Source organism: Panthera leo, chromosome A2 (assembly GCF_018350215.1).
Source record: "Panthera leo isolate Ple1 chromosome A2, P.leo_Ple1_pat1.1, whole genome shotgun sequence".
In the NCBI taxonomy this organism is placed as follows: Eukaryota; Metazoa; Chordata; class Mammalia; order Carnivora; family Felidae; genus Panthera; species Panthera leo.
The window spans coordinates 130,485,203-130,557,291 of record NC_056680.1 but is presented as its reverse complement, the minus strand read 5'-3'; the positions used below and the strand labels follow the sequence as shown (position 1 = coordinate 130,557,291).

At 37.3% G+C, this 72,089-nt stretch overlaps 1 protein-coding gene and 1 long non-coding RNA gene across 2 annotated transcripts; one reads left to right on the top strand and one right to left on the bottom strand.

Moving 5' to 3' along the window:
* Positions 1-14,979: 14,979 nt before the first annotated feature.
* Positions 14,980-47,890, bottom strand: LOC122210096. Its single transcript, XR_006197911.1, has 3 exons — positions 47,808-47,890; positions 27,054-27,188; positions 14,980-15,113 (listed from the first exon to the last, which is right to left on the bottom strand). It is a non-coding gene; the product is annotated as an uncharacterized LOC122210096 (long non-coding RNA).
* A 46-nt stretch (positions 47,891-47,936) lies between these two features.
* SMIM30 (small integral membrane protein 30) lies at positions 47,937-49,839 on the top strand. Its single transcript, XM_042922555.1, has 3 exons — positions 47,937-48,008; positions 48,380-48,473; positions 48,944-49,839. Exon 3 carries the CDS (start codon positions 48,989-48,991, stop codon positions 49,166-49,168), a length of 180 nt encoding a protein of 59 aa, XP_042778489.1. The 5' UTR covers positions 47,937-48,008; positions 48,380-48,473; positions 48,944-48,988; the 3' UTR covers positions 49,169-49,839.
* The last annotated feature ends 22,250 nt before the right edge of the window (positions 49,840-72,089 follow it).

The window sequence follows — 72,089 nt, the reverse complement described above, 5'->3', positions numbered from 1 at the left end:
CATCACCCAATTTGATGTTACCAAAGATTCGATAAGTGGGACACAAAAGACCCCAGCAACCTTATCCTTTTGAAGCATACTTGAGGAATTTATACACAAACACATTTCTGATTTGTGGAATTCTCCTTTTAAGATTATAACAAGATGGCTTTTGTGAAGTATTTTTTTAGGCTGCTAGATATTTTTGTCTAGAAGTAATCACCTGTAAGATCTTAAGGTGGGCAAATTTATAAATTTCTTCCTTTAGCATCTTAAAAAAAAGTCACGTGTTCTTTTTTCAAATTCCATAAATTGACAGGCACATTGTTAAGTTAAATAACATCAGCCTTAATAATGTGCTTGTCAACCATAGGATTATTATTCTAAATTTTACTTTCTTCCTGAGAGCATCATGAGTGATCAGTACAATATATCTGGTGTCCAGAAGTTTACTATCTTCCAGGATTTTCTTGGATATTCTATACAAATTATTATAAAAATAGTAATAGTGGCTAACATTTATTTTGCAATTACTGAATGTCAAATACTATTATAAGCGCTTTATATAAATTAGCTTATTTAATCTTCATAACAACCCTACCACGTAGGGACCATTATCATTCCCATTTTACAAAGGAGAGAACTAGGCACAGAGAGTTTTAATAACTTCCCACAGTTACCCAGCTGGTAATTGGGGAAGCCTGAATTCAAAACCCAGAATCCTGGTTCTAGAGGCTGCACTCCTAAATTCTAGGCCATGCTACCTAGCTATCCACAAACAAGTCGCATGTGTGATCAGACCAGGGTCTGAGGAAGGTGAGCCGTATAGTGTTGGTATTTGGTACATCACAAGCTCTGCTAACCTCCACTTCCACATGACTCAGTCCCAAAAATGAGCAAAGAAGAAAATAAGAGTGCATTTCAATGATGTCTACTTAAAAACTCTAACATTTTCTGAATAGTATATGGTTTTGCCATTTTGATTCACATATCTACCTTCTAAGAATATAGCAGTCAGACAAGCATTCATTTTTTAAAAAATTATTCTGAATTTTGTAAAAGTCTAAGATACAACACTTTATCCAACATATTTTGAAACCATAAAAATAGCATTAATATTTAAGATCAATTATTCTGATTCATACTAATGCTCAGAGACCTGAGGCTCAGCATACACTCTTCTCAACATTTCAGGGAATCTCCAAATCCTTGGAATCTTCCAAATCAGAGGTTGCTCACATGCACACCCACAGGTTCCAGACAGGTAGGTTTAATATATAAATTCTGTGAAGTATAATATAATCAGGAGTGGGGGAACCTGTGATCAACTGGAGAGGGCACACCCTTCTCAGAACATTCAAATTCGATTTTTTTTAAATATTGTGTCAGTTACATAAAATACGACGGAGACTATATTCTGCTCTAAATGGAAGAGCATAGCAATGTGCCTCCTGACCTGTCCAATCTTGTCAATACATCTGAAATGATGTACTTTTTCATTGTAACCATTTGTTTATTAGTTATAAATTCCCCCAATGTAAGTTTCCTGAAGGTAGGGGCACAGTCTCTCTCTTTCATCCTCACATTCATTTAATCTTCAAAAAATAGTCTCTGAGCTCCTAATAAATACTATTATTCTAGAAGCTGGGGACCAACAGTGAACAAAGCAGGCATACTCTCTGTACTCATGCCCTGATGATCTTATTTTAGTAGGGAGATAGAGAATAAATTAATAAATAAGTAAGGAAAATTAGAATATGTTCAATGGTGATAAGAAATATAGAATATAAAGTAAATAGGGCAGAGGATTGTCTTGTGGGAGTGAGGGTTGGTATTTATAAACAATAGCAGAGAAGACCTCACCAAGAAGGTGACTTGCGACTAAAGACATAAAAGAAATGGAGAGTAATACATGTATATATCTGGAGAAGAGCTTTCTAGACCAAAGGAACAATGAGCACATATGTCCTCAAGTAGGAAAGTGCTTTGCCTAACTGACAGCAAATAGGCCAGGGTGGCTAAAGTGGAGGAAGCAAGGTGAAGAATGAGAATGCATAGAGAAAAGTAAGAGAAAAGGGTGCCATTCATTTAGGTATTATGATGATTTTGGTTTCTTCTCTTAATGAGATGGGAAGCCATTGGAGGAGGTACATGATCTGGCTTATGTTTTAATATCACTCTGGCTATTATGCTGAGAAGGAAGGTAAAGGTATAGACCAAGGGGACCAATTAGTTAGGAGGGCACGGCCATAATGAAATGTGAAAAAAAGGATGATGGAATGGACCAGGGTAGTATCAGATGAGATGGCAAAAGGCTATGAGATTCTCAATATGTATTTTTTAATATATTTTAAATGTGGAACCAATGGGATTTGCTGATGGACTGGATTTAAGGTGTGAAAAATGGAGAGAAGTCAAGATTTTTGGCCTGAGAAACTGGAAAAAGGAAGTTGTTAATTTACTGAGACAGAGAAGACTATGGGAAAAATAGGTTTGTGGTGGGAAGGAAAGGAAGAATCAAAGCTCAACCCTGCACAAAATTCACAATGCTATTAGGTGCCCACTGGGGATATCTAGAAGCAATTGAAAATTTATGACTCTGAACTTCAGAGAAGAGGTCTTAACTGGAGATATCAATTTAAGATTGTTCAGAGCATAGGTGGTATTCAAAAACACAATATAGGAGGGACCCCTGGGTGGCACAGTTGGCTAAGGGTCCAACTTCGGCCCAGGTCATGATCTCTTCACTCGAGTGAGTTCCGGCTCCACGTCGGGCTCTGTGCTCACAGCTCAGAGCCTAGAGCCTGCTTTAGATTCTGTGTCTCCCTCTCTCATTCTGCTCCTCCCCCGCTCATGCTCTCTCTCTCTCTCTCTCTCTCTCTCTTTCTCTCTGTCTCGGATAAATAAACATTAAAACACACACACACACACACACACACACACACAATAGGTTAGAATTACCAAGAATATTATTGTAGAAGGAAGACAGGTCCAAAGACTCAGAACTTGCCAAGGTTTAGATGTCTGGGAGATAAGGAGAAACCAACAGATAAAACTGAGAGGGTCAAAGTAAGTATAGTACCATGGAGATGCACCACCCAAATTTTCCTTCAAGGAAAGACTTGTTTCCCAGTTTAAGAAAGTACAGGCAACAGGGGCGCCTGAGTGGCTCAGTCGGTTAGGCGTCCGACTTCGGCTCAGGTCACTATCTCGCGGTACGCGAGTTCGAGCCCTGCGTTGGGCTCTGTGCTGACTGCTCAGAGCCTGGAGCCTGTTTCAGATTCTGTGTCTCCCTCTCTCTCTGCCCCTCCCCCGTTCATGCTCTGTCTCTCTCTCTCTCAAAAATAAATAAATGTTAAAAAAAAAAAATTTTTAAGAAAGTACAGGCAACAGTCACAGCTATCAGATACTTTAGGATTGCTCAGCAGCAGTGACCACCTTGGCCAAAAGCATGTCCTTCTCTGACAAGCCTACTTGAGAAAACAATATCTTCTTTATTGAAAGCCTATTTTGGAAATTTTTCCTTAAACAGTCCTATACTTAGTAACATTGAAGGACCATCAGATGAAGAGATTTAAATAATAACCCCTAATCAAATTCAGCTCTCTTCCTTTTATGAATTGTAATATCTTTAAATAGCTCTTTAATTCCAGTAAGCTTTACATTTTATATTTAATTAGTAACTATAAGTACTTCCCTAAATATTTGGGAGGTTCTATCACTTCCCCGGTCATGCAATTATAGCAACAGAAGCAAAAATGCAGATAGGAAAACTTCAAATAGTTTATTTTACCCAATTGCAATTATTTGCTAATTCGTCTATATTTCTGATACACAATCAAAAACTATGCATCTTTGTATCTATGGTATCTAAGCATGTGCTAGTTCTTGGTTTCTACTTAATAAACCCTTGATTGATTGACTGATTGACTAATTAATGTGTCCTTACAGAGCAACTGAGAAGAAAAAGAATTTTAATTTTACTTTCTTCTCCTTCTTTATAATAGAATCTAGTAAAGAATGAAATGGCAGAAAAATAAAAAAAGAGGGGCAGGAAGCATCAAGATAATATACAGTTAATTAATGGTTGATTATAAGATTATCTCTTTCACACTTTCTCACTTACATATAATCCTAAAGTGATGCATGGTCAAATAATTTGTGAAACAGAGCACAGTACACCACCAGTATATGCACCATCCACCAGAATTTAATCACAACTGTTGGAATGTTTCCTTCACTTTTGAAAAATTGTGTTTCACATCTATAACTTCACACATTTTTATATTAATTGAAGTTATGTATTTCTAATTGATCTTTTCTACTCTTCACATTTTTTATAATTTAAAATGCATTAGTTGCCATGGAAAAAATGTCATCAAGTAAGAGCAAACCTTGGTGATATCCACACATGAAATATGAAATCAATTAATAAAATGGCTGTGCAATTTATAATAGTTACTTAGAATGGGCTACCTGACCTAATGTGAAATAAATATTATATAGGAGAGAGGGAGGGTATAGCCACCCACCAGAGTTTTTTCTTCTAAAATCTCAGGTGAGTTCAATCATCATACCTTTGTAATATATAAGCTTATTTTGGTTTTCTTGTTTTGTTTTTTCAATTTGTTTTATTTACTGGAGGAGGGGAGAGGGAGGGAGAAAACACATGCAAGCAGAGAAAAGGGATAGAAGGCAAGAGAGAAAGAATTTTAAGCAGGCTCCATGCTCAGTCTGGAGCCTGACCCAGGGCTCAATCTCACAACCCTGGGATCATGACCTGAGCTGAAATCAAGAGCTGGAAGTTCAACCAAGTGAGGCACCAAGGCACACCTATAATCTTATTTTGGATACATTTTGCCACATGAATCATCTCAGAGATGGTCCATAGTCTCAGTTAACTTCAGAAAAAAGGGAAAATGAAATTAAGCAATCCAAAGACCATGTAGAGCTCCTCTGTTCCAGGATCTTTGTCTCCTTCTAACCGTGCCTTACACTGAAGTTCTTTTCTCCATCTGATGACTCCTTTGCAGATGCATCTCACTCAGCTCAGTAGAAGCCACAGGTAGATAACTACTCAGGTGATAAGACTTTAAGGCATCAGGAAGATCTCTATATAAAAATATTGTCTCTCACCCCATGGTCTCTTGTGCATGAAATTCTACCATTTACTTCCATTTTTTTTTGAGCACCATCTTCCCTAGAAGATCCCTCTTAACCCAACAGATCTGAACTGCAGAAATTTGAAAGCAGAACACATCCCAGAGATCCTAATAGTTTAGAGATGAGTAAACTTGAACCCCTAAGTGAGGAAATATTTTTGCTAGTATCAAAATCAAGTAAAAAAGCTGAGCTAAAGGAGAATCCCTGTCTCTTAGCATGATAATAACCCTGGAGCCCTGGAAGCCTGAAAAAGGAGTGTGCAGAGAGGAGAAATGAGTGAAAGTAATTTATTTGCGAAGTGATTCCAGTGAATAGGGGTGAGGAACGAGGTAGAGTAGGAAAGAAAAGAAAGTCAATATAATAACCCTTAGTGAATGGTTTGATAGGAATACCACACAGCAGTGAGAAAGAACCAGGCACTAGCCTCCAATATAGGTGAACCCCATGGGCATAATATTGAGTGTAAGAAGTCAGACTCAGATCAGGATATGTATCTATATAAAATTCAAAAACAGGAGGAGCACAAGCTAACCTTCTGAGGTGCTCAGAATATATCTTGAACTCGGTGATGGCTACACAGATATATACATACATAAAATTCATAAAGCTGTACGCTTAAGATTTGTGAAGCTTGAATAGAGACTTCTCCAAACAAGGCATCCAGATGGCCAATCGACATATGAAAAAATGCTCAACATCACCCATCATCAGGGAAATACAGATCAAAACCACAATGAGATACCACCTCACACCTGTCAGAATGGCTAACAGTAACAACTCAGGCAACAACAGATGTTGGCGACGATGCGGAGAAAGAGGATCTCTATTGCATTGTTGGTGGGAATGCAAGCTGGTGCAGCCACTCTGGAAAACAGTATGGAGGTTCCTCAAAAAATTAAAAATAGAACTACCCTACAACCCAGCAATGGCCCTACTAGGTATTCGTCCAAGGGATACAGGTGTGTTGTTTCAAAGGGACACATGCACTCCAATGTTCATAGCAGCACTATCAACAACAGCCAAAGTATGGAAAGAGCCCAAGTGTCCATCGATGGATGAAGGGATAAAGAAGATGTGGTATACATATACAACGGAATATTACTCGGCAATCAAAATGAATGAAATCTTGCCATTTGCAACCATGTGGATAGAACTAGAGGGTATTATGCTAAGCAAAATTAGTCAGAGAAAGACAAATATGACTTCACTCATATGAGGACTTTATGACACAGAACAGATGAACACTAGGGAAGGGAAGCAAAAATAATATAAAAACAGGGAGGGGGACAAAAATATAAGAAACTCTTAAATATGGAAAATAAACAGAGGGTTACTGGAGGGGTTGTGAGAGAGGGGATGGGCTAAATGGGTGGGGGCATTAAGCAATATACTCCTAAAATCATTATTGCACTATATGCTAACTTGGATATAAAAAATAAAATAAAAAAAAAACAGATTTGTGAAGCTTTATGTCAAGTGTGCTTCAATTTTTTTTAAAGAGAGAGAAAGAGACCATGAGCAGGGGAGAGGGCAGAGGGAGAGAGAAAGAATTTTAAGCAGGCTCCACACTCAGCATGGAGCCCGACACGGGGCTCAATCTTATGACTGGGAGATCATAACCTGAGCCAAAATCAAGATTTGGATGCTTAACCAACTGAACCATCTAGGCACCACTGCTTTAATTTTTCTAGGTCTTTTTTAAAAAGAATGCTTTATTGGGTTGACCAACACTGTTATTTCATTGTGTTATTTAGAATGAACCTTAAAAGTGCTCACCTGAGGGGAGCCTGAGTGGCTCAGTCAGTTAAGTGTCCGACTCTTGGTTTCGACCCAGATCATCATCATCTCATTCATGAGATCGAGCCCTGTGTCAGGCTCTGTGTTATCAGCCCAGAGATTTTACTTGAGATTTTCTCTCTCCCTCTCTCTCTGCCCCTTCCCCACTCACTCTCACTCTCTCTCAAAACAAATAAATAAACATCTTTTTTTAAAAAGTGCTTACCTGAGGAATGAGAGGGAGAAATATTTACCCATCACACCCCAGTGCACATCAGTTGAGGTTTACCTGATGGGTATTAATTTCCCCATACCTGGATGAGTGCCAAGTGGCACCCCCAGGTGTCCACACTGTGGACGCAGAAAAGCCCAAGGCAGAAAACAAGAAATGGACAGCTCATGTTTGAGATGGGGCACTGGCAACCCAAGATATGGAAGTGTGCTAGCAACTGTTCTCCATGGCTATGGCAGTCAGAGGTAAAGCTGAGGAAGACGTGAAACAACAATCAAGATATGTCTGATCCACACAGACTTCCCATACATGCCAGGGACATGGTACTATAGGTGAAGCATAAACGACAAATCCTGGTGGGTGTAAAAAGGGTAACCCTAGTGAAAACAATGGACAAATGATAAGAAAACATGATTATATCTCAAATAAAATATATCCCACTTGGTCTTGTGATGCTTTTTTTTAAATTTTTTCATGTTTATTTATTTTTGAGAGAAAGAGAGACAGAGTGTGAGTGGGGAAGAGAGAGAGGGAGACACAGAATGAGAAGCAGGCTCCAGGCTCTGAGTTGTCAACACAGAGCCTGACGCAAGGCTCAGACTCACAAACCGTGAGATCATGACCTAGTCCAAAGTTGGATGCTTAACCGACTGAGCCACCCAGGCACCCCGGTCTTGTGATGCTTTAAATTCATTGATCCCCATAGGGAAAAGCACTGTATATGTATGGGAAAGAGAGCGAGGCGGAAGGGGTGGTATTGCATTCTTCACAGCCTTCCCTTTTCACGAGGCACTAACTAGTAGGTCCAAAATTAGAGCAAGATCAATATCAGTGGAGATAAATTGACCAATGAGAAGATGCCTTTAATGACGGAGTAAGAGAGCTGAGAAAGAGTTTTAGATTAATGTCGGGATTTCCCAATAATCAAATACGCTGCAGTGCAGGCACTAAAACTTCATTAACTACTTATAAAAGTTCCCTTTCGCAGCAAGTAACTTTGAGCACTTTGTAACTTTCTTTAGAGTAGGGGGAAGGACTGAGAAATGTGTTCCTTAGCAATAAAATTAAGTACATTTATATAAATTAGTCTCTCCAAGGGATCCCAATTATATCACTGCCTTGACTCTCTAGCAGGACTCAGCTGCTAGAATAACACCTTAAATCTGCTATAGCAAAACTTACCACAAGCAGAAAAAAATAAGAGGCTGTGTGAATCACACAAACCTATGTTATGGATACTGTTCTTGCCTGACTGTAACCAACCTCTATTCATCCCTTCCTCCTTTCTGTCAGGTAGCCCTCTTCCACAAACAGCACACATAATTCAGTCCTGATATGACTCTTATATAGCTTAAACCAAAGAGAACATTCCATTTTCCTAGGCTCTATTATTAGTTCAGTGTGTCATTCGAACATGGTACACCAGCATTTCCTCTTCTTCCTTCGAATGTTTTTCTGGGTGATTAGAAAACCAGAAACTGAGGGGTACCTAGGTGGCTCAGTCGGCTGAGCATCTGATTTTGGCTCAGGTCATGATCTCATGGTTCATGAGTTCAAGCCCCAGTTGGGTTCTGTGCTGACAGCTCAGAGCCTGGAACCTGCTTCAGATTCTGTGTCTCCCTCTCTTTCTGCCCCTCCCCCGCTCACTCATGCATGCGTGCTCTCTTGCTCTCTCTCTCTCAAAAATAAATAAAAACATCAAAAAAATTTCTTTTTAATTTAGAAAAGCAGAAACTGTGGTCATCATCTTGTTTACAACCTGAGGATGCACCATAAATATAGAGGAAAGGAGAGTGAAGAGAACATGGGCTGAGGCAATGATGAAGCCCAAAACACCTCTCGACTTGTAATATGGGGCCAACAATTGTCTGTGTTCTTTAAAAGAACTCGCCCTGTGTTTTATGTTGTTGCTGACTCATGTATTTTGCTTTGTTTTGTTTCTATTTTTAATAACTTTGACCCTTCATCAAATAAAGACTGGATGAGCCAAATACCAACTGCTTCCATGAAATACAAGCAGGACACCCTGGCATTTCCATTCACTAATGAGGTTTATCATCATTTTCTGTAATTTTTGGAGTTAGATGGGATATTTCCAAATTAATTAGAATAAAATACATTTATTTTCAGATAACTGACTTGCTTACCTATTCCTGTTTTGTGCAAATATTGTTATAAATTCCAGTTCCAGTAAGGGGCCGCTGAAACTACCCAAATTCATCCAAAACAGCTCTGAGGTTCTTATCTGCGGCAATATCTTGGCCTAGAATTTCATCTGAGCTAAGAGACTAGACAGTAAAGGAAGTTGCATTATTCTGTTTTTCATTTGTTTTTAAACAATCTGAGTAACTAAACACATATAAGCATGATTCTGGGTAATGATTGAGTTTAATGTAAAAGGGAATTTTGTTTCTCCTCTTTATTGCAAAGCTTTTCACTTAGGAATTTTTTTAAATGCTGTTAAACTAAAGTAGAACAAACACCAAAAAGCCTCTTACCACCAAATCCTTATTATAAGTGTGTGTATAATACATATACACGTTCATATATATATGTATATGCAGTTATATGTATTGAAATTATTTTTAACTGGACATTAGTTATCTGTTAGTTATCTGTTTAAAGGGTTTTACAAAACCACTAGCTTTAAAAAAAACTGCATTTCACATATTTTTAGCATGAATCAGCTCTGGTTTTCCATTGTCTTTCTCTGTGTCCTTAAATCTCTAATTGTGCATTGATGTTTCGGTAGAAAAGCAAGTTTTCTTGATGTCTTCAGGAACTCACAAGTCCCTCCTTCACTTTGTATGTCTCTCTGTGCTATGCTTTTACCTGTTCTTCTATGGTAATTTAGAAAGAGGATATTCTAAAGCTGATTTTTAGCAATAAAGTTTTGCTTTATCAATGGCCTGCTTTTGCTTTACTTTAAAACAACTCAATACAACATTATCTATTTTACAGATTTCTAAAAAGCTATTTTGTGTTGTTGTAAGTATGAGTCATTACCACTTCTATGTGAAGAAAAATTAAGATGCTGAAATAAGTGAACATATTGGTCATTTCTTCTGCCTCCAACCAAATGTATAAAATTGGTAAGTGTGACTGATAAACTAGATTGACTTTAAAATAAACAATAATTTCACTTTAGAGCTCAGCTTAGAAGGATATCCCTTCTGGCTTCTCAGAGAGAATACAAGTGATAATTATAGTTCGAATAGACTAGGTTATGCTACATTAACAAGTAATCTTGAAATCTCAGTGGCTTAAAAAAAAATCTCAGCTTATTTTTTGCTCACACTATATGTCCATAGTAGCTCACCTAGGTCTGCTCTTCATTGTCCTCAGGAGTCTGACTAATGGAGCAGCCACTGTTTCGAATGCTGTTAATCCCTTTGGCAAAGGGAACAGAATGTGGCAAATTACCCAGTGGCTCTCAAAGTATCCATCCACCTAGAAGGTTTTGTTCACATTTTAATGACCAAAGCAAATCTCCTGACCACTCCAAGAAGACAAGGAAATGTAATCCCAAAATGCCCTGCAGGAGAAACCAAAAATAACTGGCAATAGCATTAATGACTACCACACCACCACACATAAATTCCTTCATTTTCCTGCTACAAATGTATAAACTTTCTTCTCCAGCCATCTTCTCATCCTTCCCTACCATAACAGAAGTCCTTCCTCTTAACAAGGTTTACCCTTCCTCATCTGCCCCTATCATCTCAGGACCCAGCTCTATGGATTATACCCTCTCTCCTATATCTTCAACTGCTTGTGTTCTACCTCCTCCCATTAGAATTTATATTTGCTTTTTCTAATTTAAAACATAATAATTCACCCTTCTCATTTCTTTTTCTCCCAACCATCACTCTGCCTCACTCCTCTCACAGTCATGTTTTTTAAAAGGGATGCACACCTTCCTACAGCCATTTCCTCAACTCCTATTCACACCTCAACCTGCTAGATCTGATTCTACATTCACCACTCTATTGAAACCACTTTTACTAAAGTCACTAATGACTTCCTTGTTGCAAAACCTCAAGTGCACATTCTAGTTCTCATATTACTCAAATCTTGGCAGGAACATCCACTCCCTCCTACTCCTGAAAATGCTTTCTTGATTTGACTTTGTAATACTACTTTCTTGACTTCCTTCCTACATCTCCAAGGGATTCTGTCTCAGTCATTCTGAATGAACCTCATTCTCCACCTGTTCTTGGGCTCTTGCTCTTACCCAACATTAGTCTCATCAACATGGGTGATACCATTCATTCCCATGATTTCAGTTATCATCTATAGACTGAGGACACCCAAATCTGGCCACAAAGTACTGGTACAATTTCAGTTATCCTGCCTACAACACTACCCTTTCAGTGCTTGCCTCTGTTCATGCAGCAAATATTATCTAATTTCCAGATATAACAGATCTGATTCATAAGAAACCAGTCAACTTTGAAGCCAAAAATGAAAAAATAAAAACTAAAATATAATCTTTTATTAGCACTTATCTAAATAATAACCTATCTGGTATGTTTGTTTAATATCTCTTTTTCCCTGGGCTATCAGATAGTGATAATGGCCCCTCTCTCTCTAGGGCCTGACACAGTGGGTGCTCAATAAACAGTTGCTAACTATTGTTGAAATTCCAACTTCTCACCTAAGTATCACCCTTTTCAAACATCCTTTCTGGATAGTCTGGTATACATATGCAGGTGTATCAGAGTGCAGGGCCTACTAAAAATTGTCCTATCTTATTACACAGAACAATATGCTGCTATTCAAATAAAAAAAAAGATAAGCCACAATTATTAATCTGAATAGACTAGGCTGCACTGCAATAACAATCAATCCTAAAATATCAGTGGCTCAAAAGAAATCAGGTTTATATTTTTTCAGGCTACATCTCTACTGATGCCTTCCACCAACAGAAGCTGCAAGACAAGTGTTATATACTGAATTATGTCCTTCAAAATTTGTATGGTGAAGCCCTTAATATAACTAAATTTGAAGATAGGGCCTTTAAAGAGGTAACTAAGGTAAAATGAGGTCAGAAGGGCAAAGTCCTAATCCAATAGGATTTGTGTCCTTATAAGAAGAGGAAGAGACACTAGGGGTATATGTGCACAGAGGAAAGGTCATGTCATGGCAAGAAAGCCACTTGTAATTGAAAAAGAGGGGCATCAGGAGAAATCAAACCTACTAGCACACTGAATTTGGCCTTCTAATCTCCAGAACTATAAGAAAATAAATTTCTGCTATTTAAGCTGCCCAGTCTGTGCTATTTTTAAATAACAGCCCTAACAAACTGATATGAGCAGTAAAAATTAAAAATTCACTGGTGCCAGTAATCCTATTCATGCTGGGAAGCTGCCCTGCTCCTCTGAAGTTCCAAGGATCAACACAAGGAGCAATTTTCTTCCATTGTCATTGACAAGAATGTGATGAAGGACATGGTAGATGATCTCGCTTTCCAGATGAGACCCAAGACCTTCCAAATAGTCATTCTACCCATTAAGACCACTCTTCTCCTGGGGATAGTACTGAAAATGCCTGAGGGAGCAACTCGATAGAAGGCAAACAAGACCTAGCAACAGGACATAAGCAGATCTTAACTTGAGAGGGAGAGAATTGCCCTGGAGGATCTAAATATTCCTCCCCTTAAGAAGAATTTTTTGAAATACTCCATTTCTTCACTAATAGGAATAATAAAAGTGTTTGGCCCTTGGTCATAGTCCACTCCATCCCTCTCCTGGCCTACCTTCTTTTTTTTTTTTTTTTTTTTAACCTTCTTCTTCTGGGCTTCCTCATGCTTCTCCTGACTGTACAGGCTCTACACTGAGACATGCTCCACCAGTGTCACCCGGGGAAACCTTATCTGTCTCACTGATCCCTTTCAGCTCTAGATTAATGAGTTAGTTTTTCTACACTAGACTTAGCAAATCACACCTCCAATTCTGGGCCAAAAATTGAATGCTGTCTTTTAAAAATAGTAAGTTATCATATGTTACTATATACTCTGTCACTGCATTTGTACCAAAAATATGACAACTTTTCATTCTGCATATTCTTATATAAGGCATAGATATTACCTTAATTATGCTACAAAATAGAACAATACTATTGATACATTGTCCTTATAAGGTCATCTACATTGAACATCAAAAAGCAAATGCTCTGACAGATCAATTTTTTGAATCCTGTGATAAAATAGCAATGATTTTATTATCACTAATAAAAAAAACTGAAATATGCAGTTATGATTTCCTTTCCTTGGAAAGACAGAAGAATCTCAATCTAAATTCTATCTATGTGAGCCCAGACATAAGGAATGTGACCAACAGCAGTTATCATGAAGACTCTTTCAAATCAGCTCCCATCTGGTTCTGGTGAAGTCTCTGGTTTACTCAGAAGGTACTATTGCCTCCCAAAACAGACTCAGGAAACTCCTGGACCAAAGAAGATATAGTTTGATGGAACAACAGCTCTGGGGGTGGGATACTGGGGAAAGCACCAAGCTTCCCTGATAAAATACTTGATTTATTATCAAGCTATTGTTGACACATCTCTACTCTTTGAAAGTTATCCTAGAACTGCCTCTAATCCCGGTGCCTGCTGCTCCCTTACCTATTTTGCTTCCTATTTGTCTTCTCATTTTGTCTCATAACAACATTATTGATTGTCGCTTTCTCTAGCCCATTTCCTTTTTTGAACTTTCTGTCCCTAAGAGATTGTCTAGTGTGTCCTCTTTGTCTCACAAGTGGTTCAGGTAGAGTTCAATGACTCACATGAATCTACCTGTCTCTGAAATCATTGCCAATGCTATCTTTCCATAAATTCCTTACCATAGTGTCTTGGGTAACAGCTGTTCATCCCCATAACTGTGGGGCAGGAGAGAAAAAGGATGCTTTATTATGACTGACTTTACTTTGGTGCTTTTCTTTCTATCCCTGGCACTCTACTCTGAAAAAGTGGTTTCAGACATCCTTCCCCTCTTCCTAACCAGGACAACAGTTTCGGGCTCACATCCTATCCCAGCTATCTCAGCCATGACCACACACTACCTACCAGCAATGTCCCACTCCTTCTGCCAAAAAACTCAGCCACTTCTGCCGTGAGTTATGTCAGTAAAATTAACATGAATCGTGTTTCCTTTTCAACTTTGCTTACATCAGTGACTTTCCATTTCTCTAAACTCTCTTGCACTTAAACCCATGTTGTAATGTTGTAGGCCATTAAAGCAAAAGAAAACAAACAAAATAGCTTCAGGGTACTACTTCTTAAAAGCCTCAAGAATGAGGTCAAAACCAGAGTTTTGAGAGTGGCTCTTTGGAGGGGATCTGTGGTGGCTCTGATCTTGAAGCACATACAAATTGTCACCCCACCTCAGAAAGAAGCATCACATAATAGCTCCTCTCTGCAGCCGCCTCTCTCAGTTGTTGCCTCCCCTGCAATGCTGCCTGCCACCTTGCTTCTGCAGGACCTTGGAGGAGGTCTCTGCCCCTTCCCTCAGAGGCACCCATTTCAGGTTGCCATCTCACAGTGACTGAGGTTTTCAGCTGTCACTCATTCACTCCGTGCATCCAGGAGTGTGATTACAATGCAGTTCTCTCTGTGAATAAATAATGTCGATCTGCCAGTTTCTGAATTTGCCCTGTGGAGGTCAGTCCCAGAAAAACTTTTTGCTCTCTCTACAAAGCTTCTTTACTCAGACTTGTGCAAATAGCTACTACTTATTATCCCTCTTAGTAAAGGAAGGAAGGAGGAAAATAAAGAAAAAACTATTACATACATGGATCTGAACACATATATTGATATCTGAAGCCAAGAAGTATGCTACGTGTTCGCACATGCATTTTTATTTTTGCAGAAAATAGGTCTGATTTGAGCACTGTTCTGAATCCAAAATCCATATTCTTCTGAATATATCATGCAGCGAGGCATCATATAGAGCTGATGTCTGTCCCTTTAAGAAATGGAGGAAGAAAAATATGGGATGAGCGGCCACTGGGCTAAAAAGAATTGTGTGTGACAATTCTATGGTTATTCCAGTTTCTCACTAACTTTGCTTCAACAAGTCTCTTGTTCATTTATCTTTTGCCTATATAGTATGATCTGAGGGACCAAAAAACGTCTCTTCCACCTTTTGATGCCAATGCCTGAAACTTTAGCCTCACTCCCCTCCATTCTACTTGGATAAAGGATCTGTAGTCATCAAGAATTCCCACGTAAAATAAAATGTTACATCGATCCTGGGATATATTCGCCAATAGTCAACAGTCACCTGCTTAACTGCTTAACTGATGACTTAACTGAATGTGTATTTGTTTTACTATTTGATACAGTGAACCTCAGTAATAGGGACTCACTAGATAGCTTACTTTTCGTGAGGAGGAAGAAAAAGAAAAGATGGAGGAAGTGAAAAATCTAAAGCCCAAGGCACTAAAGAGGTATGAGCAGCTTGGAGAAAACGGTCAAGGGCAAGTACAACCCAATTACCGTCAAGGTGGGAGAAGGTGGTAGAAAGAGAAAAATAGAAGGGTACCAAACTCCATTTTAGCCCAAAGGACAACCCCACCCAAACTGATTGGGGGAGAGGAGCTAGAACAACTAGCAAAAGGGAAGAGAAACTGGGCACAACAGCCTCCTGACCTTACCTCTATTACAGAACACATACCATTCTCTGTTGAAATTGTCCATTTATTTGCCTGCACCAACCTTTAGATCATGGGTTTTAGAAGACAGGAGCTCTGTGCCTGTTTCATTTGTGTGGGACCAGAGCCTCGTACACTGCCTGGCACGCAGCAGAGGTTCAATGCATGTTCAGAGGATGAATGAATGAAATCAGTTTCCCTTCTTCCCTATTTCTCACACATAAAATCTTTGCGGTGAAGAACCAGATATACTTCATATGTGATGGAACTTCAGTTGTGTGTTCAGGATTCTTAGAGGTTCTAGGACTCTTTGATAAATATAAACTGTGTCATTTATAGAAAAGCAAATATTTTTCCCTAGAAATGTGGTAATGTCCAACATCTAACAAATACTGTTTTGGTGATAATTATTATTATTTGTAATCAGCATTTTACTAATTTTAGGGGTCTTTATTTATGGTTAAGCATGCTTCCTTACATATTCTAATTTTATATAAATCATTTAAATCAAACTCTGTCCTGACATCTACTACATTATACTTTAATATACATAACACAGATGTAGATGAAATATAGCTAATGATTCCAAAACAGTTCCTCTAGACACGCTATATATTTTAAATTTAATTTCCTTCTTATGTACCAGGGGAAAATGTATGAGTTTTTTTCCCATGCATCTCTCTTTCCTCATTATCAAAGTGTTCACACGGAATTATTTTTAAAAGGCAGCATTTAGTATTCAATCAAATAATAAGGAGAACGTGTTCCTTCCCAGTGGTTTAATAATAATTCTTGCATCACCAACCCTGAATATTCATGTTATGGAAATGTGTCCTACTTCTATAGATTTCATCACTGTCAGCTGGTGCCACAGCAGAACACAGGAACAGTTAGTCAGTCTAAATACATTCAGGATTTCAGCAATTACCAAAATGTCTTCCCTGACTTACTATCAATAATTCAACTTTTGAGGAATATAATACTGAGACAAAGGAAGCTAACCAATAAATATTCTGCTATTTTTCAGAAAACAGCAATCTAACTGCACAAAATTGTGGTATCACTTGACTCAAGTCTTACTTCAGCTATATCTGTATGACATAAAGATGACTGAGCAATTCAGTGGGGGAAATAAATCAATCAGGACAGTTGTTTTGGTTTTTTTTGTCTTTAGGTAAAGTGACTTATAGCATATTTATTTTCCCCCATTTTGCTGTTAGAACACAGCTTGTCAATGATCTGATATTCGTCATCCTCATTCCTCAAAACATATATTAACCAGACCTTACCCTCCATTCTGTTGGCAGTATGATCTTGGGCTAGTCACTTACTCTCTCTAGGATTTAGTTTACTCATCTGTAAAATGTCAAAGTTGGATTGGGTTGGGGTCAACAAACTTGTTCCATAAACAAATAATAACTATTTTAGGCTTTGTGAGACATACAGTCTCTGTTACAACTATTTAACCCTGCCATTTCAATGCAAAAGCAGCCACAGATAATATGTAAATGTATGAGCATTTCTGTGTTCCAATAAAATATTAATTATAAAAGCAGGCAGGCAGCAAAACAAGGTTTGGCTTTGTACAGTAGCTTGCCAATTCCTTTCAGGACTTTTTCAAATCCATGATTCTACATGTTAGATACATATAAGGCCCCTTAACACAAGGGGAAATGAACTCATCTAGTCCCTCAGTGACTTAGAATTAAGGAGCCTAGAAATTCTCTGCTACAGAAAAATTCCTTTGAAAAAATCAAGTAGCCCTAAGTAAACCCAATTGATTAACAGATGGACAAAGATTCCTCAATTCTGGCTAGTCAGCACACCTTTTATTGGTACCCCAGGACACAGACTCTATGAAATCCAGGCCAAGTCTCCAGGATGTTTCTTGATGAGGAGAGAATATGCTTACAAAAATGACAGGATTTCACTCCAGGTTTTGTTGATTTTGACTGCACTGAAGGAACTAATCAGCAGTAAAACAAGTATTAGGTCACACTATAGTTTCAAACTTAGAGGAAAAAAAGAGAACCACTTTTGAATCTCTATAGAGCACCTATTTCACTGAGTAGCCCAGGTGGGGAAAAGTCTCAGAAGTCAAGGTCATAAATTAATCCCTTGTGAATGTCTGTCTATGAAGGTCTGTAGCTTCATCCTATTCCACCACTATGAAACAACACACACACGCAAAGGACACAGCTTGACATTGCTTGTCTGTGGAAACCTAGTAGATAAACTCTATGCTGAAAGATGATTCTGTCATATTCAAATAAGTTTACAATGTTTATAGGAGTATGATAACTGCCCAAGAAACGTGTCCACAACAATCACAATGATCAAGAATCCCAGAATAATAAAAGAAAGGACAGAGTCCATTTGGTTTACAGCAGGGTTTCTCAATCTTGGCAGTACTGATATTTGGACTGGATGATTCTTTGCTGCAGGGGGAAAGACGGCCTTTGCATTGTAGGATGCAGAGGGTATAGATGGAGTAAAAGTAACTCCTTTTCCCTTCCCTCAGTCATAACAAACAAAAATGTTTCCATACACTGATAGATGTCCTGGGCTGGGGGAGGAGAAGGCAAAATCACACCTAGTTGAGAATCTGGGATTACAGAAACGTAAGATATTGAATTTGCCATAAATCATCATCCATGCTATAGGAGTCAAGTAGTACCCCAGACCAAAACTGACATTCACAAATATTTTATTACAATGACTTCCCAGGTCCTTTCTGACTATGTATCTCAGAATACCCAGACAACAATGAAGTGGAGGGGACATTATCTGGAGAAAGAGCACGACTGTCTTTGTCCTTTGTCCTTAGCATTATCTAACCCTTGCCCAGTGGCAGTGTTTCCAATTCTAAATTTTACTCACATGGAAATCAGACCCAACTCACTATGTATCCCGCTTAACTCTTAGATTATTGTTCATGATTGCTTGCTCCAGTTACTGGTAAAAAGACCTACAGAGCCTTAGGCCATAATTCAATGGCCTAGCATGGAGAGCCTGTATGAATCTGGGTTCTTAAATCCCTGATCTCAAACTTTGTCCCAGGACCTGCATCTCTTTTAATTCCTGCACTACCTAAATCCCTGTCTGGCTTCCATAGTCTTCTTAGGCAATACTGCCTATACTCTAGACCTCACTTCTGGGTCCCTACTACCTGCTACACACTTCCCAGCTACCACAAACTATTTGTTGAGACTTCACTGGGTCATTTCCTGCTAACATCTCTTTTCTGTCCTTGTGGGTAGAATCTTGTGGTTCTACTCTATTTCTGTGTTCCACTTATCTCTGTTCTGTGGGGTTTCACTGTTGGGTTCTGGCTATAAAATCAAATCGTTTATGTCAATGGAATAATAATCATAGAGGAAAGAGGGGAGAAGCAGTTGTGTAGTTACTTCCAAGGCATCCCACCTTGAAAAGCTTCTTGGTATAACTTGACAACCAGAACTCTGATTATTAAAAGAAAAATCATCACAAGATATACTGTTATAGATATGAGGCCTTCCAACATCCTAAGTCATGCAGAAGTTTCTACTAGTCTCTAATATTATAAGTAAAGAGAATAAAATCATAAAGTCACTAAGGTAAAATGACCTATGAATGGTTCTTCTCTGCATGGAAAATAAAAATAGTAGAGGGGCACCTGAGTACCTCAGTTGGCTGAGTGTCTGACTCTTGATTTCAGCTCAGGTCATGATCCCAGTGTGTTGGGATCGAGCCCTGTGTTGGGCTCCGCGTTGCTTAAGAGTCTCTCTCTCTCTCTCTGCCCCTCTCCCCAATTCATGCTCCCTCACTCTCTTAAAAATAAAAAAATAGAGAGAGAGATAATAACAAATGGAAACAAAATACAAGATATTAATTTTAAGTCTTACACAAAATCATATTTAACTTCAATATGAAGGGCAATAATATTCATTCATGTTCAATTACAAATGTAGGTATGTATATTAATGCACCCTTGTTTCAACAGTCACATGTCTAGGAAGAGTTTACTCTTCATAGTGATAAAGATCACTAAGAATGGTTTAAACACAAAAATCATTTTTAGTTCACCTCTGAGGTGAGATTAAGGACAAAGTCTGCTTTCTTGCCTTGTGCTGCATACAATAAGGACCAATCCAAAATATCTGAATTATAAACATCCTAGACAGTGCAGCCATAACCATAGACATGTAGAAACCAAAAGCTGGCAAAGAGAATAGCATGGGCCAGGATCCCAGGGGGTAGGGGGCTGGAGTGAGAGCAGAGACAGAGGGGGCTCACCCAGCTGAATGCCAAGAGTATGCAAGGTTGGCTGCTAATTAAATCCTAATGACAGAGGTACTTTCCCAATGCTCAGGGGAGGTTACTTCCACAGAGGCATCTAGGATGGAATCCAGCAGTAGGTAGAGACGATGGCAATGCTACGGTTCAAGGAAAATCCACCTGGTTGGAAGCACATCCCTAGCCAATAGCTCAAAGGGTGTAGATAGTGAAAGGAATAAGAAATGTGAGATTGACAAGTTCTAGAATGGCCGTCATGCCTCAGTCAAACATCATGGGTTCCAAATCAAGTCTTGATGGGAAAAGAAGTACAAATCACCAATAAGGTCACAAATCCAGGAAGTCAGTTTCTAGAATCCATTCACTGTAAAGAATGGAGCTCTAGTTGAGTCTTATTCATTCACTCATTTATCCAATCCTTTGCTCACTAAATGCATACTAATAACATCTACAAAACAATGCTAGACACTGTTACTAGCCCTATGGATTCAATGGAGAAAAATAAGCATGGTCCTTGTCCTTACTCAAGAAGAGCTTTGCTAGAAATGTTTGGGGCTTAAGTAATTGTAAATATATAGGTTAAAAAAAGTTTATCAAGATAAGGCAGTAAGTGCTAGCAAGATTAAGCTGCCTGTGCCTTTGAAAGAAATATGCTCCAGGCCACAGACAGCCAAATTGGTAGCAAGAAAAGAAATGTGGTCCCACTACCTTATACATAACAAACGGAGGGGCGCCTAGGTGGCTCGTCAGTTAAGCATCCAACTCTTGGTTTCAGCGCAGGTCATGGTCTCACTGTTCTTGAGTTCAAGCCCCACATTGGGATCTGTGCTGACAGCACATAGCCTTCTTGGGATTCTCTTTCTCCCTCTTTCTCTGCTCCTCCCCTACTCATGCACACTCTCTCTCTCTCTCTCTCTCTCTCTCTCTCTCTCTCCCCCCCTCACTCTCTCTCTCTCTTTCTCTCCCAAAGTAAATAAATAGGGGCGCCTGGGTGGCTCAGTCAGTTAAGCGGCCGACTTCGGCTCAGGTCATGATCTCGCGGTCCGTGAGTTTGAGCCCCGCGTCGGGCTCTGTGCTGACAGCTCAGAGCCTGGAGCCTGTTTCAGATTCTGTGTCTCCCTCTCTCTGACCCTCCCCTGTTCATACTCTGTCTCTCCCTGTCTCAAAAATAAATTTTAAAAAGTTAAAAAATAAATAAATAAATAAATAAATAAACTTAAAAAATTTTTTAATTAAATAAAAAATAAATGGAGGCCATGATTATGATGATGATGATGATGATGATGATGATGGTTATGTAATTGTTTCAGGCTCTGACCAAAAGATTGAAATCATATTAGTTATTTAAACACAAAGAAATTAATAAAAAGAGTTGTTAATTTGGTAAAAATTATAAATTAGGTACTAAAAAGATAAAAAAAAGAACTCTAGGGTATCATAAATACAGTAACTGTAAAACATAGCTGCCATCCCTAACTTTGCAGCAACAAAGAAAATTTGGAATTATAAACAGTCAGAAGCCTGGAGGAGAGACTTCATAGTGCTGAAACTCATACTTCTGAGGAGGTGGGGATATTCAGAAGGGTGGGGAACCTGAGCTCAGAAGGAGAAGTCTTAAAGGTCTGGGCCTTTAAGAGGGGGAGGGGTGCTGGGGTCTCTAAGGACTGGCTCTATGGCCATTGGGGAAAAGCTATGAACAGGACTCAAACTGCTGATAGTGGAACTCACTGCTGCTGCAGGGGTGAAGAAGTGTTGCTGAGGTGTTATTCATGGGAAAAGAAGGCCAACAGAAAGTAAATAGGAAGAAAAACAGAAACAACAGCAAAGAGGAAGGAGCATGTTCCATCCACCTCCTCCAACTTGCAATCTCTCTCTAGCACCCCCCGCTGTCAGAGCTTAACCAACTGACAAATCAGAAACATGACTTGTAGACACCCAGCCCAGTATCAAAAAGCAAAATATGGAACAGTGGGTTTAAAGCTGAGAGATGATAGTTTAATAACCAGTCCAACCAAGGCAAGTTCTTTATGTTTTTGAGACACAGTTTGTCAAATTAGGACACTAATGTCTACCACAAGAAGATGTCTTAAGAATTAGACAAATGTATATAAAGCACTTTACACAGTGCTTGACAAAATCCATTATTTCACAATTAATGGTTTCCACTCCTGATTCATCCTCCCAAGTACATCTGCCACCCCCTTAAACAACGACTCTGTAGAACTCCATGTGTGGCCTCATCTATTGCCAGAATATGTCACAGCAGGAAAAATCTATTTATAAGACCTCAACCAACAGGGAGCTCTTCTAAGCTGGGGACCATATTTGGCTCTTATATTTTCATTTCCATTCCTCCCTGTCATTCTGGAAATCTGGCAAAAAAAACCAAAATCACCTATATTTCCTTGCCCTTGCCACCATCAATTCAATAGATCAGCTTTCCATTAAGATATATTCAAATTCCTTCAGTATACTTCAAGAAAAGTTCTAGAAAGATTTCAAACTTGATTCAACACACTTTACTCTAAAGAACAGTATTCACTATCTTGTGTCCTGAAAGAATCGCATGCCCAAAAAGCAAACACAGGAACCCACTACCATTTTTCTAATGTTCTCAATCCCGCGGCAGCATTCCAGACAACAGAGACCTTAAGACTAGGAAGGAGAGTTATTAAAGGTAGAGTTGATGCTTTATGGCACATTTTAGAAACAAAAGTCACCATGTCCATGAATGGCCTAAAAACCAACTCCTACATAAAAGAAAAATACAGCTCTTCTGCTATCTTGCCTAAAACCATGGGTTCTTAATAGTTCATTCCCTTCCTGATCCAAGGCTCATGTGGTTCTATCTTTATTAATTATAAGACCTTAGGATATTTTCTTCAACCTCTAAGCCTCATTTAATTAAAATAGCATTCTTAACATTATCTCATAAGTTTGTTGTAGGAATTAGATAAAACAATACATGTTCGAGGCAAGACAAGAAACAAGGAGTAGTTGTTTACTGGGTACACAGTTTTAGTTTTGCAAGATGAAAGAGTTCTGGAAATCTCTTGGACAGCAATGTAAACATATGAACTGTACATTTAAAATGGTTACAATGGTAAATTTTATGTTCTGTGTTTTTTCCACAATTTTTAAAACTGTTTATTAAATTAATGTATGACTAAAAAGTTCCTATCACATGCATAGGTGCACACACACACACACACACACACACACACACAGAATAAACATTCATCACTCATCACAATGCCTGGCACATCATAAGCATTCAAATATCTATAAGGTTCTGTCTCTTTCCCCTTTGAGCCTTCCAACAATCTCCTGACTTCAACTTCACCTGCATGAATTTCTAATTTCTCCCCCTCTGAACACTGTATAGGCTTATTTACATTCCGTCCAGTGCTGTTCCTTAACATTTCAGGGTGGGCATGCTTTATCTTGCCAAGTAGATTGTCAGCTCCTGCAGAAAAGGAACCATCTTTTATATTTCTTCTATGTTCCCCTCCATGTCCAATTTAATCTTTGCATTAACTGTTGAATGAGGGTCTACTTAAAATGAGATGGACTCTCCCAGAGCCAAAACATTCAAGTTACCCCTGCCTGCTCTTGGGCTTCCCACTCATCATTATCAATCCACATTTATTTATCGATCTGTTAGCTTATATTAGGATAAGTGGGGAAAAGCAATGAACAGGGAGATAGAAAGAAAATAAAAAGATATATAAGACATGATTGTTGTCCTCAAAAGTCTTTTTACCTATTTTCACAAAGAAAACATAATGATATTGGTAAAACTGCAAGGAAAAATGCTAAATGTCCACTGAGTGTTAACAGACAATACGGGAATTCAGCAAGCCATGGAGACTCCAGAGGAAATTCAATAGGAGATTAGTTTTTGAAAAACTTAAGTACTAAAGTATATATTCTTCAGAGTTAAGATGATTCTCCAAGGGGTAAAAAGTATATCTGTCTACTAACTCTAAATTTGAGATAAAATTATTATATATTTTCAGGAAAATAATAATAACAACAATTTCCATGCACTCCAGTAGTGTCCAACAGACATACTATCACTAATCCTAAAAGCAAGGGGTGCATCATCCCTATTTATAAGGAAATAGTGTGAAAAAAATTAAGTTACCTGCTAGTTGATGTAGAGATAGTAAGTATTATATTTGAACATATCTGTCTGATGCCAAAGCATGAATTCTTCCCACTATGCAACTCATTCATTCATCAAACATTTATTGAGAATTTATTCTGAACAAGCATTACACTAAAGATATTAAATTAAAGAAAACATGATTTCTTCCTTCAAGAGACTCACTGTTTGGTGAGAAGGAAATTACATAAAGAGACCACACAAAATGTGCTGAGTCCAAGAACAGAGATACACAAAATGTTATGGAGCATGTAGGAAGGAAACCTAACCCATCCTGGGAAATCCTAAAAGGTTTCTTAGAGGAGTAGAATTCTTTAAGTCTTAAGGAATAAAATAAACAAAAGCTTACATTTATGTACTTACTAGGAAGATACTATTATTATTCCTGATTTACAGATGAGACAATTAAAGCACAGAAGGGTGAGCAACTTTTCCAGGCTTCAAGAGTTTATAAATAGGTGGTAGAACCAGGATATGAATCTGTTCTCTCTTAATCTCTATAATTTGCTGCACACGAATAAGAGTTTGCCAGAAAAGTGAAGAGAAAAAGAGCAAGACAAAGGCAAGAAACTGCACTGTATGGAACAATATATAAAGCATAATATGGCTAGAGCAGAAAATCACGAGAGGAAATTAGAGAATTATGGGCCAGGTCACAAAAGATCTTGTGTAACATTCTAAGGATCTCATAATTTATCCTATAAACTATGGAGAGATATTAAAAATTTGTACATTAATAAATGATTATGGGGGCGCCTGGGTGGCTCAGTTGGTTAAGTGGCCGACTTCGGCTCAGGTCATGATCTCGTGGTCCGTGAGTTCGAGCCCCGCGTCGGGCTCTGTGCTGACAGCTCAGAGCCTGCAACCTGTTTCAGATTCTGTGTCTCCCTCTCTCTGACCCTCCCCCGTTCATGCTCTGTCTCTCTCTGTCTCAAAAATAAATAAACGTTAAAAAAATAAATAAATAAAATAAATGATTATGTCAGCTATTTGAAGGATGGATGTGAGTTAAGACTAATGGGAAATGGGTTGTTGTTGTTGTTGTTATTGTGATAAAAAAGAAAAAAAAACACATTAGATAAATTTACCCTCCTAACAATTTTTAAGTGTACAGTATGATAAAGAGACAGTTTTAATATTCAGCGAAGATGAGAACCTAAACTTGGGTGGAGAGAGTAAGATGGAAAACTTGGAAATAATACATGTCTAGATGGCAGAAGAGGCAAAACTTGGTGATGAACTAGATGTACCTATCTCCCTACCCATCAGACTTGCCTGTTTTAAATAATCTGTCCAAGAAAACAGAAAGCATAAATATATACATGTATCATTACGGAATTGGCTAGGCATGGTGCTAGGCACAGGAACATTAAGAATGAGTAAGACACACTTCCTATCCCAGACGGACCTATATTCTGGAGTGGAGGTGGAGAAGAAGGACGAGTGCAATAAAGGATTATGTGGTTATAAAAGAAATAGGTACAATATTTATTAGGGATCCAAGGCTGGAGTGGTTAGCCCTAACCAGGGGATATCAGAGAAGGGCTGAAGGAGGATATGCCTCAAATTGAATCTGAAAAGACACTTTCCAGTGGATCACATATTTGAGGTGAATGTTTCTCCAGTGGCAAAGTGGCAAGAATACAGCAGAATAAATAGTTTCAAAGTGAAGTAGGTGAGGAGGGACAAGATAAATACGTGGACCCCTGAAGGCATCAAAAGCAGAACAGGAATTTATTGGCTGCTAGTTCCTCCATTAAAACACCTAAGCACAAGAAGGCAATTGAGGTCACAGAAGAATGAAAGTAGGAGACAAGATAGTGATCTACAATAAAACTGTAAGAAGTGCTGTGGTTTTATAGCACTATCTGTGGCCACGTGATCACACTCCATCTAGCCCCACCTGAGGTACAGAACTGATGCTCATTATGCTTGGCGAAGTGTATTAGTATATTAGAAGTCTATTAGTTCTACCCTAGACTCTAGCATTTCCTATAATGATATCCTGTAGGATATCATCTTGAGATTCACAGTTAGGGGTCTGTGCATCAGGCACTTCCTACCGCTCTTCTAAAGGATTTTAAATTACCTCATAATATCTTATGTTTGGAAGCCTCACTGCCTCAGTCACAAGTATTGATATTGTAAGCAAAAGTACATTTTTTTAATCGATGTGTTTACATAGACATTATTTTTCCTAAATGTAATGCCTAACGTCTAAAGGACAATATTATTTATAAATACAAACTCTCAGACTTGAAGAAGAACACCTTTGTTTAACCTGTTTAATATGTAACATCTACATATTACTAACACTTCTACATTCAAGAATCTTCCTGGAAATAGTTATTTATCTCTTTCCAAAGTCAAATTTCTACTGCTGTCCCGAAGAACCAATTTAAGAAAAAGGGAAATTCCGTTACTAAAACTGATCACAGACTTTCTAGCTCATTAAATGTACTGTCTTCAATACAGCAGCAGAGGCTATAAATCTAGTTCTTTGTGAATAATCTCAATATTCCTTATAATGAGGCTTAAAAGTGTTTTTTATTAAGAAAAATAAAATTATTTAGTGGAAAAAATATTTAATAAAGTTATTTTAATTAGATGTACACATTAATCATGAAATTTTACAGGATAATTATAATGATATTTCTCTACTTATTATGATGAAACTTGTGAGAATGGTTAGAACATAAACAGATAAGAGAGAATATGCAAGTCGGTATTATTTGGGGTAATTTTAAAACAATTTAATAAAGACTGCATCTCCTAGGATAAAATAATTCGTTACATGAAGGTGACTTACTTGGAATTGGGAATCAAAAACTCTTAACTTTCACGATCAGCCATGATCCATCCAATCCCCACATCCAGAAGTACCAAATCTGTGATCACAGGCCAGACTGAAAATAGATGGCCAGAACTTTCACATATTTAATACCTGCAATAAAATAAACTGGAGTTACGACATCAGAAGACAGTGGGCTAAGGGCTAACGTTAAGTCCTGCCTTTTCACACCTGATAGCATGTTTATTCATCCCATTGTACCCCTCCTATTGCCCAGAGGGAAAATAAAGTGTCTGAAGTTTCAACTGGGAAAAGATGACTCGCCCTGAATCTTTTTGAGTAGCTTATTAGGGTTCACAATGCTTGTGGACTGCTACTTGTGTTTTATGTGTGGGGGCTGTGGTCAGGATGAAATGAGGCAAAAGACTGAAAAAACAGAAAATAAGTGGTTCTATAGCAGTCATATATTGAAATGACAATGTATGTATCATAAACCTTTACACAAACATTTTAGCATATGGTATACAGGTTCTAAGTAATGTATATGCAAAAGAAAAGGCCTCTAGTACCATTTGACTAGCTTCAACACTGGAAAAATACAAATTAATGATCTCATAAATGTTTCAAAACTGAAAACACTCCTTTCTCCCCAACAAAGGAAAGAAACAATTTCTGGTAATAAATTCTACCAGATATTTTAGTGGTGGTGCTATTTCTATTGCTTTTAAAGATGTATTTTTAATTGTCTTACAGATATCCTTAATCATACAAAAAGAAATCAGAAACTCCCACTTGTCATAGAAAGCCATCAAAATAGGCAATACTATTTCCACTGCTAAAAGTATTTGAAATATATACCAGCATACCCGACATGTCAACTGTTTCCTACAATGTCTTCTCACCAAACTGAGGTGTTTTCACAAAACAACAGGATTCAAGACAAACAGAAGTAGAACTGCTGTGGCAGTAAAGCGTTATCTATGGAGGAGCTCCCTCTCTGTGTCATGCAGGCTGATCCTTACTGGTAGCAATGATAACACTAATATAATGGTCATACCCATTTAATGTTATTTAAGTACCTCCAACTGACATCTAATGAAATAAGGTGCTTTTTTCTTATAAATTCTAATTAGGTCCCCTTACTTCTTTCCTTTCTCTCTCACACTTTCCCTTACTCCAGCTCTCCATCTTGTCTTTTCTTTTGCCCAATAGTAAAAAATGGATGCTAATATGTCTACATGTACTCCAATCTCTACCTCAGGCTGCATTAGAATACCAATGGATCTTAAACAGAATAAACCTGTCACCTCTCCAACCCACCTATCAGGAAGAAAAAAAAATCCATTTCTTCTCTCTGTGCCTGCATCAAAAATTTAGGCAGGTCACCTTTCTTGTTATCCTCCCACATCCAGTAACTTGCCAAAACCCAACATTCTTGCTAAAAGCCTCTCAAATCTGTTCATTCCCCACCCATCTCCCTGTGTCTGCACAATCTGGGGCCCCACAGTTTCTTCCTTGTCTCTTCAGTGGTCCTCATGCCTTCACTCTGGGCCCCTCCAACTGCTTTCCACATTGCAGCTAGTTATCAATGTAAAATGCAAATCTGGTCAAGGTACTACTCTGCTGGAGACACTTCAATGGCTCCCCATGTTCTTAGGATAAAGTCTTGTGTGCTCATAATATATGTTTTTATAATCACACCTCTGCTTATGTCTTAACCTCCTTTCTCCTTAATGATTCTTACAAAAATAGCCTGTGTTTTAGCCATCATGAACTACAGACAAGTTCTGAGACCTTTGCACCCATTGCCCCTCTTAATTAGAAAACCCTCCCTGTCATATCCCTGCCTTTAACATAACTGATTTTGAATCAATTTAAAGGATTCATCTCAGATGTTAGTTCCTCCAGGACACCTTCTCTCCTACCCACTTGATGTTCCCATAGAAACTGGTTGTCACCAAAATGGGTGTTCACGTTTACCTTCCCCAAAGGTTAGTATTTGTTGCAAAAAAAATGAAAAAATTCAAGTCATTTTGCTGCACAACTGGTTTGACTATAGTATGTGTATATGCAGATCCAAGATAATTAACAATGTATGAAGCTGCTCAGCTTTGCATCTCACATTCAAATATTTGGACATACATACACCCAGACCATTTTAACTCTATGCCATTAAGGGTTGAGATGGACCTTATCAAGGTCTATAAATATAAAAACACATGGGTTTATATTTCTAGAAAACCAAGTCTTGAGTTTGCTAGATCTAATTTTATTAATATAAAAGTCAACCTTTATTGTTCCAGAATCATCTCAGTGACACATAATTGTCTGAAAGCTGATCAACTGCTTCCTTCTCAGAACAGTTAGGTGGGCACCTAGGTGGCTCAGTCGGTTAAGCAACCAACTTCAGCTCAGGTCATGATCTCAGGGTTCATGAGTTCGAGCCCCATGTCGGGCTCTGTGCTGACAGCTCAGAGCCTGGAACCTGCTTCAGATTCTGTGTCTCCCTCTCTCTCTCTTCCCCTCCCCTGCTCATGCTTTGTCTGTCTCTCTCAAAAGTAAACATTAAAAAAAATTTAAAAAAAAAAAAAAAAAAAGAAACAGTTAGGAACTGTCTGGTTAACAGAGGGTAGAGAATCATCCAGCTCTAACACTCTTAATGTTATCCAAATCTAAACAAGTGTGATAACTAGAAGCAAACTCAGTCAAAAGGAATATCACTTTCTCAATGATTAACATGAAACCAGCTATCTAACAAAAAAATATTTTCAAGCTTAAAAATAAGCTTTATTTTTTTTTAAATTTTAATGTTTATTTTATTTTTGAGACAGAGAGAGACAGAGCATGAACGGGGGAGGGGCAGAGAGAGAGGGAGACAGAATCAGAAGCAGGCTCCAGGCTCTGAGCCATCAGCCCAGAGCCCGACACGGGGCTCGAACTCACGGACCGTGAGATCGTGATCTGAGCTGAAGTCAGACGCTTAACCGACTGAGCCACCCAGGCGCCCTGTAAAAATAAGCTTTATTTTAGAACAAAAAAATTAGAACCCATTTGAGGTGACTCAAAACTTAGAAATTCATAATGTTAATGCTTAATTCTGTGATAAGCAATTGGCATCAAGATAAAGTATTTTTCCAATTTACAACAACCTCTTGGATAAGAAATCTAAGGTTCAACTCTCAAACACAATATTTAAGCTTTGGTTTTGTGTGATACATGGGGAAGGGGGTAATGTGTGAATATTCTGTGCGTGCCCTGATGGTTCATAGGTAACAGGTCTTATAAGCAAAGTTTTAATTAATCTTGTCAGTAGAAGAAGCCATAATCCACAAAGACTCACCCTCCCTGCCAAGCTGCTATTCTGTATTTTGTATGGCTGAGCACAGAATACTGCGTTACCTTATTAAGTGTAGTTGCTACTGGATATTCCACCCAGACTCCCTCCTTCCCTCGACTGTCAGATATACCATCTGTTGACAGTTCACAGTCGTGTCTCTTGGCCACAAGGAACTACCTGACTTAAGGTTAAGGCCCCTCCCAGGGGAAAACCAACAGTCAAGGACCAATTCATACAGAGGAACAAAGGCTCCCCTGCTTCAATTTGGAACAACTCTGAAGGGACATCCCAGCTCCAGAGCTCGCTACAGATTCCACTGATGTTGCACTATATGCCAGCTTCTCCCTCTTCCCAATCCTCTTTCTCATTTCCTTTCAGGTGCATTTCTGGAGACCAGTTCTCAAAAAAACTTTTACATGCAACTCTTCATCTCAGAATCTATTTCCAACGCAACCTAATCTAAGACTCTTCCATACTTGTGTAATGCAAATACAGCAGTATATAGTAGTTTTGCTGACTTCATCATAACTTTGCCTTGGTCTTCCATTAGAGATATGTATCTATTAATTGAGGCAGAGGCAAGATCTGGAACTTAATCTATCCTAACTGATTCCAGTTGCCTTTTAATTGCAAAAAAATTTAGGAACCAACTCATTGGCATTAAAAGCTACCTAATTTCTACCCTTTATCCTGAATAATTTTGAACATTTGGCAAAAGTTGTTGGATAATTTTATCATCACCCAATTTTAAGAAGGATAATATTCTAGTGTCCTCAAAGAGATGGGAAATGTATGTTATTGGACTTATAAGGACTCAGGTATTTTCTGATAAAAATGAAAAGAATTAGAATAGCATTTAGTTCTCATGTTCTCAATCTTTTAAGATCTGCTTTCGAGGGGCGCATGGGTAGCTCAGTCAGTTGAGCATCCAACTCTTGATTTTGGCTCAAGTCATGATACCAGGGTCAAGGGATCAAGCCCCACGTTGGGTTCCACACTGAACATAGAACCTGGTTAATATTCTCTCTCTCCCTCTTTCCCTCTCCCCCACTTGCACTCCCTCTCTAAAATAAAAAACAAATAAAATAAAATAAAGCAAAACAAAACAAAATAAAATACTCTCCTTTTAAAATGAATGAAACGTTGCCATTGAATCAAATGACTCTTTTATCCCATCCACTTCTCAATCCAAATGATATGAAAGGATTCTAGCTTTGGAGGTCTTTGTCTTTTTGAGTTTTGTTGTTGTTTTGGTACTACCATTTTGAAGAGTAGAAATTAAATCACCTGATCCACCTAACAGCAGTCCCATTTGTCTCAGACTTAAGCTTCTCTTCCAGAGCATATAGACACAAAGAAAACTCCTAAATAGATCAGAGTACAACAGCAGACAGATTCAGATGGGCCATCTTTTTAATAAAATACAACTTTTATTACATGGTCAGAGTTTGCCACACAGTAAAGGCAACTTGCCCACAAAAATCAAACTTCTGTCATGAATAGAAACTTTTCTAAAGAAGATATCCAGATGGCCAAAAGACACATGAAAAGATGCTTGATGTCACTCATCATCAAGGAAATACAAATCAAAACCACACTGTGATACCATCTCACACTGGCTAAAATTAACAACTCGGGAAACAACAGATGCTGGCAAGGATGTGGAGAAATGGAAAACCTCTTGCACTGTTGGTGGGAATGCGAATCAGTGCAGCTGCTCTGGAAAACAGTATGGAGGTTCCTCAAGAAATTAAAAATAGAACTATCCTATGACCCAGAAAATAGCACTACTAGGAATTTATCCAAAGGATACAGGAGCACTGATTCATAGGGGCACATGTACCCCAATGTTTATAGCAGTGCTTTCAACAATTGGCAAATTACGGAAAGAGCCCAAATGTCCAGCAACTGATGAATGAAGAAGATGTGGTTTATACACACAATGGAATACTACTTGACAATGAGAAAGAATGAAATCATGCCAGATGGAACTGGAAGGTATTATTCTGAGTGAAATAAGTCAGTCAGAGAAAGACAGATATCATATGTTTTCACTCATATGTGGATCTTGAGAAACTTAACAGAAGACTGTAGGGGAAGGGAGGGGGAAAAATTGTTACAAACAGAGAGGGAGGGAGGCAAACCATAATAGACTCTTAAGTACAGAGAACAAACTGAGAGTTGATGGGGGGGTGGCAGAGAGGGTAAAATGGGTGATGGGCACTGAGGAGGGCACTTATTGGGATGAGCACTGGGTGTTGTATGTTAAGTGATAAACCACGAGAATCTACCCCAAAAACCAAGAGCACACTTTACACACTGTATGCTAGCCAATTTGACAATAAATTATATTTTAAAAAAATGAAACTTCTGTTTATTTAAGTATAAATTCCTGCCAAGTACAGAAGAATCACTAACTTGACAGTGATTTCCGATAACTGAATGACAAAGCCCTGCTCTTGTTAATGGAAAGGAACAGATGCAATGGGGTCAGAGACCCATTCTTTTCAGGTTTTCTGGAAAAAGTAAAATGATATTATGTCTTTCCCTTTCCCCTTCACTTCTATTGAATCAAATCTAGACCAGTGTTTCCAAATGTTTACACCATACACCTTCTGAGGGCAAATATTTTCAATATTCACATATATGTACATAAAATATACAAATTATACCCATGTTATTACTGTGCTAGTAGATACATTTCAAAAATACAATAGTAGAAATATTTTAAAAATGAAAAAATAAATAAATTTAAACTTTATATAAATAATGGCCCAAAATTCTTTCTTCACATTAAAATATTCTTAAGAATAATTTTAACAATTCAGTCAACAACAGATGTTGGTGAGGATACGGAGAAAGAGGATCTCTTTTGCACTGCTGGTGGGAATGCAAACTGGTGCAGCCAACCTGGAAAACAGCATGGAGGTTCCTCAAAAAAACTAAAAATAGAACTACCCTACAACCCAGCAATTGCACTACTAGGTATTTATCCAAGAGATACAGGTATGCTGTTTCGAAGGGGCACATGCACTCCAATGTTTATAGCAGCACCATCAACAATAGCCAAAGTATGGAAAGAGCCCAAAAGTCCATCCATGGATGAATGGATAAAGAAGATGTGGTGTATATATACAATGCAGTATTACTCGGCAATCAAAAAGAATGAAATCCTGCCATTTCCAACCACGTGGATGGAACTAGAGGGTATTATGCTAAGCAAAATTAGTCAGAGAAAGACAACTATCATATGAGGACTTTAAGATACAAAACAGATGGGGAACCTGGGTGGCTCAGTTGGTTAGGTGTCCGACTTCAGCTCAGACCATGATCTCATGGTCTGTGAGTTTGAACCCTGCATCGGGCTCTGTGCTGACAGCTCGGAGCCTGGAGCCTGCTTCTCATTCTGTGTCTCCCTCTCTCTCTGCCCTAATCCTGCTCACTCTCTGTCTCTAAAATAAATAAGCATTTTTTTAAGTTAAAAAATAAGATACAAAACAGATGAACATACGGGAAGGGAAGCAAAAATAATATAAAAACAGGGAGGGGGACAAAACAAACTCTTAAATATACAGAACAAAAGAAGGGTTGCTGGAGCAGTTGTGGGAGGGGGAAGGGCTAAATGAGGGGCATTAAGGAAGCTACTCCTGAAATTATTGTCGCATATGCTAACTAACTTGGATGTAATTAAAAAATAAATTATTAATAAAATGTAAAAAATACTCTTAATAATTTCAAAGTAGAGATTGATACAATCAAATATACATCATTTCTTTTGATCTTTGCTTACCATTTATTGATGCTGGGATTCAAAATCTAGTTCTGAATTCAGTCATTGTTATCATAAGCTAACAAAGACAATGTTGCTCAAAGATAAATAGATCCAAACAGATGAAGCTGTTTGAAGATCCAAACATTATTGGCTGCATTTATTAAATCATGACATTCATTTTACAATCCTTTGAGTGATTAGTATTATATTCAGTCCATAGTTTTTGTTAGGAACTTTGAAGTTTAATTAAGCTAAAACTGGGTAGTACCATATGTTTATGCACTTAACCCGACATACAAACACTAAAATAAACTGTTGTATGCTGAAAATGACCTCATAAATATGGGCACTATGGTTGGCTCCCACTCTTCCCTAGAATTGCCAGGGGACTCTTCAGAGCACATGACTGTTTGACATGTGGGCACTACAGGGCACCAGTGTAAAAACACATGGTAAATTTCAGTAAATTTGTATTTATTATCTAGGGGGAAATAATTATAGAAAGAATTTGAATATTTTGTTGCCAAATTCTCAAGCAATCCAGGGAGAAAATCTCTGACCTAAACAACAGATTCCAAGGAATTGCTTAGAAAATACAATACCACAAGTTTAGCCAGTATCTTTTCTTCAGGTTTTGCTTCCCTGAGTAGCTAAGTATCTAGGCAGTATAATAAACAGTGTCAACATGTTTCCAGTTCTATACACTGCACATATTTTGCTACCCACATACCCAAAGCCAAATAGACTTTTATGTTCAGAGTTTAACGTATTAACTCACTCAGAAATTAAATGAAAATAGTTAATTTCCCAGAAAAGCACAGTATGAAACTTAGAACAATAATAAATATGAAAACTTACTTTGGTCTAAGACTTAATCACCCAGAAATGTACAGTACAGTGACTTCATATTCACAAATTTGTTAAGATCATTACAAATGATGGCAGGAAGCATTTTGTAGGTATTTCATAACAAATTCATTTTAAGGACACATCACAAAAGCTTGACTAAGTTTATATACTGATCCTCAGACTATAAACTTTTGTTAGTCTACATAAAATATACAGAACCATTTTTCATCTGTTCACTTCAGCCTACATGATAGTTTATGAAATAGTACAAGTTACACAGGCTGATAATAAAATATGAGCAATATAAACAATATATCATGTATATTTATTTATAAATATTAAAAAGTTATTAAAAAGGTTTCCTTTTCAGAAATAGAAAAAAAGTATATTATTTCCTTCCAATTTGAAGGAAAGAAGGAAAGAAATACTAAGAATTCTTTCAGAAAGATAAATAGCAGTGCCCCCAAGACTTGAAATGAACCCTTATAATAAGCACCAGACTACTAGCATAAGACTTTGGGGTTGTGAAAGGAGGAGATAAGAGAATCAGAGAATGTCAGGTTCAGAGAAAACCTTTAAGGACATCTACTAAGCCAATCATCCTTGTGAAGTCTGATTCCTCTCTACAACATCATGCCAAGTAATCATTAAGCTAGCCTATTCTGATCAAGAGTTCACTGCTCACCAACACAGCCAATTCCCTCTTAGAACATTAGAAAGCTTTTCCTTACATTGTGCTAAAACATGCTTTTGTATCACTCTCACCCACTGGCCAACCTGAACAAGTCCAGTTATTTTTTTTTTTGTATGTCTCCTATGGAATGAATCACCAAAAATACTGGTTAGTCTCGCTGAGTCTTCTCATTTACATCCATAGTCTTTCAACTACGTTCTTCAACTAACAATTCTAGTCTTAACAGAGTCCTGGTTAATATCCAGTTTGTTACTGTTTCTTGAAAAGCGGAGAACCCATAAAAACACCATTTTGCGAGGTATGGCCCAAACTGGAAAGAGCAAAGCAGAACTTACCTTTCCCATTCTAGGTACTACATATGTATTCCTGTAACCCAAGATTATACTCGCTGTTTTCATTGCTATGTCACACATGTTGATTCAAACTGGGCTTTATGTAGATTAAAGTATAAAGTCTTAGTTGTTAATTTACTCAATATATGTTTACAGAATGCTGCTACACAAATACCATATTATTAGGGGCAGTAAAAGAAATCAGTGAGATATAACTGAAACACCGAAGACCCTGGGCCCAAGTCCCAGTTTACCCAACTATAGCTGTGTGGCAAGAACACCTGTTAGACCTACTCAGTTTTCATAATAGAATAACTATCTTGCTTGCTGGTCTCAGTTCTAAAGCATATGGATGGGCCTTTTGCCAGCAATTTAGAATACCAGCACTCCAGGTTATCTAGCTCCCTTCCAAATACCTACTGAGAGAAGAAATGTTTAGGAAAAATAGGTCCAAGACCTTACATACTCAATCCTTGGTTAATGTTGAATCACAAGAAAGCTATATATTAGGAACCCACCACACACCTTTCTAAGCACCTTCAGTGAGTTGCATTTAATTGTTTGTCCTAATCTTTAACAGAAGAATGTTGTAAGAAGTAACCATGTTACTTATGTTTTAAACTGAATGGGAATGTTTTAAAACTGAGGCTATTGCCCATTTTATTATTCAGAGTCCCTTTCACTCTTGGTTTTCTCTGAGGAATGGGATGCTTCTACATTCTGAAGGTAGAAATCATCAGAATAGTTTTATACATTTTTAAAAATAAGTTTTAGAGAAAGATGAGTCTATGAGAAATAATGAGGAAAAATGCCATTTGATATATGCACAAATGGCAAGAAATATTTGTATTTTCTGTTTCATCAATAACTGAAAAAGGGATCCATAAGAGTAAGACAGGTAATTCTAACTGGGTCTTATTAAATATTTATTGTTAATTAAGTTAAAGATCATTATTCAATTGCCCTTATGTTTCCTCTTCCCAAATAATCAGCCTCCGTAACATTTTCCCCAATGAAAAAGGTTCTAAGATCAGGTAAACCTAAGAACTACCTTGAGAACTTGTTTTAGAAATTTGCATTTTTAAATAAACTACCTATGTAATTGGGAAGTGCACCACAGAACACATGTTGAGAATACTCTTCCAGGACCAATTTTTGAATCACTTTAATTAACTCTGCCACTCACCCTCAGGCTCTCTGCTGTCTCTCTAGATCCCTTTTAAAGCCTGGTGACCAAAGAAAGGTAGGTAGAGTACTCTCCCCAAGGGTCCTCCTACTAAAGCACAGCAGATAAAAGGAATAGGTCTTTGCTCTTATATAGCATACTACATTCTAGCATTGATAGGTATACTTACAAAAGCAGTGCTTCAATTATGACTGTCAGATTGAGGTCAACTAATTTTGACTATCCTGAGAAATGAGAGCTTAAAATGCATGAAAACAGGCCCAAATCACAATCAAACTAAACTGTGAAAAGCACTTATAGGTCTTTTTCCTCAATTGAACCAGTTGCAATCATTTTTTAAAATAACTTATTCTACTTTTAAAATAAAGAATTTTCCTTTGAAGGAAAAATCTGCCAACCTCCTTGAGTAAAATCTTCTTCCAGAAAGTAAGATCACTTTGTCATAATTTTTACTAAGAACTTTAATTCTAATAATACCACTTTAAGAATATCTACAGACAAGTAGCCTGTTGGCATAATGGACTCATGGAATAGATTTATAAACAATCAAAATATTACAGGCAAGAGTAAAGAAACTTTATTGTTGCTCTCGAGCTCACCATTTCACAGACAAATAAATCATTCCATGACACAGCGACTGATGTTATACCATAAAGTTCTGTACCTGGACCATCTATATGATTTAGCAATAGAAATAGATTTAAAAACTACAAGTGACCAATCACAATATGTCAACTGAAAATTCACAGTAAATGTCTACATTAAAGGTTCAGGTACCCATTCAAGTTTCCAAGCTGAGTTTACAATCATCACTTCCCAGCTATTGCTTACTCTGAAAACTCTAGCTCTATATATTCTATCATGTATAAATTGACTCTAGATAGACGGCATTATCAAATGAACAAGTTGAAATATTCAAAGCAGAAACTCAGGGACTGAAAAATAAGTGATTTACTCAGAAAATTACTCGGATATAAATTTTATAAGTCTTTAGATTCAAGGGAAATCAAGCTAAGACCAAGTGGAGTATGATTCATTCTCCTCTGTCATTTGCATTTGCTATCTGCTATTTTTTAATTTTATAAATTTCATGCTATTTCCATGGTTACCAGCTCTTAATCATAGTGAACACCTGGTCTATACAGAGGAGTTAATATTTCCTTATGAACTGCATATACTAAATTGTTAATAATTTCTCTATACTTTGACAGTGACTAGTTTAAGTTTCTGACCTATAAGCAAAGATTTTCAAATGGTTCTTTTGACTTTCTTTTCTTTCTTTTTGAATTTTATATATTATATGGACTTCAGTGGTTTTGTGAGAGTTGAGATTTGCCAACACATCACAATCTATATTCTCTGACATGTAGTATCTATACCTAGGAGTAGGTATGTTTCTCATCCTGGTCAGACATACTCTATTTAAAAAAAAGTTTTTTTGTACATATTCATTAAATCTAAGCTAAAATCAGTTGACAAATGAGGCAAATACTGGTACTCACTCATTCACCAAACTAGGGCGTGGAGAACAGTACACAAATACCTATAACTCCTCAGTGATTCACCATGGATAGGTTTCCTAAGCAACACTAGAGCACCTTATTTCACAGAAAATTAAAATGGCATTTGATCCTGTGGACATTTCCATATAAAACCATATGGGTTTGTACATTAACTAGACTTTAATTAGAAATTTTTTTAAAGCATATGTTCAATGATTAATAGTAAAGACTTTGTCAGATTTCCTAGGTTCATATCCTGACCCTACCATTCAGTAGTTATGTAACCTTGAATAAATAATTTAACTATGTCTCAGTTTCCTCATCTGTGACAGGGGATAATATAGTATCAGCTTCAGAGAATTATTTTAAGGAGTAAAATATTTCACTATTTTAAGAAATTAGATAATTTGTACAAATTCACAGAATAAGTAAGTGGAAAGATAAATTTGGAGCCATCCAATGGCCTCTCCTAAGACAATGCTCTTAATCAGTCCATTAGGATGAATAAAGTGCAATATACAGAAATAATCTCACAACTTTTCAAAAGTATAAAATTTGTCCCATCTAAGAATTCTTAGTCTGCTCCTGGAAACCCGGCAGTGTAGGTAAAATTTGAATCTGTCAGTACCTGTGGGTGGGGTTCCTCTACTTCCCTGGACATCACAGATGTGTGTGTATAATTGATTCCCACTGATTACTGAGGTTCATTGGTGGAAGTGAGTGACACATCCATAATGGGCTCTAGATGGTGCATGGAACAATGGCATTTGCAGCTTGCCCATACACCTCTGTAAAATCCTGGCACCAGACAGTTTAGCCTCAGCAGATGTTTTTTCTGCAGCAGCTGACCAGCTCTGTAAGGTCCAGTTTATCTCATCCTGTTAACCTAATGATTAATTAGCGCTAATGTAATGATATCACTGATAAATGTCCTATTATGGATGTAAAATACTGACCAGCTCTGGGTTGGTCTTTTTTTAATTATGAAGCTCCAATAAAATGCCTCTATTAACTTGGCTTAACTCAATTACTAGTAAGAAAATCTCAGTCTTTATGAATTCCCCGACACACATACCAATGACCACAAAATCCTGATGTCAACTCATCCTCCTGCTTCTGATGGATCCCAGAAGTGCCTTCCTTCAGGGCCTACCAATGACTCACTTCCAATAGTTATAAAATAAGCAGAACCACTTCTCCATTCTTCTCTGAAACCATTTCTTGGTAACTACTGACTTGGTAAATTTTCCCCTCCACCACTCTATTTTAGTAAAGGATGGTATAGGCTTAGGTTCTCTTGAATTGAGACACTAAATTCTGAATCTGATAACCCTAGATACTTAATGCTAAGGAGGAACTATACAGAAGTCTGAAGAAGCATTCAGACAGCTTGAGAGAGAAAATGGAATGTGGCAATGCTTCAGAAGAATTGTGGTTCATGTTGCTTCCAAATATGTTCACAGGGAGAACTTGTTGCTGGCAGATGCTGGGCACAGAAGAAGCTGCTCATCTCTCTAGCACTGCTAAGGAAATGATGGGTCTCTTTTAGAAGAAGGACTACATATGTATAACATGGCATTTATTGTCCCGATCTATGATCTAGACAGAATATCTAAGTCTGAGTTACAGCTAGATAAAAATAGTTCATTAAGATGGTTTTTAGGCATGTTAAAAATCAAAAAGGAGGTTGGAGTCAAAGGAGTTTAAGATATTATTATATTTATTATATTCCAAAAATTAATCCCTGCCTCTACATCACTTAATACTAGTAATCCCTGGGCTTACATTTCAAATTACAGTGTCCCTCATAAACTAATGAAAACCATTTTTACAACCCTTCACTTATAAGTCAAAGACAAACTTTAAAAAGGAACAAACATGATTTTTTGTAAGCTATTTGACAAAATAGAGCTCTTTCATCTGTGGACTAGAAGCAAATGAATTCTAAGCAGGAGTTACAAGGAGAATGTTTGTCCTCTTCAGACAGTCGACCTTACTGAAGCCAAGGAAGTAAGGTAAAACATCTTGGTACCATGTTCAACCACTGTGTGAAGTTCCGTTTCTCAGGCATAATATATAAGTCTTTCTGTCTGTCCTACAAGATCTGCAATTAATTATCCCATAACAATCTATCAAAAGTCATACATTCCTCTGAGCCCAGCATCTCAATTATTATAATTCCCTTTTAGCAAAGCTTATAATGCTGCCTTTTACTTTGCTGTAATTTATGAGAAAAGCAGTACAGAATTACATATTAGCTACTGTAATTGGAAACAGAATTCAAAACAAATTAAGAGTGTTTGCTCCTTTGTTTGTTGCATTTTGTTAAGGCTACCCTAGAGATCATTCCAGCCAAATGATTTCTTAAGGCTATTCGCCCATATCGAGACCCTCTTAAACATAATTTTAAAACTTCCGGAACTCAATATGATGAATTAATGATACAACACCACCTAGGTGGATAATATGTTTTAAACATAAACGTAATCCCCAATGGGTATGAAATAGTTCAATAGAAAATGCCATCAGGGCAATAATTGGATGTTTTTTGAAACAACTACCACAGATTTAAAGTAGTAGGGGAATGTGTCTAATCAGTCCTCAATCCAAAACCTAGGGGGCCTGAAATGTGTCTGCATCCAAAGTTTCCACAGCCAACTTTTATTTATTATGTGCATCTGCAGAATAGCACATTCACAATAGAGAGAAAACCACATCCTAGAGACCTCATATTTCATGGATGTAATTAACAGAAACTAGTAAGAAATTAAATAGTTAATATTCAGTGAGGGCTTACTACATGCCAGCTACTAATTCCAGGAATTAATTTATTTAATCTTCGTACAATACATATCAAGTAGTTACTATTATACCCAATTTTATGAATAAATAAGCTAGTAAGCAGCAGAGGTAGGATTCTAACCAAGCAGTCTGACCCCAGAGACCTTAACTCTTAACCACTAATCAGAGATATATAAATACAATTAAAGGAGGAATTGAGAAGTACTGATGTCTGGTCCGTTTTTCAGTCACTTTAAAAACATTTCATTTAATCCTCACACAACATATTTTGTGAAAGAAAACTGAGTCTCAGAGAGATTAAATAAATCCAAAATCCCAAATCCACAAAGCCACCAAGGGAAAAACTAGTATGCCTTGTACTATAGCATATTATCTCTCTGCAACTTTAAGACTAAACTGAGTGGCAGATATAAAGGCAGAAATCTCACTTCAATCTACATATCAGTGCTGTCATAAGAAAGTGACCACTGGAGCCTATCTGGCAGAGAGTTGGCAGGAAAAAGAAAAGAGTCTGTAAATAGCCCAAAACATAAAACCAGCACACTTAGAGGAAGAAGTTCTAAATCATTAAGACACTGCGGTGCTAGTGTGTCTGTATATATGTTTGTGTGTGTGTGTGCGTGTGTATACACATAGACACGTGTGTGTGAACTCTTTGTTGTTTTATTTCATTCTGCTCTCAACTACACCTTTCATTTTGTTCATGAAACCTGGAATGGTTCTCAACTAGGAACAGTATCTGTAACAAAAGAGTATTTGGCAATGTGTGAGGGCAGCTGGTTGTCCTGGTGCCTCGGTGATTCTATTGACATCTAATGGAAATGGGCTAGAGATGCAAAAGATCCTGAAATATTGTGTCTGCACAACAAAGCACTGTCCCACCAAAAACGCCAATACCATTCATCCAACATTAAGAAGTATTTAAAGGAAACATTTCAAGTATTGGGAAGGAAAAAATACACGATTCAGGTAGACTTAATCAACATTTGTTGTCAAGATCCTGATGCTCCTAATGGACGGAGGAAGTAAGTAGGGGCCATTACAGACAGGTTCTTGAACAAAGTTGTTCCTGTTTTAGATGCTACTACATCTTATATATACATAAATGTAAATTCTTGTTAATAGTATCATGGAGCAAATACATAAGACTAAATTTTGAATGAAGACTCAAAGTAATCTCAGTCTAGATAATCAAGTATCTTCATACTTTAGCCCAAATTCAGACTTCCTACTTATAAGGTAGTTTCTACCATGAACAGTATAAAGGCAAGTAAATATTAATCTAATTACAGTCTTATACTAGCATCATTTATTCATTCACAAAATATCTCCTAATTATCTATCATGCTAGACACTGTTGGAGAAGCTGGGAACTCAGTAGTAAATAATAGGACAGAAATATTTCCTGCCCTTCATGGAATTTTCACTTTCCTGTACTTCTTTACTTACTACGTATATAAACAAATACATACATAATATAATTTCAGTTAGTGATAGGCACTATGAGGAAAAAATTAGGCAGGAAAGTGTACAGATTGGAATGGAAGAGATAGTTTTTGTGATGTGCTCAGGGAAGAGGGTGACATTTGAGCAGAAACTTGAACGACACTGAGAAAACAGCCATTAAAAAGTCGGTGGGAATTACTATTTAACATGGTACTGGAAGTCTTAGCCTCAGCATTCAGACAACAAAAAGAAATAAAAGACATCCAAATCAGCAAGGAAGAAGTCAAACTTTCACTATTTGCAGACAACATAATACTCTATGTAGAAAACCCAAAATCCTCCGCCAAATAATTACTAGAACTAATACATGAATTCGGCAAAGTCGCAGGATATAAATAAACGTGCATAAATCTGTTGCATTTTATACACCAATAACGAAACAGCAGAAGAAATCAAGGAATCGATCCCATTTGCAACTGCACCAAAAACAAGAAACCTAAAAATAAACCTAACTAAAGAGGTAAAAGATCTGTACTCTGAAAACTATATAACACTTATGAAAAAGTGAAGAAGACACAAAGAAATGGAAAGGCATTCCATTCTCATGGACTGGAAGAACATTGTTAAAATGTCTATACTACCCAAAGCAATCTACACATTTAATGCAATCCCCATCAAAATACCAACAGCATTTTTCACAGAGCTAAAACAAACAATCCTAAAATTTGTATGGGAACCGCAAAAGACCCTGAAGAGCTAAAGCAATTCTGAAAAAGAAAAACAAAACTGGAAGCATCACGATTCCAGATTTCAACCCGTATTACAAGTCTGTAGTCATCAAGACAATATAGTACTGGCACAAAAACAGGCACATAGATCAGTAGAACAGAATAGAAAACCCAGAAATGGACTCACAACTATATGGTGAACTAATCTCTGACAAAGCAGGAAAGAATATCCAATGGAAAAAGATAGTCTCTTCAACAAATGGTGCTGGGAAAACTGAACAGCAACATGCAAAAGAATGAAACTGGACTATTTTCTTATAAGTTCAAAATGGATTAAAGATCTAAATGTGAGACCTGAAACCACAAAAATTCTAGAAAAGAGCACAGGCAATAATTTCTCTGACATCAGTCATAGCAACTTTTTTCTAGATATGTCTCCTGAGGCAAGAGAAACAAAAGCAAAAATAAACTATTGGGACTACATTTAAATTAAAAGCTTTTGGGGGCACCTAGGTGGCTCAGTAGATTAAGCATCTGACTCTTGATTTCGGCTCAGGTCATGGTCTCACAGTTTGTGGTTTCAAGCCCCGCTTCAGGTTCTGTGCTGACAGCACAGGGCCTGCACAGGATTTCTCTCTTTCCCTCTCTCTCTGCCCCTCCCTCCACTCACACTCTCTCTCTCTAAAGATAAATAAATAAACATTTAAAATAAATAAATAAATAGCTTCTGTACAGCAAAGAAAACAATCAACAAAACTAAAAGGCAACCTATGGAATGGAAGAAGACATTAGCAAGTTACATATCTGATAAAGGGTTAGTAGCCAAAACCTATGAAGAACTTATCAAACTCAACACTCAAAAAGCAAATAATCCAGTGAAGAAATGGGCAGAAGACACGGACACTTTTCCAAAGAAGACATCTAGATGGCTAATGGACACATGAAAAGATGTTCAACATCACTCATCATCAAGGAGATTCCAATCAAAACCATGATGAGATACCACCTCACACCTTTCAGAAGAGCTAGAATTAAAAGAAACAACAGGTATTGGCAAGGATGCAGAAAAAGAGGAGCCCTCTTACACTGCTAGTGAGAATGCAAACTGGTGCAGATACTCCAGAGAATAGTATGGAGGCTCCTCACAAAACTAAAAATAGAACTACCATATGATCCAGCAATTGCACTACTAGGTATTTACCCAAAGGATACAAAAATACAGATTGGAAAGGGTACATGCACCCTGATGTTTATAGCAGCGTTATCTGCAATAGCCAAATTATGTAAAGAGCCCAAATGTCTATCATCTGATAAATGGATAAAGAAGATGTGGTATATACATATGGTGGAATATTACTTAGCCATCAAAAAGAATGAAACCTTGCCATTTGCAGTGAGATGTATGGAGCTAGACCATATTATGTTATGTGAATCAATATATAAGTCAATCAGAGAAAGACAAATACCATACGATTTCACTAGTCTGTGGAATTTAAGAAACAAAACAGATAAACATATGGGAAAGGGGAAAAAAGAGGAAAAAGTGGAACAAACCACAAGAGACCCCTAATGACAGAGAACTGAAGGGTTATAGAGGGCAGTGGGTGGGGGATGGGCTAGATGGGTGATGGGTATAAAAGAGGTCCCTTGTTATGATGAGCACTGGGTATTGTATGTAAGTGATGAATCACTGAACTGTACTCCTGAAACCAATATTGCACTGTATGTTAACTAAACTTTAAATAAAAAGTAAAAAGAAAAAAAGAAAGAAACAAAAAAAATGCCCGTGAGAAAAATATTACTGGCAGAGACAACAGCAAGGGCAAATTCAATAGGAAACAACAAAGATGGCATATTTAAGAAAGAGCAAACAGATGAATGTGATTGAAATGGAATAAGCATGGGTGAGTGGTGGACTGACATCAGAAATGCAGAAAGAGGCCAGAATGCCTAGGGTTTTGTGAGCCTTGATAAAGAGTTTGCACTTCAGCTTAATGTGTTGGAACTGGAGAGTTTTAAGCAAAGGAATAAATTGATTTTTGTTTTTAATCACTAGAGTAGTAAGAAAAAACAGAACTAGAATACCATACGACTTTGATACTAGGATTGGAAAAAGGTCACAAAAGCATATATAGCAATTCGGGTGTTAAACTGCCTGCCTGGGGTGGGTGAATGGTTAGGGAAATTTAACCAACTTTATTTAAAACTACTTGGGGGCACCTGGGTGGCTCAATCAGTTGAGCATTTGACATCTGCTCAGGTCACGATCTCACCGTAGATGAGTTCAAGGCCCTCATCAGGCTGGCTGTTATCAGTATGGAGCCTGCTTTGGATCTCTCTCTCTCTCTCTCTCTCTCTCTCTCTCTCTCTCTCTCTCTTTCTCTCTCTCTCTCTCTCTCTCTCTCTCTCTCTCTCTCTCTCCCTCCCCCACTCATGCTCTCACTGTCAAAAATAAATAAAAACATTTATTTAAAAATTAATTAATTAGGGGTGCCACTGTGGCTGAGTCAGTTGAGCATCCAACTTCAGCTCAGGTCATGATCTCACAGCTCGTGGGTTCCAGCCCCACGTCGGGTTCTGTGCTGACAGCTCGGAGCCCGGAGTCTGCTTCAGCTTCTGTGTGTGTGTCTCTCTCTGCCCCTAACCCACTTGCATTCTGTCTCTGTCTCTCTCAAAAATAAACATTAAAAAAAAAATTTTTTTAAGTAATTAATTAATTAAAACTACTTAGGCCCAAAAACACTGCTGCGCAAACTTCTGCCACTCTTTTTCAGATGATTCAGGTCATTAAGTGACCTCTTAATATTTTAAAGAAAAAGCATTTTACCACCACAGACTCTTGAAACTTAAAACCAAACCATTATCTTCAATGTTGACACATCTAGAAACAAGCCTACAATAACACTAACTTTAAAATAGTCTGCTGACTTTAGGTAACTTTAACAGACATAAAAGGAAAAATAATATCCCCAAAATGTTCACACTAGAAAGCAAGAGAATATCTTGTAATATATTTCAAATATACTTGGTTCGAAAGGTACAATACTAAAAGTTCAAAGCAAATGAGACAAAGACAAAACTTTACTAAAACAATCAAGTTTAGAGAAGCAATGCTACCAATATTACTGTGTAGTTATCCTCAAACTTCTACTACGCAAGGGGACTTGGTTTGGTTTACTTGGCACTTCTTGGTCTCATGAAACCTTGTTGGCACACGTATCTATTCAAATAATTATGATTATCCCACTTCACTGCTGGGTTTGTGTTAGGAGACAGGAATATAAAGTTTTGCTGTAAGTTTAGAGAGATTGGTAACATTTAGGAAAAAGCATAAGATGCAATACAAGATTACGTGCTAATTACGGGCACCGAGCTGAATGTACCTGCTACACCGGAGAGACTGACTTTCAGAAAGCGGAGTGACTTCATCCCTAACACACATCATTAATAATTTACCATGTGACGGTGCCAAATAAATAGCCGAATCAGCAAATCAGAGTTCAGAAAACTGGATGACTAGAAAGTTTCATTTAAGGACTTCACAGGTACTAGCACTCAAGAGTATCTTTCAGAAAGGATTGACTTACATATGGAAACAATTCACTTACGGTTTAAAAGTAATAATTTCGTATCTTTTCATAAATGTCTGGGGGCAGCTAGGGTGGGTATCATAAAAACATAATTGAAAAGAATTATTAACATTCTTGAACTAATGGGGAAACTCAATCCTAGAACCTTCATAAATACTAGGTATCTTCCTATAAACCCTTTTTATTTTCCTAAACTTTTTTTCCCTGCAAACGGTTTTAACATTTCCCAAAATGTCTAATTAAACGTGTTTTCCCCTCTTGATTAAAAAGAATTAACAAAACGTCATAAGGTACATTTGGAAGATGGTGACAGGGGATTCCCTGCTTCAAAATGTTGGAAGCCGCTAGTTTAAAAGCGCCCGAAACAGATGACTCTGCTCGGGTGCTATTTTCCCGCTGTTGTGTCTCCATTTCAGTCTAAGAAAAGACATAACTATGTGTGTGTCTCGAAACCTTAGGGTAAAAACCACCTACTGTCATTTCTTTATCACATTTTTGAGAGAGCATTTGTACAAACCCACTAAACCACTTTACCAGTAAAACTCTGCGCCCTGTGAGGAACACCCGCAGAGGAGCTCCTCCTTGTCTCCAGTAGCGCGTGCTCGTCACTCCCTCAGCCAGTTACCGAGGAGCGCGCCGGCGCATCCTGGGAGACGTCGGCAGCGGGGATTGTGGGAAGTGTAGTTTGGAGACCCCGCCCTCCTCGCCATTCCTGTAATGGCTGCTTCCCGGAAGGTAATGTAGGAACTCGTCTCCAAAGGATACTTAGGGTTGCCTCAGTGTATTTGTAAAACAAGGATATTTGCACCTCTCCGGGACAAAGCAGGGGTTCTTTTTAAAATCTTAATATCAAATCCTGGCACAAACTTGCTCTGGATTCGCTTTATTTTTAGCTTTTCCTGTGCCGGCGAACTGACCAACTTTAAGTCTAGTTCCCCTGCCTGAACAAACTGTTTCCTCTAGTTATTATCCATTCCTCTCTTTTCCGAACGACTTCCTCCTTCTGCACTGTGGTTGTATCTTTAAAAAATGATGATGATGATGATAATGCTGATGATAATGATGGTGATGATTAATTCTTAAATCCTACCCTTTTCTGATACTAGGCTCTGTCACGTGGAACCTCTTAGCCTCAGCATCCGGAACTCCAGGAAGGGAGTATTTCGAATCAGATAGAATTATATATAAATACTTTCTTTGGTAAGTGTTACTAATTCCCCACAACTTCACAGACGTACATATTGGGTGACTTTTGCCAGATTTGTCTGCATTTCCTGGGTGGGAGAAATCCTAAGAAAATGTAATTTTTACTCAACATTTACTCAAAATACTAGGATATTTAAGTTTCCGAGTGTCTGGTGTGTTTTCTCTTTGTTCTTAATTATGTTCTGTTCAAGTTGCTTAGTTGATTTACACGGGGTTGGCATGATAGCATGTGGAAACATTGCTGGAGTCAAGGAATTATCATGGGAAGGGGGGATTAGCCTCAAATGACCTTCTTTAAACTGTTTTATAAACTTAACAGTTTTTTTTCTACCTTTAAAATGGGGAAATGGGTCTGAAATTTAAATTTAAAAGGTTATATGGATTGTTATTTATGTATTCATGCTGTCATTTGAAAAGGTGGAAAATTTTAATGATTCCTTTTTGTTTCCATGTTTGATTTCTAGAAACTTTCTGCCCTCAAGATTGAGATACCTGAAAATCCCAACATCATGGCTTCAGTTTCAGCACAGTTGTTCTTGGTCCTCATTTCACTGCTTTTGGTGCTGCCTGTTGTTGAAGCAGTAGAAGCTGGAGATGCAGTCGCTCTCTTGTTAGGTGTGGCTCTCAGCATTACAGGCATTTGTGCTTGTTTGGGGGTATATGCACGAAAGAGAAATGGACAAATGTGATTTTGACGGGCCTTCTGAATCAGACCTTGCCCAGAAAACCATTGTGAATTATTGAGGTTAAAAACTGATCTTTAGTGTCTGAAAGTTCCCAAGAAATAGGGTATTTTCACATTTTTAATTGTCTCCCTGTAAATGGAAGCAAACTGATATATGTTAAATGGGAAAAAAAAGTTTCCTTCACAACAAATAATGCACTGAAAAAAAGCAGTCTAAAAGTCATATATGTTAGTTAGAAAGAGGCTCAAAGAAGTCAGATGACCGAAATTTACATATTATTTCAAAGTTTTGGAATTCTCAAAGTGCATGAGATAGGAAGAAGGAAACCCTTACCCAGAATCCTAGGAAATTGCCACTGCCTCCTGCATCACTGAGGAGACTTTTCTCCATATTTTTATTAGATTTTTGTTTTGTTATCTCCCAAGTTAGTATTGTACTTAAGTATCAAATACATCCAGAAATTAAAATTTTTATTTCTTTGGTTGGGGGGAAGAGGTAAGAAAAATGTACTCAGTGTATCTAATGTTAAAATGGAGAAAATATTTAATGTAAAAAAATACTTTATATGGACATTTAAATGGAGAAGAGATTTAATGTTAAAAACCTTTATATTAACTGAATAACATCTCTATAGTGAGAAGTACTATATTAAATACAAACCCATTATGTTGTAAGTTAATGTGTGATATTCATTTCTGTTTATTTCAGGCTGTCTTTACTTTCTGTGGACTTTTATGTCAGCTAGGTGACTTCCTTTAAGTGATCACACTAGCTTGTAGAGAATACTATCAATCATAAGTGAGAAATGGGCAGTATCAAGGTAGAAGTCCCTGTTAGAGACTCCACAGATACAAAAGGAAAATGTAATGGCCTATACTGGTTTATACACTAACCAGATGAAGCATACCCTGTCTGATCATACTACTCAAAGTGTCCTCAAAGTAACAATATCACCTAGGGACTTGGTAGAAATGCTGAGTCTCAGGCCCCATTCAGACCAATTGGATCAGAATGTGCATTTGTTTCAAGAGCCTAGAATAATTTGTATGCATATTCAAGTTTAAGAAGACTACTCTAACCTGCTTGAGCTCAAGAATCACCTGAAGGACTTGATAAAACTTTCAGATTCCCAAATCCTCCTAGTTGCATTGTAATTTGAGGCTGGAACCTGGAGTTCTCTGTTTAACAAAGGCCCTTGGTGATTCTTTTGATTCTGTAGATAGAGCCAATGGGGAATAATCTGAGTGAATCAAACTACTTTAGGGTCCTGAAAGCAGGTAATCAAGTTTTTACTAAAATAATGTATTATCCAATTTCTAGTTCTCCAGGTGACATTGGGAGCCTGAATTTTGATTGAAAACAGGCTGTAGCAACCTAAAACCCTCTTTATAGTGTGTTCCTGCGGATGAACTCACCTAACTTGCGTGAGGGATTGGGTAGAAGATACAAGGAGTGAGGGAAAGCCATGCTATAAAGACAGAAACTGAATGGATCTGTGTTTGTCGTAGCTGTTTTATTTTTTCACAAGGGAATGCACTAACATGTTCTGTTTTGGTAAATTGGCAGTTATACATTGTGTAATTAATAGAACTTCAACATAGATTGTAAAACAGTTTGCCCTATGTCATAAACCAGCACATTGGTACTGGTGTAGAGATGCTGCTGCTGCTGCTTTGTATGTCTGAACTTTTCCATTGGCATTGGGAGAAATCAAACTTAAAGTACATTTGAAATCACAGTGCATTAGCCATTTAATCACCTCCAGGTACTATTTTTAAAACGATCAAAATAAGACTGCAGGCAAATATTCTTTAATGAACATGTATTTCCAGAAGTGCCTAGAAGGAATTAGGAAACCATTTTCTTAGTTTCCCCTTAAAAAATAGAGAATTATGAGGTAGCATTCAGGAATTTTGATGGATATACTGAAGAGTACCTTCTCTATTTTTAGCTGCTTTTCTACCTAGGTTGGGTTATATGGGTTAGCCTGAAAAGAACGGAAACTTATAATGGCTCTTAACCTTTTTAGGGCCACCAACTCCATCGAGGATCTGATGAAAATTGGTCCTTTTGCCTGGAAAAATGCACATACATGCTGGCATTTTTAGATTAATTTCAAGTAGTTCACAGAGCTGAAGTCCATCCAGAACTTCCAAATTAAAAATATGTGCTTGATGGGTTTTTTGTTTGTTGTTTTTTGAGGTTCTTTCAAATTCTGCAATTTCTTGATTTGCTCTGATGGATAATAACTGCTGTGGAGCAGTTATAAGAAGAATGGGATTAATACACATCCCCCAAGTGCCAGCATGATTTATAGATGTCTAGTAAATGCTCTGTGCATGTTAGTTCAGATAAGTTCAGTTACCGAGGCAGAAGACTAAATTGAAATCAACAAGAAGTGCTGGTAACCCACCCATTTCTCTAATGCCAAACATCAGTGCATTTCTTGCATCTCTTCTTTCTGGCTGCTTTCCAGAATTTTTTTTCTCTGTTCATAGTTTTCAGAAGGTTGACGATGTGTCTTAGCATGAATACGTTTGGGTTTGTCCTGTTTGGGGTTGGCTCAGCTTCTTGAACCTATGGGTTTATGTCATTTCCCAAATGTAGATGATTTTCAGCCATTATTTTTTCAAACAGTATTTCAGCCCCATGTACTTTATCTCCTTTACTCCAGCGACTCCAGTGACCCAGTAGTTAGATCTTTTGCTGCAGTCTCACTTGCCCTATAGCTTTTTTTCTTTTCAGTCTTTTTTCTCTGTTCAGACTGGGTAATTTCTAGCGTTCTATCCTCAAGTTCACAGATTGTGCCCATGTATTTTTTTAGTTCTAAGTTTTCCATTTAGTTTTCTTTGTAGCTTGTAATTCTTTGCTGAGACTTGCTATTTTTTTTCATTTGTTTCAAGCATGTTTGTAATTGTTCTTTGGACTTTTACGATGGCTGCTTCAAAATCCTTATCAAGTAATGCTAACGTATGTGTCATTTCAGTATTGGCATTTGTTGATTGTCTTTTCCCTTCAAACCGAGATCTTCCTTGGAATGATGAGTGATTTTCCATTAATACCTGGACAATTTAGGTATGGTATTAAAAAGACTGGGTCATCTTTGAAGGTTGTATTTTAGCAGGTCTTCTCTGACCATGCTGCCTCAGAGCAGCGGACGTTGTTGCCTCAGTACTGCCACATAGAGGTAGAAGTCCAGGGACACCTCATTACTGCTCCTCTTGTGCCCTCCCCTGACCCGGAAGGTGGGGTGCCATGTGGCTACTGGGTGGGAGTGAAAAGTCCAAACTTCCTCTGTGGTCTCCGCTGTCTCGTGGCCATGTCTGAGCCCATTGACATTTCTGGGTTGCCAGCTTCAGAGTACCTAGTAAACTATGAGGAAAAAGAAAATCCAGAGAATTCACCACTAGGTCTGGCTCTGGTCCTGAGGTCCCTGGCTGGTCTGCCTTCTTTCTACCTTTCAGAATCTTCTTATGTTTGTCTTTTATACATAATGTCCAGGGTTTTTAGCTGTACTTAGTGGAAGAAATAGGAAAAAGGATGTCTACTACATCTTCCTGTAAGCAGAGGTCTCCTCAGTGCATATTTAAGAGTGAATTTTCTGGAGAGAGAAATGTCAGGTAAAGAATTGATTCAAGGTATTTCATTTAACAGACCTTTGTCCTGTGATCCACATCTGCCCTTCCCGCTTCACCCATCCAGCATATTATTTATTTTTGTCATTACTCAATAAGCTCAATTAGAGAGTATGATGACAATCAAGAATGCAGGAGTACAGTTGAAGTTTGAAAAAAGTGATCTGTATCTATATTTTGTCTCAGCAATAAGAATGTGAGGGCAGCTTCTTGAAAAACTGATGTGATACCAAATGTACCAACTGAAGGAACCAGGTAGGCCCAGGAAATCTCAAAAGCTAAACATCACATGCACTTTTACCCTCTTAGGTTTTCTAAGCTCTGCAGAAGCTTGTCAAATGCCATTTCCAAATTTTGATGTAGGAAAGATGATGTAGCTATATAGCCTGAAGCACATAATAAAGGGAGAACTCTGAATACAAACCATCTCCCTTGCAAAGACTCAAATATTCTTTTTGGTGGTATCACAATATGCATGAAGAGCCTAAGCTCTGAAGTCTAACAGACATAGATAACCAGGCTCCATTACTTAAAATTTGATGTTGAGCAAGTCATTTTTAAATTTCTGTCTCCCTCTTTGTTAAATGGCAATAATAACACTTTCTACCTCATAGATGGATGAGGAATACATGAAGTAATAAATGCAAAAGACTTGACATGCTTGAGATTATTATTGGTATTTGGAGATATTTTCTAGACATGGAAGGAATTAACTACTCAGTAAGCATCAATTTTGTATTTATATGTTAAAAGAGTTCTCTTTAGAAAGTTACATAAGCAAATCCCCTATTAAACAGTCACTATATATTTTGACCTTTTCCCTGAGTGTTGTCTTTATCATAATTGACTTCGACCATTATAGGCTTACAAACTGATGAAACTCAAAGACACTCGTGAAGAAAATTTGGCTTCCCTAAAGCTTCCCCAAATTTTGAAGAGAAAGAAAAAAAAATTGATTCTGTTTTAGTAATTCCTAACGTGTTGACCATGGGTCTTTACTAATTGACACAAAAGCTTAGCAGTAACTGCTTGGTCATTTAAGAAGATTCAAGGACTTTTGGTTTTGCTTGTTCAGGAAAATAGATCTGGTCTATATTCCATCAGGAAGAGAACTCTGATAAATCTCATGTCCTTAGAAGTCATAAAGATAAAAGCAATATAGAATGTGTTCAGTGTTTCCCATGGTAGGGAATAGAGCTGAAGCCCTGACTGAGACTTACTAATTCTAGACAGGATTTTTATTCTTAGGTGAGAACAGGGCCAAATCAATAAGTATGTGTATAAAATGGCATATTTAAAATTTTTCTAATTTTTAATAATTTAATTTTTCTAAATCATTTATGTGATTAAATAATAGACATCTAGCATCTAAATGCAAAAGACAGAAGACCAGAAAATCACAGAAGACATCTAGCATATAAATGCAAAATAAATAATAGACATCTAGCATCTAAATGCAAAAGACAGAAGACCACAAAAATGTGATTGCTGCAAAATACTAAAATGTGGTTTAATTTCTCATTGATTTATAATATCACAGCTATGATACCCCTCTCACATATTTCCACCGAATCTATTATATATGGGTGATTAAAATTTTGAAAATATTAGTTGGCACTTGATAATTTGAAATGAAATTATGAAATTTTATATATAAGAGGGTTCATTATTTTTAAAGGACTAATCATGTAGCACTTTGTTAAACACTGGGATTATAAATACCATATTTCTCAATATTAATCAAGATAATTATGCCCTGGATAAATGTGCATAAATCACTTAACAAAAGAATGTAAAAGCAGGCATGATCACCAAGAACAGAAACTATACCATAGTCTATTTCAGATGATTTGTCAGAACAGCCCTTTTCATTTTTCCACAAAAAATTACCAGAGCATTTCGATAGCAACATAAAACAATTCTGTGGGTCCTATAATGACATATGCCTGCTTCCACTCATTTAATCAACATTTTTCAAGACATCATCACTGCAATTTAGAGACAAAAAAAGTAACTACCAGGCAATTGACCTTGAGCCCATAATTTAACCTAGACAATTTCTTCATCTGTAACATTATTTGTGCAAACTCTAAAAAGGTTTCCTAGTGGTAGAATTCTGTAGCTCCATAAAGAGTTTTACTAATTTCAAAACTAATAAAGTGGAATGTGTTAAAAATATTGTAATTACCCATTTTAAGTCAGCAGCATGAGGAGCTGATTTTCCCTTTGAACTCCACTAAAAACCATAGTCTAGTCATTTGGTACAGTTTTGGATGTCAATTGAGTGAAGCGGGGGCAGCTCATTTTCTGTACTGAACAAGTATGATTAGAGATTGTCTCAAGAAGGAAGAAGAAAAACAACCGTAGTCCTGCCACTCCCACTCACAGCAAACAGCCCACATGCTAATTGATGTCGGCCTGGCAGTATCCAGAAACAAGCAACCTCGCAGTTTCGTGTGCTCAGTCTTTTCTGGCACTACTGATGGGACTCCGCTAACAGCCACCATCATCCCAGTGGCCAAGACAGACAGATGAGAGGATGCTGAGCGCCTCCCTCTCCCTCACACTCCACCTCCAGGCCATGTCTAGGTCTTATGGAATCATCTCCAAGTTGTGCCTGGGATTCACTCACTTCTCTCCATCCTCATGGCTCCTACCCAAGTTCAGACCACCATCACACAGGCACCCCAGCTGGTCTTTTGACCTCCCACTGTAACCCTCTGTGATCTCTTATAAACACAACTAGAACCCCAATTTCTCCATCACCTACCTTACACTGTAGCTTTCAGCTGTATTGTTTTTCACTTCCTAGAAAGCATCATGTGTGTTCCCTCTCTCTCTCTCTCTCATTTTCCATACTTCCTCTACTTTACAGATCTACATGTTACTTCCTCTGCCTGGTGTAGTTTTCCCAAGTTCACCTGCCTCATTCCTACCTTCCTAGGTTTGAACAGCACTTCTTTAGGACGTCTTCCCTAACCCTTCCTGTCTGAAATACATATTCTGTGTGCTCACACAGCATTCTTTACATCCCTTATCAATAAGGCACTCTGTATTTGAATCTCTGTTTGCTTATTTTTATCTCAACCAACTTCAACCCCATCTCGGTATTCTAAGCTCTTGAGGTCAAAGACTGAATTACTGACTATTATATTCCTGGATTTTAGCACAATGCCTGGCATATAGAAATTACTGCTCACTCAATCTTTTATAGAATGAATATGTGATAACAGAGTTAATGTAGCAAAGGGACACCCCAGCCCAGAATACATAGTGGATCCTAGCATCCCTTCACTAACCCTATATGTGCCCTTACTGTACTCAGTACAGCTATACCAACCTTTCAGATTTATATGGGCTAGGTCTGAAATTCAATGCAAGATTTTATCATTTTTTTGGACATCATAATTATAGAATATGATTTTAATAAGTATTAACATGTATTCTAGTTAGCTGATTTGAATGATTATATACACTATTTATAAAAGCTTGCATTGTATACGCATATTTAATGCTTTGTTGTTTAGAAATGATCTACCATTCTGAAACACAGGATGATCCTCTCCTTCATCTCCTTCTCATTCTCTTACTCATGCTATACTCCAGTAACACCAGACTGCCTGAAATCAAATGCCTTGCCATACCTCCGTGTTCATCTTTCATTTGCTTTATAAAGAAGCCTTTCCCCAAGAAAGCCATTCCCCAAAGAAGTTAATGATATCTATCCTCCAGAATCCACAGTGTATTGTTTATACCTGTAGTAATGTATTTCATGCAACCTTGTTTTATAGTTATTTAGATACTTATTATCCCTTTTATACCACTACCCCTACTACCCTTTCCCTTCCATCCACCTATCCTCCATCACCTATATCATAATCTTAAAATCAAGATCGTGTCTTTTAATTAGTGCAAGTACTCACACACCCTGTCCATGCTGTTAGATGTTCCAGTGGATACTTGTTTCTGTATTTGTGGATGGAATTCAGTTCCTAAAAACTCCAGAAGAACACATCAATATAGTAGCATTGAATAAACAGGTCTATATGCTGACGGAGATATAATATTGAAGATAATATTATTGCTTTTTTTAAATGTTTTTATTTATTTTTGAGACAGAGCATGAACAAGGGAGGGACAGAGAGAGAGGGAGACACAGAATCCAAAGCAGTCTCCAGGCTCTGAGCTGTCAGCACAGAGCCTGATGTGGGGCTCGAACTCCCGGACAATGAGATCATGACCTGAACTGAAGTCGGAAGCTTAACCTACTGAGCCACCCAGGCACCCCTATTATTGCTTTTTAATAACACTATCAGTATGGAGTTTTCCTTGTTTTTTTTTTAATGTTTATTCATTTTTGAGAGAGAGAGAGGCAGAGAGAGAGGGAGACAGAGGATCTGAAGCAGGCTTCACACTGTCAGCACAGAGCCCATCGCAGGGATGGAACTCAAACCATGAGATAAGTACCTGAGCCAAAGTCAGATGCTTAACCGACTGAGCCACCTGCCTCGAACTCTATCTTTCAGAAAGCAGTTGGCAATTCATATTTACTCTAAATGTCATCCATTGAAAAACATCCAATGTGAAGCAAGCACAAGACAGTTGTCAAACACTGTAGTTCTTAGATGATGCTATAGGTGATATCAAGTGACAGGTGATGTTAGATGACATGTGATGTCAAAGCCTGCATTTCATTCAGGTGAAAAATCTTAATCAGAAAAAAATTTAAGAAGAGGAGAAAAGATACCTGGAGCCCCAAGTCCTTCTACGTTTCCAAAGAAAACTCTCAAATAAAGAGCTCCAAATAGGGTCCCACTTCTGATCCTTAGTCATGGCAAGTGGACTGTCACATAGCCACTCCATAATTCCACCCTGCTGTTCTGCTGGATCTTTCACTCAGGTCCTATGACTTTCCACTTCTGAAGAGTAAATCAATTCAGTACCAGGTGTGACTAAAGTACAAAGAAGCAACAAAAATCATCTTTTTTAATATCCACTTGTTAATCCAAATATTTGGGCCTCTGTAAAATAGTTCTCTTAGGAAAATGTGGACCTAATTTTATTTTGCTGCCATTTTTCAAAGCACATTTGGTATTCATATTTGGCCCATGACTTGCTCCTTCAAATAGCCCCAGTGAAGAGAAGACTTCATCATTGAACTTTTGGTTTTAGAAATGAACCAGAAGTAAATCACAGCTGAGCCCTGTGTATGAATAAGCAAGGTGACCAGAAATAGAAAGAACAACCACTTGGTGAGCTAATTCTCAAATTGTATGAGAGCTCTGTGCTCTTGCATTTTACAGATGAAGACACAAAAGCTTGACCTAGGGAGGTCAAGTTACTTGGAAAGTAGTTATACAGTTTGATAAAATGAATGACAAGTGACTTCAAAGTAAAAAATTTTTTCTGCAACTTATAAACCAAATTATTGGGTTATTACACAATGTAATGTACCACTTTTTTGACTAAAGAAATTATGAATAGCATTAAATAATGATATAGCATGATAACAAAATGACCCATACTTCACCTGCCCTCAACGTAGAAAACTACTTTCACTTTTTTTGCAGGCACCTTCCACAGGCATAAATTTAAGAGAACTAGAATAAATCATACATACCATTTTTCCAGTTTTTTTGTTTAACCTTTAAGTATTTCATGTATATTTTAACAACCAAATAATATTCCATCCCATGTACTTGTCATCACTTATTCAAAATCTATTCCTTTAGGGGCGCTTGGGTGGCTCAATCAGTTGAACATCCGACTTTGACTCAGGTCATGATCTTGTGGTCCATGAGTTTGAGCCCCATGTCGGGCCCTGTGCTGTCAGCACAGAGCCTGGAGCCTGCTTCGGATTCTGTGTCACCCTCTCTCTCTGCCCCTCCCCAGCTCACACTCTGTCCCCCCCCCCCTCTCAAACATAAATAAACATCAAAAAAGATTTTTTTACATCTATTCCTTTAATAATGCTGGACCTATCGGTGCTTTCCAACATCTTGCCATTATTGGTAACACCAAACTGTAATAAGTAAAATAAGTCATTCTTAACAAGTGCCAAATAGACATTCATGTCCTTTGAACCTATGGTTCCAACTTAGAAATTAAATTTTAAATATTAATTTTCATATTATAATTCATCAGACATAAATATGTACACAAACATATTTATAAAGTATCTGTTGTCCTGAACCTCTAAAGAAGCCATGTTTTCCAAACTGGAGGGTAATTAAGGTTACTATGCAGTAGCCTACTAGAAATGCTAGAGGTCTAGGATTATAAAAGGCTTTGAAATCTAGGTGTAGAAAGGAAGGTTTCTATCCAGGGAAAGAAGATGACAAATCTCTTTTAGAGAAACGGCTCAGAGTCACTGTACACCTTCATGATAAGTAGTCGATAAATGGGAGCATATGAAGTGAAAGTAAAAATCATCATATGTTCTTGAGTATTCATTTTCAAAATTATTCTTATGGTTTTCATAATTGAAAGTAAGCATTACTTGTCCAATGACCCCTACACTTATTATTATTAGTGATCAGTAATAATGATAGTTATCGAGAAATCTTATTAATTTAATTGTTGTTACAATAATAAGCACCAAACCATACAGTGAAGTGTTTCTTTCCTCAGTGCTGTTGCTACATGACAGAAGTATATGAAGAAGTTTATGAAAACACAGCTCAGAAAGGCTGTGTGATATAGTGAAAAGAACGCTCAACAAAGAGTCAGAGGTAAGGATCCTAGTTCTGGCTACACGGCAAACAGGTTATAGGGCCCTGGGCAAATCACTTACAAATTCACCTGAGCCTCATTTTCTCAATCTGTAAAGGAAAACACAAATGAGTAGAGGGGTACCTGGGTGGCTCAGTCGGTTAAGTGTCCAACTTCGGCTCAGGTCATGATCTCATGGTCCGTGAGTTTGATCCCCACGTCGGGCTCCGTGCTGCCAGCTCAGAGCCTGGAGCCTGTTTCAGATTCTGTGTCTCCCTCTCTCTCCGACCCTCCCCCGTTCATGCTCTGTCTCAAAAATAAATAAACGTTAAAAAAAATTAAAAAAAAAACCACAAAAACAAATGAGTAGAAATGGTCTACTGAACACACCTATTCCACTTACAGGCATTTCAAACAAGAATTCCTCTTTGATGAAGGATGTGCAAGGTAAAGTAAGCCTTGGCAAGCAGGGTACCCAGAAGTGGGGCCAGCCTTGAATAGACAGAAGTAGGCCCTTGACAGATGACATTACTTAAGGAAAGACAGCAGGAAACACCCAAAACCAAAATGCCTACGGGCTATACTCTCCAGTATTTTTGTGATATCTGCAATTCCACTGTTAATGGTGCCTCTTCTAGGTCTTGAAGACTTCCTCTGTTGAATGTTAATATGACTTGCTGTCTGCCCCTTAAACTAAAAAGAAGAACCTCAAAATGGGAGTCCAAATTGGGATTAGACTATTGAGATTGGGACTAGGAAGAGGACGATGGATAAAATTTCCTGGGGAAGAGGACAAGGGTGGTCAATGCTCCCAAATACATAGACAGTTAAACTGTATGACTGAGGTTTGGATCTGCTTAAAAGAATGTCTAATTTTTTGCCTTACAGTCCATTAAACTAATCATGTCAACCTAACAGCAACAGTCTTAAAGCAGAAAATTTGTCTTTTTATTTTGTATTATTCTTGAACAACCAAGATAAAGCATATAACACAATACACATTCAATACACATTTCTAGGTTGACTTAAGGACTCTGTCCACAAACAAACAAACAAAAATCCAAATGGTTTAAATGACAAAATAAAGTATTTTATAGGAAAAAAAAAACTACTTTGGTAGCCTGACAAAAACCAAGTAGAATCAAATTAAATTCCAATTAGTAGCATCACCATAAAAATATGAAATCAAAGCAAGAGAAGAGCACTGCATGATTTTATACTATGATGGCTGTTTCCAATTTGTATGTTTTATTTTTCTATATAATATTGGCATAAAATGGTCAGTGTAGTGGTTTTTTAAGTGAATGGCAGCACTCCTATCCCAAAGAAGAGGTTCCCCTCCCACCTTGAGCTTGACAAGAGAAACTACACCTCAGTGTACTCAAATGACAGGGCTTAAAAAATAAAAGAAGGCAGGAAGGAAGAAAGGGAGGAAGAAAGGAAAAAAATTATTCTATTTAAGGGAATCCATTTTAAAGACCTTTTAGTACAATGAAGAATTGTATGGGTAAAATGAATTTTCACTTATATTTTTATTTTTAATAAAAGCAAGAAATAAAAGATACAAGCTTGGTCCAATTAGAAGCCTATTGCATTGGTTTTAGGAAGAGATGCTAATTGTTTTGTCAAGGGAGACATAGGGAAGGGCTGAGAATGGCTGGATCATTTTCCTCCTACCTCTCTGCTTTTCCTTTACCATCTTCTTAACTGGTTTCTCTTCTCTTCTGATATCTTAATGTTCATTCATTCTTCAAGTGTCAGATGTTGGCCTTCTCTTCATACTCTTTCTTAGAGAATTCCTCTGTCTCCACACTACTTCTGCCTGTTTTGGCCCCACGGTTTCCATTATGAGCAGACAACTGCCATATGACTTCTCATGTTCCAATTCAAGACCAACTAGCACTTATAAATGATGCCATGTGAATGGCTGTCACCTCATGTTCATTTGGTAAAATTAAACTCCTCCTCCTCTCAAAACTGAATGCCTTGTCTGATTTCTCCTGTGTGTGTGTGTGTGTGTGTGTGTGTCCATCAATCCACTTGCCAGCCAAGCTTGAATTTGTTCTATTCGCATAACCAGGCAATAATTTTGGCCTACCTTTTTTCTTTCTTATCACAGTTCTTTCTACTGACTGTTCTATCACTCTAGTACTCATGCCTGGACTTATTTTTCATAAATTCAAACATTTTCGAATTGCAAGTCTCTGGCTTCATCAGCCTGTCAGGGAGAAAAAAAATGGGAGTGGGGATATGAAATAAATCAGTATTTTTCAGCTGTATTAATTAGGCCCCTACACTCCACAGGGTGGCCTTCGCAGCTGCCGAATCAAACAATAAAAGACCAAGAGAGTATGGCTCCAGTCCCCAGACCCACTTTTCCCACAGTAGCTCCATCACTGTCTGTTTCATGTATGAATTTCAAGTATGATCTCTTCTGAAAAAGACTTGTAACATTACCTTAAGAAAAATAAGTTTGAAAGCCAGTTAGGTGACATTTTTAAGATCCTCAACTCTAAAATTCAAATCCTATGGAATCTGTTAATGTAATTATTAATATAGTATTAAAGAAACTCCTAGTTTAGGCTCCTACTTATCTTTAGATCAATTCTGGCTCTGGTAACCTGAAGAATTTGAATGCATTTAGGATAAAAACATAGAAATTATTCTGGGTTTCCTAGCAGTCAACAGGAGAATGTAGTAAGCCGAAAAGAGCCCACAGCATCTGTGATAAAGCAGGGGAATGCCTTGGGGTGCCTGGGTGGCTGAGTCCATTAAGTGTCTGACTTCAGATCAGGTCATGATCTCACAGTTTATGAGTTCAAGCCCTGCATGGGGCTCTCTGCTGACGTCTCAGAGCTCAGAGCCTGGAGCCTGCTTCGGATTCTGTGTCTCCCTCTTTCTCTGACCCTGCCCCACTCGTGCTCTCTCTGTCTCTTTCTCTCTCTCTCTCTCTCTCAAAAATAAATAAACATTAAAAAATTGTTAAAAATTTTAAAAAAGAAAAGTAGGGGAATGTCCCTAAAACAATACTTTCTGAAGTCCTTAGGATCCCAGCCTTCTTCCCAGACTGAAGCACATTATGATGATATGCTTTTGAGCCCATCTGTATTTCATCTGTACATAAAAAGAGGGAGTTTGCAGGCTCCTATGTCTTTGCAGATTCAAACTTTTTGGCTTTTTCTTTCTGTTTTATGTCCCCTTCGCAACAGTAAATAAATAGTGTTTAACATGTGCTTCCCTGGAGAATGAAACCAGCTGACCTGGCCGTCAAGGTGTGGGAGATGAGACGCAGTACAATGGGTTCTGTTATTTCAGTTTGGAGACCAGCTGCTGAGACGACCATGCAGGAGGGGTGCCTCAGAGCCACACTTTACACACAAAGCAGCAGAGTCTTTATCCCAGCTTCAAGTCTTGGCAATTGATTTTTCTCTTCAAGTCTGCTCACCAACTTGACGTTTAAGCACCTGATTAACTTCAAGCATGAGGATTCACTTCTCCAGACTTATTATTCTTATCTCTATACAAAGGACTTAGGCCTAATGGCTCAGACCTGGTTTGAGCCCTGAAAGTGTGGCTAGTCTGAATTGAGATACCAAAATACACACTGGATTTGGAAGACTTAGTGAGAAAAAATATATATATCTCCTTAATATTTTTGTATTGATTATGTGTTGACTTACGTTTTGGATATTATTTTAGATACACTGGTTTAAATTAAATGTATTGTTAAAATTAGTTTTACTTGTTTCTTTTTACTTTTATATTTTGGCTACTGGAAAATTTTAAATTACATATGTGGCTCACATTAAATGCCTATAAAGAGACTGGTTTAGACTCTAAAGGCACTGTGGTATACTGAGAGTGCCTAAGACCTACTGGCAAAAAAAAAAAAAAAAAAAAAAAAAATCGAAATCAAGTTTCTGATTTTACCACTTCCTGAGGTAAGTCACTCAAGAACAAATCCCAACTTTTCCATTGACCTCAGACAAGTTATTAGATCTCTCTGTGCCTCAAGTTTTTTTCATCAGTAAAATGAATCCTAATACCTACCTTATGATATTTTATAGAAATCAAATAAGTTAATAAATGTGAAGAACAATACCTGTAACATTATAAGCACCATATAACTATTAATTACTCGTATCTCTAAACTTGTTTTTTTATGACCTTAAGAGAAGGATAGATACTTCACAGAATGAAATTAGAATCTGCTCTAATCATGTATTTAAAATTAATTTAGGGGCTCCTGGGTGGCTCAATCGGTTGGGTGTCCGACTTAGGCTAAGGTCATGATTTCGCAGCTCGTGAGTTCGAGCCCCATGTCAGGCTCTGTGCTGACAGCTCAGAGCCTGGAGCCTGCTTTGAATTCTGTGTCTCCCTTTCTCTCTGCCCCAACGCACTAACATTCTGTCTCTGTCTCTCTCAAAAATGAATAAACATTAAAAAAAATTTTTTAATAAAATTACTTTATAAATCATAAAAACTGGGTAAATATTAGTAACTGCTCAGCTCTAAAAGTCATTAAATCTATGCACGCCTGATAGTGATGACACAGTTTCAGTTCTCCAGGGTAAATATGAGTTCAACATTCATACCCCTTCATCCTAAATTGTCAGTAGGTTGGCCTACTGTGCATATTTTTGTATCTTATTAAGACTATGCTGAGAATGACCTTTTAGCAAAACATCAGAAGAGCTCAGGATTGATGCCAACTTTATTCTCAAAGTCATGTTTACACACATATATCAGGGCATTTAACTTGCTCTCTCAATAATTTTGATACTGCAGAGTTTTTAAGTTGACATGAGACTTTCCAGAATATACTTGTACTTCAGAAGTATTTGAGGGTTCCTGTGTGGCTCAGTTGGTTAAGTGACCAATTCTTGATTTTGGCTCAGGTCATGATCTCCTGGTTTGTGAGTTCAAGCCCCATGTCAGGCTCTGCGCTGATTCGAGGAGCCTGCCTGGGGTTCTCTCTCCCCCCCACTCTGTCCCTTCCTCTGCTTGCTCTCTCGCTCTCTCTCTCTCTCTCACAATAAACAAAAACATTTGCTTAAAAAAAGAAGTATTTGAACATATTGCAAGAAAAGATTTCAGGCACAATATATGGCACAACTCCTGAGGATAAGGAAGAGATTATTTTTTTAATTTCTTTTCAAAATACCATGCATACTTGGAGACTTATTGGAATAATAGATGTAAAAGAAAAAGCATTTAATTCTTAGGATGATTTTTTTCAATGAAAACATTTTTTTCATTTATTTCACTAATAGTTACTAAGTGTCTATTATGTGCTGGGCACTGTTCTAGGTACCAGGGACATAAAAATAATCAACATAGACAGAAATTTTGCCTTCATGAGGGTATGCAGTAACAAAATTATTGAGAAAGCAAGTTAAATATCAAACATATGTGTATATATAACAAAGTTAGATGGTTATATTGGTATGCATCAATCCTGAGCTTTTTTACTTTTTACTAAAACATCATTTTGAACTTAGTCTGCAAGTAGAATCAAAAATTCAGTCCATCTCTTCACTAAGTGTTGGTGTCTGTATGATCTTCTGCAATAATAAGACTCGTCATGAAACCCCAGCAAGAATCTCACCTATTCAATGCCAGATGGCAGAAAAGCAAACCGTTTATAGAGCAGATTACAAGTAGGCTATATACAAAAGTGCTGTCTCCACATGATTCCTAGGCTTTCAACCAAGTGCCAAGGATTTATGTGCTTAATTCCCATTAGAATTTATGAGAATTAATAGAGCACGAATGGGGAAAAAAGATCCTTAACTGAAAAGTAAAATCTTGAAGATCCTCAAGATAAAAGTTCAAATTTTGCACATATTTTTGATAAGAGTCTTTTGAAGTTAAATTTTAGAACTGTTTAGATTGTAAGTGGGGGACAGATTAGGCATGTGCTGATTTGGCTTAACAGAGGTGCAATATTGGAAAGGTGCAGTGGAAAACATTCCCTGGGCTGGGATTCTGCAGGCCAACTAGGTTTTAGTCTCTAGCTCAAGAACTCATAAACTTTCTGGGAGCAGAAAGGCCAGTGTACATGAACGTGTTTTGTATAATGCTAAGCAGAAAATACTCCAGAGCCTGTATCCAGGACATATCTGAATGAGTAAATACCTAATTGATAGAGAATTTTTAATTTCATATGATAGAGTTGTTGTTTTTAATTAACTGACTAGATTTACTGTGAAAGAAATGAAAGAAACCCATGATTCCCTTGAAAGAAATCTGCTAAAAAAAACAAAAACAAAAAACAAAAAACAAAACAAAACAAAACAAAAACTGGAGCTTAAAAAGAGCCATGGTTGTCAAGGGATTTAATATCAGCCAGACAAAATGACAGCAGTCCTGCCCTTGTATACCGGCAACGTGATAGTAACTAAAGCAGACACTACACTAGCTAATACCACCAGAAATTGCTACATTAAGAATTCTCACAGGAAAACAAATTATTTCCCTGGAGGCTTACTACTGGTCTTCATCCCTCCAGCTTATTTAAGACAACTGCTTGACCAAACAATCAGCAACTACTTCTCAAAATGTTAGAATCATACCTCTATTCTACAGTTTTAATTGGGATTAGATGATATGAAATCCATAGTCAAAAAATATTTCAAGTATTAGAATTCTTGGCATAGAAACACTTCCACATCCACCTCTTAAGCCTGTTCACCGGCCCAACTCTATGCAGCACAGTAGCATTCCAAGAGATGATGGGTAATAGCCAGAAGTACAAATTATAGAGTTTGTAGATGTAAGGTATGTTGTATTTTGAATCTTTATAAACAAAGCTCACATGTGTCATAATACATGCATACAACAGTATTCCTTATACTCCATGGAAATGCTTAATGATCCCTCAACAATACCCACGCCAGAAAACAACTGCTGTAAATCACATACCAACTGCCAGTACAAAACTCCATAATTCTAGATCAGGTAAAGGAGAAAGGCAATCCTGACCAGGTTCTTCTACACAGTGAAAGTGTGTACACCCAGCCCTAGTCATCACTGCCTTCTGAAAATGAGCTACCGTCGTGTTTCAAGTTGTTGGAATCATTGTCCTATGTCCTCCTTGTTCCAGAGATTACAAACTCTATCATCAGCTCTGGCTTTTGTTCAAGCTAAGAGGACTTAAAGAGTGATTTGGCTCGTAGCTTTTTTATTGTATTCAATTAGTAAGATGAATCAGCACTATTTGATACAAGAACTTCTTATATTCAGCTCTAATTTATGCTTGGTAAAGAAGGGAAAGAAATATCTTCTAAAAAGAAGACAAAAAGCAAGGAATATAATCCAGATTTTTACCTAAGAGTAACATCATCCTTGTGAAGTCTTTTTCCAAGTAGCTAACTGGCCAGTTTCTATTTCAACCCCTTTCCTGTTTGTCCTATAGATAATTGTGAATAGCCCATAGGCAAAACTAGAGCAGAGGGTATTCATCATTTAAGATTTTCTTTTTTATATTATTGAGCTTTTTTACTTCTGTACTGATAAATGAGTTTCAATTTTGTTTTCAGAATATACCACCCTTTTGGCTATTAAAAAACTAATTATCAGAAGTCCTAAGCCAGATAAAAGCTGCAGATATTATGTCACATACCTGAGCACCAGGTTACGGACTCAAAGCATAAAATATCTGCCCTCGGCTTACAATCTGCATGGGAGTCATTAAGTTACTAGAAATTGGTCTGAAATTACTGAATAGTAAGCCAAATAAGGAATCATGTAAATGCTAATGTAATAAAGCTAAGAAGCAAACAAAATTCCCACAAATCCAGAGTAAATCCTTGGCCAAGAAAACTTTCTGCCCATAACATAAATAATTATCCCAAGCTTATTAAATTAAGAAAAAAATAAGAGTTCACTTGGAGCCTGTGTCATTGTTTTTTATTTCATTTTCTTTTATATCCTCCTCATAGTGCCCAACACGCACTCTTTATGTGGTAGATTTATAATCACACATTCAAACAAAAATGTGTGGAGTGCCCTCTCTGTGCCTGGTTCTGTTTGGGCACCAGGGAGGAACAGGGCAAACAAAATAAGACAACGTCTATATTCTTGTAGGGTTCATATTCCAGCTGAGACTAAGAGTTTGCTAGGTGACTGAAATAATGTTGCCCCAGAACTTATTCTTAAATCCTTTTTCATGTAAAATCAGGCAGATAATATCACACTTTTACTCTTAACAAGTGTTAACCAAGTTTAACTAGTAACCATATTTTTGAGATCTGGGAATTTTGTTTTGTCTTTTGAAGGATTACTCTGTAAAGAGAAAATTATGAAGTTTAAAGAATTAGGAGAAATGAAAGTAGAAGAGCTAACTAGAAAATCAGAATGCAGGACTGGGCAGTTAATATGGGAAGCTCTTAAATTAGAATTTAAATTAACATTCTTTACTTTCAGCCATGTTTTAATTATGCCCATTTGTCAAAAAGCTAAACACCACAAAAGCTTAAATAACCATAATCTGCTCATATTATCATATAACTGGTGCTCATAGTAATTGTCTTAATGCACTGTAAGACTGAAGTAACCTCTGAATAATCAAAGAAAAAATGTCCTATATGTCCTGAGTTTTAAAAATTATATTGCATTTTTATTCCGTGAAAATTCACAATCCACGTAAAATATGTATGACTCTCCATTAACCTGAATATTAAATTAAATTTTCCATTCCTTAATCATTTTACCAACACTTAACTTTGCCTTCCCATCTCTTCCCAATACATATACACACACGCAATCATACCCACACTCATACACACAAACACACACACACACACACACACACACACACACACACCACCCACTCTCAAGCCACACCCACACAGGTCACTTTGCTTTTTTCATGGTTAAGACTGACTTCATTTAAAAAAAATAAAGGTAAAAGGTAATGAGATTCTTTCAAATATTTTAATAGACCAAGGCTTTTGATAAAAGCACTGAAGTTTTACCAGACATTAGTAGGGAAACTTGCATTTGCTGTGTTCATTCACAGTATCATATTTAAATAATGTATAATAGAAGAAGAGTTTTAAAGACTTCTAGAAGAAGAACGCATGCTATACTTACTTAAATAACTATCACTTGGTTCTTAAAACATCAAGGGAATTCATTAAAATCTTTATCATCAAGATACTGCTGTCATTAATAGCAAAATATTTCTTAGCCTGACTTTATAAATCTTTAAGTCTGCACCCCTCACTTATTAATCCCTTGAGTCTATGACACTGATGTTCCTCCTTCTCAGTTTTTCTATTTCTGATTCTTCCATGTACCTTCCTGTTTCTTAAATGCAGGCATTCCCTTCATTTTTCAGTTTTCCGAGAGGAAGGGGAATGGGCATGTGGGTTGTTTTTTTTGTTTGTTTGTTTTTGGTTTCTTGTTTTTTTGATCTATTTACCTCAACCTTCTCTCTCAACAATATTCCTTGGCAATGTCACCCAACACTTACCCTAGCTCTACCATCATCTCTGGGTACTTCCTAAATTTGGGCTCTTCACTTCCAACCACATATATGACAACAATACTTGAATGTTCCACCAGCATTTCACATTCAATATGTCTAAAATTAACTCAGAATCTTCCCTACCAAACCAATGCTCTCTTTTTTAACTTATGCTCTCCCAGTTAATGGTGTCTTCTCCCAGCTCCCCAAGCTCCAGACCTTAGATTACTTTGCAATCTCCTTTGCTTCCCTTTATTTAATCACTTGATTAATATATATATATATATATATATATATATATACATATATATATACACACATATGGCTTCTACTTCCTCTTAACAATCAGATCCACCCCTTTGTTTCTGTTCATCCCACACCCTCCGTTTGTACCATCAGGCTTTCCCTACATTGATGCAACTACCTGCACACAGGTCCTATCTTTTGATTTTTCATTTCTTGCAAGATCTAGCACTATGACTCCTACAGAGTAGAACCTCAACAAATATTTGTTAAAAGAATTCAATAAAGGAATACATTTTCAGAAAGAAGGGAATGGTCAGCATAAAGGTCAGAGAAGGTAAATCACTAGATTTTTAAAAGCCTGGATCTTAAATTAAAGAGAAGGTCTTAGAGATGCTAGCCTTAGAATTAAAAATGAATTATATTAACACTTTGAAACCTGTTTTGTGACAGAGTAGAGAGAAAAATCTAACAAATGAACTTTTTAGCATTTTGGAAAGGAACATGCCAGATTCTTAATCTTTATAAAACTCATTAAAATTCTGAAGAAATCTCACTGTTTGAGGTGTTCACCATTACAGTGATCCCGAGGCACGATTTTTAAATCTCCCGAGGCATGATTTTTAAAATCTGGTGGCAGTTTTGGGATCTAGAGTATTCTTTCACGATGTTGTTCCCCAAGTAGGTGGAGCACAGAGCCCTTGAAAACTGTGTTACTTAGATGTCTCTATGAAAAAGGTCAATTTGTGCCACAGACTAGGAGGTGAAACCCATTATCAAAAGTAAATACATAATCTCCCTTTCTGTTGGTCACTTTTTCTAGGTTAGTGAATTTTTTAAATAAGTTCTTAGAAAATGTTTTTATGTTAAGTCCCTAATGGGAGCCTTTCTTATCAAAATAACTTCCAGAACATTTATAAAAAGTCTCTTTTTCATGCATAGTTTTAGATTTTGGTATGAATTGAGAGTACCAGAGATACATGTTTTTGAAGTTTTAAAGAAAAGCTTTCAGTGGGAAGGGCAGCACTTTAAATGAATGATTAAAAAATTTTTTCTTAGAACATTTTATCCTAGCCTAACTTCTCTGCATTTGCCAAGGATTGGTTACTCCCTGACACACTTTTTTACATAAACAATGCGTGGAACAAAAATACCATATTTGCCCATCATGAGATGTGCATCACTTGGAAAGATCTGATGTGTCTGTCTAATTTTGAGAAGATAATCGGTGCTTTAAATAAAATTGGGTGTATTTATTATAAGAACCAAATTAAGCAAATTACATTGGTCTTCCTAATGCACTGATCAATTAGAGTTAATGTAATATGCAAAGAACTTGAAAACCTTTAGACTCCTTCAAACCCAGGTGTATAATATTTCGCTGTGGTTTGTTCTGTCCCTTTACTCCTAACGTTACAATTTTTCTAGGTTTGGTGATGTAAGAAACGAAAACAGAATTAGCTAAGAACAAGTAAGGTTATAATCTGACCCATTTGAAGCAACAGCTTTACATTTAAGAATTTATAGATGATATGAAATTTTGTCAGCTGTTAAATACATTTTTAAAAATTCCTATTGATTGAAGATGCAGACTTCCATGTTTTCTCCAGTGGAGTTAATGAACTGAATGGAAAATATCTCATTAATATCTTGAGCCCCCTTGTGAGGCAAGAAAATGACACTCTCATCTAACAGCTGGAAAAGCTGAAGAACTAGTGGATGAAACTGCTCTCAATTGCAAAGGAAAATAATAGTTCTAATACCATACCCTGAGATGTAGATATGAAAGAATATTGCATACACACATACTCCCTCTCTTATTTTTAAGGAATCAATACCTGCATCTTAAAGTCTGAAGATAGTTAAACCCTTGGATCTTGGCCCTAAACCTTTTGGCAGAGTAAAGTATTGCCTCATGGCCTGGCAGTGCAGTTGCCCTTTTAATTTACTTTTAAATAGCTTTTCCCTAATCCATAACTAAGATCTGGCCAATCATGAATCTTCAGTAAACTTTTTTAAAAGATCTTATTCTAAAGATATTTTAACTGTAAAATTTCAGGAAATAATAACTCTTTGCAAGGTACATTGAGACACTAATCGGGAAGTAAAACAGAACAAATTTGCTTTGATCTGTAGTTTCACAAAAATGAATTTGACATTTCACTTAAAATTTGCAAACCATCATATAGTTTTGCACTCTTCTCAATTTATTTGTTTTGCAAAAAAGTGGAATGTTTCACTTGAATGGAAATGCCCTTAAGTTACTTCCAGTATTGCTGTAGGATTGATTTTTCTAGGTTAAGGGAATGCAAAAGTTAGGTGTTTTATATTCCCTCTTTTTTTAATCTTTTTAAACAAATCATTATCTTTTTTTCTTAAATGGGTTTAGGACATCCCCAAACAAATCAGGAAAATGTAACATCATTTCACTATTACCAACATAGGGCTTTGTGTAATGACTGTGACACCATGACAGTGAAGTATTCATTTTTAAGCTTTAAACAGAGAAAGCTTTACCTCAGTGTGTCCAATAGAAATACAATATGTAAATTAACCCATATTATCTGTATGCTGATTGGCTTGAGTTCCCCCGAATGTCACAATCTCACCACCCAGCAATGAGGTATTTTACTGCTGTCTGGAGATCAAATTATTACTGTAGAGAAGGTCTTTATTTTTCTGTTTCATTAACAGATTATTATAAAGCAATAAGCAAGCGGGAGGAGAAGCAGACGTTTCACACTGGGAATTGATGAAAGCATATCTGTTCGTTTTTTGGAGGTGGGGAGTTGTTTAAAATCTTATAACACCCCACAAACAAAACTCTTCGGAAATGGTAAAATAAGGAAATTCATGATTCCAG

Excerpts from the sequence above, each read along its gene's own strand:
- SMIM30 (XM_042922555.1), top strand. The coding sequence starts at position 48,989 with ATGGCTTCAGTTTCAGCACAGTTGTTCTTGGTCCTCATTTCACTGCTT.